Below are 72089 nucleotides of genomic sequence, written 5' to 3'. Positions count from 1 at the left end.
AAATCGTGCAAAAATCTAAGAAACGTTGAAAATAAAATCTTGACCTATTTCTACAGGTGCTGTTAAAATCTAAGTTTATTTGAACAAGATTTGGCAAAGTTATTTGATTGCAAAATTATATAATTTTTTTCTGAAGGTAATGTATAGGTGGGGGAATGTGGAGTAAATTAACCTTAGATTTATACACAACAATATTAACGATGCATTTATGATTATCATATTTCTCAGGAGAATAAAATAATTTGGTGCTAGGTTAGGAGCCTACGCCAGGAGGCGCTGAGTAGCTGCGACCGAAGCCGTCACCTTTGCTCTTGGACTCTTGTGGGAGGTAACAGTCACTGCTGGGATTCGGAGAAGAGTGCGGGATTCGAGCCCACAACAAAGCGAATGCTAAATCCGCACGCTTCCGACTACGCCACCAACGCTTAGCTAAAAGGAGATTATCCAAAGAAACCTTTTGGTTATCAGATAAATCCTATGCCATGATGGCCCAGACAACGCCCAGCCGTAATCTTCATTGAGTGGCCTAGGCATGACAACATCCTATTTCTAGTGTCAGTGTGTATATTGATTTGTCTATATCACTATGTAATTATGTATTAACTGAAAATGTAGTATACAAAAGATCTTACAGGTTTTTTTTTTATTACTTCGCCACTTGGGGATGTATATAGAGATGACGATAGGCAGAATATAAGGAGAAGTACCTCCAAGATAAGGAAATAGGTTTGAGATAAGCTGGAACTTCTTTGATGTCAAAGAGATTATCGTGGGAATAAGCTAGCCTGACAGCAGCCAGAGAATAAGGAAAAGTGACTCCCATTACGAAATGGACGAGATCATCTGGTGGTAACCAATATAAAAAGAAAAAATGAAAAGGGTCAAAGATTATGGGACATAATCGTTTCGCTAACTCGCGATACCGCGAAGAAAAAGGAAGAAAAACAAGACAGCCATAATGAAAGAAAAGGTGTTTGCAAATGACATACGTCAACACATATGGCAGAGGAAATATCATTTGAGAATGTCACCTTTATTTCAGTAATTCAGTTTCCCTCGTTCTTGAATATACGTAGACTCTTTGGGAAGGTTCTGATGCGGGAAGAATTGGACTATGAATGAGATATCTTCGTCTTCCTATTGTTCTTTCTTGACTATAGAATAAAAAATAAATAAAAAAAAAATCTCTTAGCATTTTAACACCAATAATTATTCAGCCCTTCTGTCCTTGGGGACTATATTACATTGAATAAATAGTCACAAAGGCAAACAATATGAAAATAATCCATAAAATTTACAAAATAAGTGTTTGTCAAATGTTTACTTAGATTCTCTGTTGAATTGACGGTTATTCTCTTATATCTTAAAGTACTTAGAGGATTACAAGTTATTATTAGAGCACATGCAGTACAATAAGTTATAGTAATTTTGTATATACACTAACAAGCAGAGAAAACATGGTGTAAATAATATTGCAGATGGAAATATTCTAGTTCCAAATACAGTACTTTCTTCGTTAATACGGACAATGTATATAGAATGTATATATATATATATATATATATATATATATATATATATATATATATATACATATATATGTATATACATGTATATATATATATATAAATATATATACTGTATATATATGTATATACATATGTTTATATATATATATATATATATGTATATATATATATATATACGTATATATATATATATATATATATGTGCTAGTATATATATAAATGTATATATATATATATATATATATATATATATATATATAGATATATATATATAACAACTAACACCACAGTCGGACGAAAGAAAGAGTTGGGTAAGCGAAACTATATATTTCGATTGCTGTGTATATGTGTGTGAAAGTGTGTGTGTACAACCCTCTTCAGTAGTACAAAGTGGAAGGAGGATCCTATCTTAAATAGCAACCTCGTACATTGACATTAGAGTTTGGTACTGTGATATATCTGGTTTCATTATTACATTTATCATTCTTATTTTTATTTCTATCTTTATTTATGTTATTTTTTTAGACACAATTATCCATAGAATAGATAAAAATGTGAAATTTTCAGTATACCGGAAACCCACCAATAAAGAAGACTATATACACTTCTACTCAGGACATAATGACAGAACTAAAACAGGTATTATAATAGGTTTCTTCCTCAGAGCATTTCGTATATGCAGTAAACAATTTCTAGATCTTGAATTACAACATATTACTGAGACTTTCATCAAACTCATATATCCAAAAGGTCTCTTATGTAGGTTGAAAAAGAAAGCCAAAGAAATAATTAACAAAAGTAAATATAAAAATAAAAATAAGAATGATAATAAATGTAATAATGAAACCAGATATATCACAGTACCAAACTCTAATGTCAATTCATACCTAGACACTTTTCTCCTAAAAGTGGGCATCAAAATAGCTAGGACGTTAGGTAACAAAGTAGGACATTTGGTAATACGTAGCTACAATAATCCCACTAACGAAAACAGCGTTGTTTATAAAATCCCGTGTAAAAATTGTCCCTCTTCATATTTTGGTGAATCTGGTCTTGGACTTAATAAAAGGATAAATGAACATAAAAATGACGTAAAAGCCCAAAGGACATTTAACTCCATAGTAATGCATGTGGATAAACATGGTCACCTTCCAGACTGGAACAACACAACCGTATTAAATAAAGGATCATCCAAGAAAATAAGGAAGACAATTGAGGCAGCATATATCAACACTAATAACAACATTAACCATAGAGAAGGCTTTATATGTTTAGCAAAAGCCACAAGCTTATTAATAATAAAAGAATACGCAAATAAAATAACAAGCTCTCCGAAGCGTCCCATGAGATGACCCGTCCGTGTATAAAATATCCTGTTACGTTTGAGTTGTTAGCTTTGTGATCAAGACCCTGCGGGTCGAAACGTTAAAGCGTGAAATTCTCCCATTACTCCTCGTCTACTTCTTTCACCTTCAGTCTTATATATATATATATATATATATATATATATATATATATTTATATATATACATATATATACATACATATATACATATATATATATTCAACTATATATATATATATATATATATACATATTGTACATATACGTACATATACATATATATATACAGTATATATAGATATATGTATATATATATATACATATATATATGTATATATATATATATATATATATATATATACACGGGAACACACACACACACATACACACACACATACACACACACACACACACACACACATATATATATATATATATATATATATATATATATACTTATATATATATATACATGCATATATATGTATGTATATATATGTGTATATATATCTATATATATATATATATATATATATATATAGATATACATACATACATATACCAAGGCTTTTTCCCCCTTTCAATGGAGGTAGCCAAAAAGGGAAAGGCATAAAAACACTCCCACCCATTTCATCCCTAAATACACTCCACACCCCTCCCACCCTCCCTCTCATCTGAGCACCTCCTGGATATATTGTATCACCTTGCTGTACTACTTTCTCGATCTTTATCTTTTCTCTATTTTTATGTAGTCGAATTATAGCGGTACCTTTCGCATAAATCTTTTCTAAATCTCTTACGATCTGTTCGTTTGTAACCTGCTTGCGTAGCGAGTTAAGTATTGCTATTTGTTCTACCAAGTCAAAGGCCTTCTCACCCAAACTATTTACAGCTTACTTGGAAGATATTTTCAGAAGATTGAGTTGAGAAAAGAAAGGTTTAAATATTAATGGCGAATATTTGAACCACCTAAGATTTGCGGATGACATTATTCTTATTTCAGAAAGAGCAGAAGACTTGCTGAATGATCTAAACAAAGGAAGTCTCTAAGTGGGTTTGAAAACGAATAAGAGTAAAACGAAAGTAATGTTCAACACGAAAGTTCAGAGTAAAGAGATTATAATTGATGGTGAGAATCTTCAAGAAGTTGACGAGTATAATTATTTAGGGCAGATGGTGAAAGCTACGAAAGATCATGATAATGAAATAAAAAGACGCATTACAATTGGTTAGAAAGTGTTTGGTAAGTATGATATAATTCTGAGAGGCCCTCTATCTTTGTGTTTGAAACGTAAAGTTTACAATCAATGCATTCTGCCATCAATAATCTACGGGTGTGAGACTTGGAAACTGACGAAGGAGATGAAAACGAAATTAAAGACTGCACAGATGAGAATGGAGAGATCAATGATGGGAATAACACTGAGAGACCGAAAAAGAGCAATTTGGTTGAGAGAGCAGACTAGAGTGAAAGATATTGTGGAGGCAGTGAAAGAAAGGAAATGGAATTGGGCAGGTAAGTTAATGCGAACGACTGTTGAGCGATGAAGCAAGTGTGTTACTGAGTGGATGCCGGGAGAGATGAAGTGTAGAAGAGGGAGACCAGACAGAAGGTGGACAGACGAGAACGAGAACTTTGCAGGAGTGACGTGGCAGAGGATGGCGCGGTCGTGTGAATCATGGAATGCTATGAAGGAGGCCTTTGTCCAGCAGTGGACTCAGGATCGCTGATTTGATTATATATATATATATATATATATATATATATATATATACATATATATACATATACTGTACATGTATATATACATATATATATATATGTATATATATATATGTATATATATATATATACTGTATATATACATGTATATATATACATATATATATACATATAAATATATATATATATATATATATACATATATATACATATGTGTATATATATATATATATATATATATATATATATATATATATATATATATATATATGTGTGTGTACAACACTGAATAGATCCCAGTGGTTAGAGATACATTTTAACAACCACAATGCACTTTAATTCCAAGCCATCAACACCGGGAGACCGATTGGAGGCCGACATGCAGAAATTGAAATGCGATACTGCCGAGGACTCGAACTCAGCAATCACATGACATATACTGTATATATATATATATATATATATATATATATAATATATATATACATGTATGTATATACATATATATATATTATATATATACATATATACATATATATATGTACATATATATACATTCTGTATATATGTATACATATATAATATATATATATATATACAGTATATACATATATATATATATATATATATATATATGCATATATATATATATTATATATTATATATACATATATGATATATATATAATATATATGTATATATATATATACATATATATAAATATATATATACATATCAAGGACTACTATTACACAGGACGTGCGCACCCAGATCCCTGCGTCCGCTAGCGGAAGCCATTGCTTTCTTTGTAACCTAACATTTTATATTGGACAAATATATCAAAACTAGAAACCTAATATTGTATATAGGACAAATATATCCACTATTGACTTATTTAATGCAGTATAAGTTAATATAAACTTTTATAGTGAAATAAGAAACTATTTTCAAGGCACTGTTATGCTCTGAAATGCCAATTTTAGCCGGACTTAACAGGTATTATTGTACGAGGTTAGTGGACACCAAGGTTGGCGATTTTTTTTTTTTTTTTTTTTATATATTTAAAAATATATATAAAAAATCTATTTTTTTTAATCAGATTTATTTAATTTAAATAGATTGTTTTATGGATTTTAAATATTATGGGATTGCTATGTGATATGCGATCTGATTGCTAAAGGAATTTTTTAGCATATCAATATAATGAGCAGTGTTATATAAACTTGCCACAAGTATACAAGGAACGGTATAAGCCTACATGTAATACATATATCACTGTGCAGCCCACAACAGGTTTCAACAAGATTTTTGTTGAAACTTGTTCTAGGTAAGCAGCTTCTTACTGAGTCAGTTGCTGCTTTGGAATCAACCAGGAAGGATGTCTTTTGAACCTGACAGGCAGAAAAAATTATCCTATCTAGAATTATTTTGAAAAACTACCAACAACTTCTGGCAAATGGTACCGAGCTAAATGCAAAGACTGCAGCCAGGAACTACAGGGCATTGTGTCAAGATTAAGATCTCACAGAGATAAATGCCATGGTCAGCCACAGCAATCAGAAGAAATTGATGACCCAGGTAAATAATTGTACTTATACTGTGTGCATTTCTCCCTTTTCATACGCAACTATATAAATTTGGTGAACAATGGAGAACATGTGCAATAAAAATGTGAAGGCCTAAAGAGATGATACTTCAACTTCATTACTTCTAAATTTGGGTAATAACTATATCACTATAATATACAGTATCCACTCAATTTTGGGGCCTAGATGATTGTTATTAATTTAATTCAACATTGTGTAATATATTTCATAGGTTCCATTGGAATTCAGCCCACATGGGATTCAGCCCAAAGGGATTTAGCCTAACCTAACCCAACTAACCCATTATTTTTAGTGAATTTAAAAGTGGACTGAATCCTGTGTGGGCTGAATTCCAAGCCCACCTATTTCATATCCTGTTAATTATTTCCAAATAATTTAGTGGTTTGTGTGAATATGATCATTATCTAAAAAAATAACTACTGTACTCAAAAGTAACCTAAATCACACTGTATTCATTCATTTATTTATTCATTTATAAATTATGCAATATGCTAAAATTTTCTGTTTCTATTTCAGGATCTGTATCAACAGCTTCAATCCCTTCATCATCGGCTCCACTTGAATTATCTGCAAACCTGACTCCACCATTAAAAAGGTCACTATCAGACTCCTCCACAGGCGCCACTTCTGCTAAATCATTTTCATCTAAAAGAAAGTCATCAACATCTCTGGACAGATTTATCATAAAAACTTCAGCCTCTCAAAAGGAAAATCTCGACAAAGAAGTTGCAAGAATTATATTTGCTACAAATTCACCATTTCGTCTTGTTCAGCATCCTCAGTTTCTCAAGATGGTTCAGAACCTGAGGCCAGGTTATATTCCTCCATCCAGAAAAGATATTGCTGATAAGTACTTGGATCTTGTGTATGAAAAGGAATATAAAAAGTGTGCAGATGACCTGAATAATGAAACTGTATGCCTTTCAATTGATGGGTGGCCTAACAATAACATCCATAATGAGCCCATAATATGTGTCACTCTAACAACATCCACTGGTCAGATTTATTTAGTTGACACAATAGACACATCAGGGAAACCTCACACTGCTGAATATCTTCTACAACTTGTACAAAATTCGATCAAGAAGGCTGAACAAGATTTTGGTCGTCACATTGGAAGTGTTGTGACAGACAATGCAGCAAATGTCACTAAGATGAGAAAACTCTTGGAGGAATCGAGTGAACCTGAGCATACCGTCCTCACATACGGCTTATACCGTTCCTTGTATACTTGTGGCAAGTCTATATAACACTGCTCCTTATATTGATATGCTAAAAATGTCCTTTAGCAATCAGATCGCATATCAGATAGCAATCCCACAATATTCAAAATCTATAAAAATATATATATATATATATATTTAAATCAAATAAATCTGATTTAAATAAAAAAAACAATCGATTTTCTATATTTTTAAAAAGAAAAAAAAATCACCAACCCTGGTGTCCACTAACCTCATACAATAATACCTGTTAAGTCCGGCTAAAATTGGCATTTCAGAGCATAACAGTGCCTTGAAAATAGTTTCTTATTTCACTATAAAAGTTTATATTAACTTATACTGCATTGAATAAGTCAATAGTTGATATATTTGTCCTATATACAATGTTAGGTTTCTAGTTTTGATATATTTGTCCAATATAAAATGTTAGGTTACAAAGAAAGCAATGGCTTCCGCTAGCGGACCCAGGGATCTGGGTGCGCACGTCCTGTGTAATAGTAGTCCTTGATGTGTATATATATATATATATATATATATATATATATATATATATATATGTATATATTTATAAATATATATATACAATATATGTATATATATATGTATATACATATACATATGTATATATATATATATACATATAATATATATATATATATATATACAGTATACACACACACACACACACACACACTTAGACACACACATATATATAATATATATATATATATACATATAATATATATATATACAGTATACACACACACACACACACACTTCAACACACACACACACACACACACACACACACACACACACACACACACACACACACACACACACACACACACACACACACACACACACTTCAACGAACGGACGGCTTAGAAGACGTTCTGAAGAAAAAGTGAAATTTCGTGGATCCCAAAGCAAAGGAAGTACCTATTGTATTTGCAGGGTGGGGGGGAAATTGCTCGTGGTGTAGGGAAAGTAAGGAAAAAGGAGAAGGGGAGGGAAATGGAAGGAAATGAGGAAGGTGAGGACTTGGCCCAGGCAGGCAGACGAAATCTAAACAAACGAGGGCCGGACCAATTTAGCGATGATGAAATGTCTAACAAAAATGTAAAGATTAGAAGTATAGATAAGAGCAATACAGTAGAAGATGATGAGAATATTTTCCAGGGATTTAAAGAGGGTGGGGGGGACACAACCCCCACCCCACCCCCCCGATTAACAAGACTAAAAGAGAAACTCGATAAGATGATCGAGCACTGGGAATTTAGGTTCGGTCACGTTAACAACATTGTGCAGAGGGTTGAAAAATTGGAAGAACTAGAGAAGGCAAACAAAATCTTAACTAAGGAAATTGAAGAATTAAAAAAACAGTTAAAAGAAGTAAAAGAAGAGAATAAAGTCTTAAAGGAGAATAATAAGGAGAACAAGGAGGGTTGGAAAAAATCCAAGAAAATAGCAAAGTTGCATTCACTGACATAATCAAACAGCAAATGAATGAACAAACTAAAGACTCAATTATTAAAGTGATGAGACTTAGCAGATAGAAAGAAATGTATAATTATATTAGGAATGGAAGAGAAACATAACCCAGATAGAACCACAGGAATCAAAGAGGAAAATGAAAAAGTAAGAAATTTACTAGAATTAGTTCAGGAAGATGAACCAGAAATAATGAAACAAGTCGAAGAGAAATTCAGGCTCGAGAAATATAGTACAGACAAGACCAGACCAATTAAGATTAAATTCAGGTCACAAACTACGGCTGAGAATATCGGGTTTGGTACGATTGGTCTAACGACGATTGGTCTAATACCGATTGGTCCAAAGCCAATTGGTCTAATAGACCAATTCGTCTAAAACCGATTCGTCTAAAACCGATTCGTCCAATATACTATTTGGTCTAATGACGATTAGTCTAAAATTGATGTAAAGACAATGATAGAAATACAAGAATTTAAATCAGAGACTTTTATTTAAGACACACATAAAATATACTTTAAAGACAATGATAGAGACTTTTATTTAGGACACACATAAAAATATACTTTAAAAATACAAAAAGGTTTCTTTACCACTTGTCTTTTGAACTCTTTTTGAGCGCAATGTAAACAGATAACCATCTGCAGCAAGCTTTTCCTTTCCTCTTTCGGATAGCACAATTTCACATACAGGAAACTCCATGCGGCTTAGGAGAATACTCCAAAATGCAAATACTCTAAAACAAAGTAAGAAAGAACTTCGACACAAACTATCTCTTAGTTAAATCGGTAGTTAGAATAAAGAAATTTTGCACAAAGTATCCTTTAGGTGAAGCGGTAGTTAGCTATGGTAATTAGAAGAATCGTATATTTGGTTTTAGACCAATTCGCTTTGGACCAATCTTAGTTAAATCGGTAGTTAGAATAAAGAAATTTTGCACAAACTATCCTTTAGGTGAAGCGGTAGGCTTTAGACCAATCGTGTTGTTGGACCAATCGTACTATTGGACGAGATGGTTTTAGACCAATTCGCTTTGGACCAATTGGAATTAGACCAATCGTCGTTAGACCAATCGTCCGGGACCGAGAATATCTTATCCAAAACAGGGAAACTAGCAACAAGTGAACAATATAAAAAGGTATGGATAAAAAGGGAAATGAATAAAGAGGAAAGAGAGGAGGAAATAAGGAAAAGACATGAAGCTAAGAAAAAAAAACGAGACCAGAACAGAGACAGAAAAACAAGAATTCTACTGGAGAGTAGTGAATATGAAATTGAAGAAATGGAACATAACAGAGAGAAACACAAAAGAAACAGAGAATACAATGGAAATAACAGAAAGTTAAGAGTATCCTACACAAATATAGATGGATTAATAACAGGACTGAATGAACTGAACAAATATCTGAAAGAAAAAGATCCGGACATAATGGGAATTGTTGAAACAAAATTAAAAGGTCCACTACCACCCAACAGCATAGGACACAATACATATAATTATTGGATTAGAAACAGAGAGAAAAAACAAGGGGGTGGAGTTATGTTCCTGACTAAGAAGGATATAAGCGTGAAGAATGTCACATATGGGAACAATACAGTAGAGATGATTATGATAGAAGTAGAAGATAGAGATAAGAAGAGCAGAAAATTTGTAATAAACTACGTGCCCCCAAAAACAGCCTCGTGGGAAGAGAATGAACATAAAAGCATGTTAGAAGACACAAGAATAACATTAAACAAGATAATGGAAGATGGAGGAAGAATAGTTATGATGGGCGACTATAATTGCAAAGAAATATGCTGGGAAGAGATGACCGTAAAGGGTGGAGAAGACTCATGGGGTAGTGTTCTACTTGAGATGATTACTGACCACACAATGACACAATGGATCCAAGAGAACACCAGGTATAGAAATGAAGAAGAACCATCGAGACTAGACCTAATATTCACATCAGAACCTGAAATAGTGGAAAAGATAGAATACCAGGCACCAATAAGCAAAAGTGACCACATATTGATAGAACTAGAACTAAATGAGAAAAAATGCATGAAAAGAAATGAACAATATAGAAAAGGAAGATTGATGTATGAAAAAGCAAATTTTGATAAAATAAGAGAATTCTTCCAAAATGAAAACTGGGAAAGAATACACAAAGAAGATACAACAGTAGAAGAGAAATGGAATATTTTGACAAAAATCTATAAAAAGGGAGTAGAAAAGTATATCCCAAGACAAAAACAGGAAAAAGAATATGTAAAGTGCTGGTACAATAAAAGTTGTAGGGAGATAAAAGACAAGAGAGACAAAGCTTGGGCCAAATTAAAGAAAAACAAAAGACCAGAAAAATGAAAAATATATACTTGTTATAGAAATGAATATGTACAAGCGTGCAGAGAGGAAAAGAGAAAATATGAAAAAGATGTCATAGAAAAGTGTAAAGATCAACCAAAACTATTCTACAGATTTGTAAACAACAAACTGAAAAACAAACAAGATTTGGAGAAATTAAGACAAGGAGGAGTTGAATACACAGAGGAAATTGAAATGGCGGAAATTATGAACAAACATTTTAAATCGGTGTTTACAAGGGAGAACATACAACCTGAAGAGATTGAATGGAAAGAGAAAGTCCCCCCTATGAAAGGAATAGAAGTAACAAAAAATGAAATATTGAAACACTTGAGTAATCTTGATGTCAGAAAATCGCATGGACCAGATGAAATGGCAAACTGGATTTTGAAAGAATGCAGGAATGAACTGGCAGATATAATACATAGCATAATAATCAGTTCATTGAAAGAAGGTAAAGTTCCAGAAGATTGGAAAAAAGCAAATATAGTACCTATATATAAAGGGGGAAATAAAGAAGACCCTAACAACTATAAGCCAGTCTCTCTAACAAGTACAATAGCAAAATCATGCGTCACAAATTTAATATGTTTCTATTCAAGGCTAATAGATATAATACAAGAAAGAGATGGATGGGCTGATTGCGCATTTCTAGACCTAAAAAAAGCTATTGACAAAGTACCACATAAAAAGTTGCTTAAGAAATTAGAAACTGAAGGAGGAATACAGGGCAAACTACTAAATTGGATGGAAGACTTTTTGCAAGAAAGAAAAATGAGAGTAGTAATAAGAGACCAACACTCAAAATGGGATGAATAAGCGGTGTTCCACAAGGAACGGTTCTGGCCCCAATAATGTTTGCTATATATATTAATGATATGGAGGAAGGAATTGAAAGCTATATGAGCTTCTTTGCAGATGATGCAAAACTATTGAAAAAAGTGAACACGGAAGAAGATTGTGAATCACTACAGAGAGATCTAAACAAAGTACAGGAATGGAGTAGAAAGTGGGAAATGGAGTTCAATACAAAAAAGTGTAGTATAATGGAATTTGGAAAAAGTAAAAACAGAATAACAGGATCATATAAATTGGGAGAAGAAAGAATAAAAAAAAGTAGAAAATGAAAAGGACCTGGGAGTCATTGTTATGAATAATATGTCACCTGAGAAACATATAAATAAGATTTTTGGAGAAACCTATAATTTAATAAGAACAATCAAAGTTGCATTTACATATCTGGATGAAGAAATGGTGAAGAAAATTCTAATCACCCTGATAAGACCAAGATTGGAATATGCGGCAACGATATGGTCACCAAGTACAAAAAAAATGTATAAAAAAACATGAAAGAATACAAAGAGCAATTACAAAATTGGCACCTAATGACTATGAAAGTTATGTATCAATACAGAGAGATTTAAAAAAGACAATAAGAAAAAGAAAACGACAATACGAAATGAACATCGCTGAGAAATCCAAAGAGAATCCCAAAGAATTCTATAGTTACATTAGAGATAAAAAGGTTGTTAGGAATCACATTGGTCCACTATTATCTGCTGACGGTCAACTTGAATATTCAAATGAAGGAATGTGTAATCTCTTAAACAATTATTTTAGCTCGGTATTCGTAAACGAAACACCTCAAAGTGAATTCCAAACTGAAACCTGTGAAAAGTCTGGGGTAAACTTACTCACTACGGTAAATATAACAAAAGAAAAAATTCAAAGGTGTATAGACAAACTCAAAGTTAACAAAACACCAGGGCCTGACGGTTGGCATCCAAGAATCTTAAAGGAAATGAAAAATGAGATTGTTGTTCCATTAGAAATTATTTTCAAGAAATCCATCATATCCGGAGATGTCCCAAGAGAATGGAAGCTAGCTAACGTTACTCCCATATTCAAAAAAGGTGACAAAAAGAAACCAAATAACTATAGGCCTATAAGTTTGACTTCGATCGTAGGAAAAATAATGGAAACTATCATCAGAGATGATATCGAATATCATTTAGAAAGTAACCGTTTGATAAATGATAGCCAGCATGGTTTCAGACGGAAACGTTCTTGCGTGACTAACTTACTCGAATTCTACAACACAGTTATCTCGAATTATGACAAAAGAAACAATATAGATTTAATATATCTAGACTTTGCAAAAGCTTTTGATACCGTCCCACACGAAAGGCTACTTACTAAATTAGCTTTGCATGGAATAAGTGGTAGCCTATTAGGTTGGACTAGTAATTGGTTGAAAGGTCGAAAACAGAGAGTTGTTTTAAATGGAAAAACTTCTGGATGGAAAAATGTTGCAAGTGGAGTTCCTCAGGGTTCCGTTCTTGGGCCACTTCTATTCATAGTATATATAAATGATATAGACAATGGACTAAAATCTACTGTTTCCAAATTTGCTGATGATACAAAACTGTGCGGAGTGGCAAATGATCACTCAAACCAATTAGATATTCAAGAAGATTTAGATAAATTACAGCAATGGTCTGAAAAGTGGCTAATGAAATTTAACACAAGTAAATGCAAGGTAATGCACATAGGTAAAAATAACAGTAAGTACGATTACAAGTTATTTGGAAATTCGTTAACAAAAGTGGATAGTGAAAAAGATCTCGGCGTAATTATCAGTAACGACCTCAAATCATCCAAGCAGTGTATTTCAGCCTCTGAGAAAGCAAATAAGATTCTGGGATTGATTGCGCGATCTTTTGATTTCAAAAGTCCATCACTCATTAACAAGCTATATAAATCGTTAGTTCGTCCACATTTGGAATATGCTGTTTCCGTATGGTCACCGAATCTCATTAAAGACATTGACAGACTGGAAAAGGTACAACGGCGAGCCACAAAACTGATTCCAAATATCAAAAATAAATCATACGAAAATCGACTTAAGCACATGAATCTGTTTTCCCTAAAAAAGCGTAGACTCAGAGGTGACTTGATACAGGTCTTTAAAATTCTAAAGGGAATTGACAACATCAAAAGTGACAAAATTTTCACATTGAATGAGAATCAGACAAGAAACAATGGTCTCAAACTGTCCGGAAATAGATTCAATTTGGAAGTAGGTAGAAACAACTTTGCCAACCGTGTAGTTAATGAATGGAATAAACTTCCTGCACAGGTAGTGCAATGTAGTTCAGTTCGAAGCTTTAAGAATCATTTAGATAAATACCTAAGTAAGATGCTGTAATTATTATAATTTATGTTATATTATTTGTTTTTGTTTTGTTATAATTTGTCTGTCTGATTTTCATTTATTATTAGTTATATGTCAATTTATTATCATTTACTATTTACCTGTTTGTTTGTTATTCAACTATACCAATGCATTTATTTATGTATTTTAATTGTTATTTACATTGTTATAGTTTTAATTTATTATTAATATGATTTTTTTTTTTTTTTTTTTTTTTTTTTTTTTTTTTTTTTTTTTTTTTTTTTTTTTTTTTTTTTTTTTTTTTTTTTTTTTTTTTGCATCCGACCTAGATATGGATCAAAAGGTCTCCTGTCGGCATGCTTTGCCTTTGTAATCCTTTGTAATCCTACACTCGCAAAACTATCATATGAAGAGAGACTAGCAAAACTTGAACTACAGACACTAGAGCAAAGAAGAGAGAGAGGAGATTTGATAACTATTTACAGAATCATGAAAGGCATAGAAATTACTGATAGAGAGAATCTGATAAAATGGGATGACAGAAATACAAGAGGACATGGAAAGAAAATAAAAAAGGATAGCTATAGAAGAGACCTGAAAAAGAACAGCTTTCCTCACAGAGTAATAGACAGTTGGAACAAGTTAGATGAGAAAGTGGTGTGTGCAAAAACAATACATGAATTTAAAAATAGTTTAGATAAAATGAGATATGAAAACGGGACCCCACGAGCATAGCTCCCCTTCCCGTAAAATACAACTAGGTAAATACAACTAGGTAAATACACACACACACACACACACACACACACACACACATATATATATATATATATATATATATATATATATATATATATATATATACACATTACATATACATATATATATTTTATATATATATATGTATATATATGTATATATACAGTATATATATATATATGTATGTATCTATGTATGTATGTATATATATACATTATATTTACATATGTATATATATATATATATGTGTGTGTGTGTATATACATATACATATGTATATATATATATATAAATATATATATATGTATATATATATATATATATATATATACATATATATACAACCTGTCAGAATGTCTCAACATACATATATATATCCGTTTATTCACATGAAGAGATCGAACGCTATCAACTGCTTCCTTCCTTTTCCTCCTCTTCCTCTCCCTCCTGTTAAACGGTGACGTAATAAAGACACTCACACTAATACAAGACAGACATCAGTCCAAAGTTTCTTCCCAAAGAAATCTATGGGAGATTTTCAGGACCGTTACCGAATACTATAGAGCTGCGTGTTTCCATTTAATGAAATCTGAAGTAACAAATAATGTTGTTATTATGATGAAGTTTAGACAGAAAGAACAAACCTTTACAGCTGCACGGCTCACGGTGTAAGCTCCTTCAGCCGATGAGCTAAGATGACTTCATATGATAGAGTTATCATCATCATAATCAATTAGGAGCTTAGGTCAAAGAGTGCTTCGCTTCACTCACACTCCGACGCCAGTCCTCACGGTCTCTCCGAGCTCCCATGCAGCCAATCCAAATAACTCAACAGGTTCGAGCAGTCCCGTCTCTCCAAGGAATGCTACAGCCGAAACTGGGTTTTCCCACAAATCCTTTATAGAGTGTATGTTGTGTTGTTTGCGTGACTGCTCGGACAGACAGTCTAGGGAACGACAACAACAACAACTCAACAGGTTCGATCAATTTACCGTAGCCATGAATTCTGTGCGCGTCTCGTCTCTTCCATCGAGGATTGTCTCTTACGAAGACAACTTTGTAAGTAGCATCAACGTCAGGGAAAGATGCCACTTGCCCATATAGCCAGAGCTGACGTTCACGAATTACGCTGGAAACTGACCTAGTTGAAAAAGCAAACATAAAACATAAGAATGAAATAGACTGCAAGAGACCATAAGGCCTACACTAGGAAGTTCCATGTCCATTACCACCTACTATCCCCATCCATAAAGTTATCTAACCTTTTCTTACAACAACTAATAGTCTATTTCCTTCATTAACCATTCTACTGGTAAACCAGTTCTTGTGTATTTCCTTCCTAAATCTAAATTTGCCCAATTTAAATCCATCACAACGAGTCCTGCTCTGCTCATACGATTAGATGGCTTCAGTTGGTGTGAATTCTCAACACTACCGTGAAGTTCCTCTGAGATGAATGAATTTGTCTGGCCAAAACAAAAAGCTAAACACACTCAGGACGTGTCATTCCCCTCAGCTGAATAAAATCATCTGGGGTTTAGACAGAATATTTTTTTTTATTCGAGCTCAGTCTTATCCGAGAGTTTCCGACCCGCTTAGGAAGATGAATGAAATCTTCTTCCGCTAGCCAGGATAAAATCCAAGACCCTGTTCATACTAGTGGTTTGAACCGCGCGGAAACTGCGGTGATACCCGCATAGTCAAGGAAAAACTGCGCGGTTGTGTGTGAACACCCCTATTCACTTATATTGTAATTGAACCACCGCGGTTGAAACCGCTAGTGTGAACGGGGCTTAAATGTCCGTTTGGACTCGACGGGTTGAAGAAATTTAGTTGGTTTAGTCGAGACAAATCAATCGATAAGGGAGTTATAGTAAGCTGAATGGAATTGTTTGGAGATAGCCTGGACTACATCCTTAAAAAGGGGAAATGTGTTAGGTAACGTGCTCTTAAATTATGCCTCTATATCAGTAGTTCTCAACCTGGGGGCAATGACCCTCAAAGAAGCCATGACAAGAATTTAGGGATCCCACGGCCTGCAGTTACAAATTACACAGGGGAACACTTTTTCAGTAACTTTGAGTTGCATTGGATATTTTAACGGATTTTGAAAGAGTTTTAGGCGCTGATTTCAAATCTGAAATTAGTTTTTCTCTACAAGCTCTAGTTTGTATGCAATTTGAGGTTAATGAAATTGTACATATGTGAACTTGCGTAAACCATGTATAAGCATTTTAACGTCCATATATATATAGATAGCTTCTAATATTTTGATCATTCTTCTTTTGTTTCAGTTCAAACATGGCTTCCAGAATGAGACATCATTGCAGAAACAAGCCTGATGCCTTCTGCTACATATGTGGATGCTACACACTCAATCGTCAGAGACGTAACATATCCTCGTTCGTCAAGCGTGCCTACAAGGCATATTTTGAAGTTCATCTTGGTGATCAAGACAAGCAATGGGCTCCTCATGTTGTGTGCCACAATTGTGAGGAAATGCTTCGAGACTGGACCAAAGGAAAACGCAAAGGTCTGCCTTTTGGAGTTCCAATGATTTGGCGCGAACCCACCAACCATGTAACTGACTGTTATTTCTGCATGGTAAACACAACGGGTGTTGGGAAGAAAAACCGACATAAGATTACGTATCCGAACATTCCCTCAGCTATTCGGCCTGTTCCGCACTCTGAAGAAGTACCTGTTCCAGTTTTCAAAGGCTTGCCTTCATTGGACAATAAAGACATTGGACATGATACAAGCCAGCAAGACAGTTGTGACAGTGAATTGTCAGAAAAGTGTTCACAATCGGAGGACTGTTCTTCAGACACTGAACCTTTCCCCGTCCCTAAGCCTCTTCCCCAGGCTGAACTGAATGATTTAGTGCGGGATTTAGGTCTTTCAAAGAAAGCAGCAGAGCTTTTGGCATCAAGATTACAAGGCAGAAATCTTGTTGATCACTCTGTTAAAGTATCATATTTCAGAAAGCGTGACCAGCTTTTTGTGACCTTCTTTTCAAAAGACAGACAGTTTGTTTACTGCCATGACATCCCAGGGCTTCTCAAAGAACTGGGTGTACCTTACTATAGTCCTGCTGAATGGAGACTCTTTTTAGACAGTTCAAAACGCAGTCTAAAGTGTGTTCTTTTACATAATGGCAATGTTTATGGAGCAGTACCTGTCGGTCACTCAGTGCATTTGCGGGAAGACTATGATGATATGAGAATGGTCATGGACTTATTAAAGTATCATGAGCACAATTGGATAATTTGTGTAGACTTAAAGATGGTCAACTTTCTTCTTGGACAACAGAAAGGCTTCACCAAGTTTCCATGTTTCCTCTGTATGTGGGACAGCCGAGCACGAGACAGACATTGGGTCCAGAAGGACTGGCCTATTCGTGACACCCTTGAAGCAGGCATGCCAAATATCATACAAGACCCAATTGTAAACAGAGATAAGATCATCTTTCCTCCTCTTCACATCAAATTAGGTTTGATGAAACAATTTGTCAAGGCACTGGAAACCGAAGGTGAATGTTTCCAACACATCATCACAGCTTTACCAGGGTTATCATTTGAGAAGATCAAAGCAGGCGTGTTTGATGGCCCACAGATTCGAACCCTAATTCGTGATGATCAGTTTGTTGCTAAGATGACCGCTTTAGAAAGGGCAGCATGGTTATCCTTTGTGGCAGTCGTTCAGAACTTCCTTGGAAACAATAAGGCGGAGAACTACAGTGAACTTGTGAACAGAATGCTCCTCGCTTTTCGTGATCTCGGGTGCAACATGAGCATCAAGCTTCATTTTTTGAACAGCCACCTTGATCAGTTCCCTGACAACCTGGGGGCTGTGAGTGACGAACAAGGAGAACGATTCCACCAAGACCTAAAGATCATGGAAGAACGCTACCAAGGGCGCTGGGACAAAAGTATGATGGCTGACTACTGCTGGAGCATTAAACGAAATTGCCCAGATGAAATGTACAAACGCCTGAAAAAAATACACAAAGAAATTGATAAGCTTCCATCAGCTGTGGTGATGTTCTGAAGGATGCTAATCTAACTTTGGGATAGATGTTCTGTTAATGTTCTGTTTCTTTTGCCTTAATAAATGTACAGAAATGGCTTTCATACTGTTTTAAGATTCAAGTGAACAAAAGAATTGTGGCTGATATTGCAATTTCCTATAATAACGAAAATTTACAAAATAAATAAAAATGTCAAATTGCATAAAATCTGTAGCTTGCAGACAAAACCCGACTTCAGATTTGAAATCAGCACACTCAAGTTGACTATAGAAAAGTCTTTTTTTAAATGCAACAAAATGAGTGTTCCCCAGTGTTATACATTTCTGCTGGTACATTGTGACAAGTTGATGAAGGTGGAAAAAGAAGTCACGGGTCTAGTTCCGAGTTCCTGAGTTTATTCCTGACCGGTTTCGCTCTATGCTTTTTCAGAGGAAGAAACATAGAGCGAAACCGGTCAGGAATAAACTCAGGAACTCGGAACTAGACCCGTGACTTCTTTTTCCACCTTTATACATTTCTATATAATGTAAGGAATCCGAAAAAAAATTCCATCATTCTGTTCTAGCAGAAGATAATTATGATTGTCAATTTTGTAATAAAGCAAAATGTTTCTCTTGATCAGCATTTATTTTATATCATCAGGGAGGCATCAAAATTAATTTTTTGGGGTGTTGGTCAGAAAGGTATCCGAAAGAAGACAATGACGGTCACATGTTATCACGATGCAAACAGAAAACGTAAGAAATAATCTGATAAAAAGAAAACGCAAGAAAGATTCTAATAACTTGGTTTGCAAAAGTTATTTTGTTGAAAACAAAAGTAAAAATATAAATAGAATTTCGCTGTTTTTCTCTTGTCTTTCCACTGGAATTTTTTAAAGATATAAAGATGTTCTCTTTTTCTAATTTCACTGAAATTTGGAAATGAAAGAGGATAAATCAGGGAGTATCATGTCCATTTGGATGTAGATTTTGAAATATTTATGAAAAAAAAAATAAGAACCACTGTTTGCAATGTTAAAACGCACGCGCGCACGTATACACACACGTATATGCACAACGTCACCACCACCCCACATGTAATAGTGAGATATACACATACGCGCGCACACACGCATGCGTGGAAAGCGAGATAATGAGATAGGTACATACTTATATGTATACACATACACACACACACACACACTTCAACGAATGGACGGCTTAGAAGACGTTCTGAAGAAAAGTGAAGTCTGTGGATCCCAACGCAAAGAGAAGTGCCTAGTGTTTTTGCAGGGTGGGGGGGAAATTGCTCGTGGAGTAGTGGGAACGTAGGGAAAGAGGAAAAGGGGAGGGATTACTGAGGGAAATGGAAGGAAATGAGGAGGGAGTAGACTTTGCCCAGCCAGACAAGCGGAAGGTAAACAAAAGACTTAGCGAGGATCAAATGTCTAATAAAAATGTAAAGATTAGAAGTATAGAGAGGAGCAATACAGAAGAAAGTGACGAGAATATGTTCCAGGGATTTAAAGAGGGTGGGGGGGACACAACCCCCCCCCCCCCCGACTGATAAGACTAGAGGAGAGAGTTGATAAAGTGATCGAGGACTTGGAGCGTAAGTTAGGTAACGTAGACTCCATTTTCCAAAGAATTGAAAGGTTGGAACAACTAGAGAAGGCTAACAGAAACTTAACTGAAGAAATAGAGGACCTAAAAAGACAGTTAGGAAATGTAAAGGAGGAGAATGAGAAATTGAAGAAGAATAGTAATGAAAACAGAGAGAAAATAGCTACAGAAGCTAAAAATTGGAGAATAACTCAAGAAGGGAATAAGGTTTCATTCACTGACATAGTCAAACAGCAATTGAAAGAACATAATGAAGACTCAGTTATTAAAGTGATGAGACAGAAGGAGAATATAGTAAGAGAATTAGCTGACAAAAAGAAATGTATAATTATATTAGGAATGGAAGAGAAACATAACCCAGATAGAACCGCAAGAATCAAGGAGGAAAATGAAAGAGTAAGCAGTTTATTAAAATTAGTCCAGGAAGATGAACCAGAAATTATAAAGGAAATTGAGGAAAAATTCAGACTCGGAAAATATAGTACAGATAAGACCAGACCAATTAAGATTAAATTCAAGTCACAAACAACAGCAGAGAAAATTCTATCCAAGACAGGGAAACTAGCAACAAATGATCAATATAAAAAGGTATGGATAAAAAGAGAAATGAATAAGGAGGAAAGAGAGGCAGAAAAGCAGAAAAGAATTGAAGCTAAGGCAAAAAACGAGGAAAGAACGGAGTCAGAGAAAGAGAGATTCTATTGGAGAGTAGTGAACATGAAAATAAAGCAGTTCGACATACTAAAGAAAAACATAAGGGAAACAGAGAATACAATGGAAGTGGCAGAAAACTAAGAGTGTCTTACACAAATATAGATGGATTGATAACAGGATTGAATGAACTGAATGATTATTTGAAAGAAAAAGAACCGGACATAATGGGAATTGTAGAAACAAAATTAAAAGGCCCACTACCACCCAACAGTGTAGGACATGATACATACAATTATTGGATTAGAAACAGAGAGAAAAAACAAGGGGGTGGAGTTATGTTCCTGACTAAGAAGGATATAAACGTGAAAGGTGTCATATATGGAAAGAATACAGTAGAGATGATTATGATAGAAGTGGAAGACCGAGATAAGAAGAGCAGAAAATTTGTGATCAATTATGTGCCTCCGAAAACAGCCTCATGGGAGGAGAGTGAACATAAAAGTATGTTAGAGGACACAAAGATAGCATTAACTAAAATAATGGAAGACGGAGGAAGAATAGTTATGATGGGCGACTTTAATTGCAAAGAAATCTGCTGGGAAGAAATGACAGTAAAGAGTGGTGATGACTCATGGGGAAATGCTCTACTTGAGATGATTACTGACCATTCAATGACACAATGGATACAAGAGAACACTAGGTATAGAAATGAAGAAGAACCATCGAGGCTAGACTTAATAATTACATCTGAACCTAGAATAGTGGACAAGATTGAATATAAAACACCAATAGGTAAAAGTGACCACATATTGATTGAACTGGAACTTAATGAAGAAAAATATATGAAAAGAAATTAACAATATAGAAAAGGAAGAATGATGTATGAAAAAACAAACTTTGATAAAATAAGAGAATTCTTCCAACAAGAAAACTGGGAAGAAATATACAAAGAAGAAACAACAGTGGAAGAGAAATGGAATATTTTGACAAAAATTTACAAAAAAGGAGTGGAAAAGTATGTCCCAAGACAAAAACAAGAAAAAGAATATGTAAAATGCTGGTACAACAAAAGTTGTAGGGAGTTAAAGGACAAAAGTGACAAAGCCTGGAACAGATGGAAAAAAGACAGAAGACCTGAAAAATGGAAAATATATACTGGTTATAGAAATGAATATGTACAAAAGTGCAGAGAGGAAAAAAGAAAATATGAAAAAGATGTTATAGAAAAGTGTAAAGATCAACCAAAACTATTCTACAGATTTGTAAACAATAAACTGAAAAACAAACAAGACTTAGAGAAATTAAGACAAGGAGGAGTTGAATACACTGAGGAAATGGAAATGGCAGAAATTATGAACAAACATTTTAAATCAGTGTTTACAAGGGAAAATATACAACCTGAAGAGATTGAGTGGAAGGAAAAAGTCCCCCCTATGGAAGAAATAGAAGTAACAAAGAATGAAATATTGACACACTTGGGTAATTTTGATGTCAGAAAATCGCATGGGCCAGATGAAATAGCAAACTGGATTCTGAAAGAATGCAGGAATGAACTGGCAGACAAAATACATAGCATAATAAGCAGTTCCTTAAAAGAAGGAAAAGTTCCAGAAGATTGGAAAAAAGCAAATATAGTACCTATATATAAAGGAGGAAATAAAGAAGAACCTACCAACTATAGACCAGTCTCTCTAACAAGTACAATAGCAAAAATATGTGAAAGAATTATCAAAAGTAGATGGGTAAAATACTTGGAAAAAAACAACGTACTAAATCCAAGGCAATTTGGATTCAGACAAGGACGATCATGCGTCACCAATTTAATATGTTTCTATTCAAGGCTAATAGATATAATACAAGAAAGAGATGGATGGGCTGATTGTGCATTTCTAGACCTAAAAAAAGCTTTTGACAAAGTACCACATAAGAAGTTGCTTAAGAAATTAGAATATGAAGGAGGAATACAAGGTAAATTGCTAAATTGGATGGAAGACTTTTTGCAAGAAAGAAAAATGAGAGTAGTGATAAGAGATCAGCACTCAAAATGGAATGAAGTAATAAGCGGTGTCCCGCAGGGAACAGTTCTGGCCCCAATAATGTTTGCTATATATATTAATGATATGGATGAAGGAATTGAAAGCTATATGAGCTTCTTTGCAGATGATGCAAAATTACTGAAAAGAGTGAAAACTGAAGAAGATTGTGAATCACTACAGAGAGATCTAAATAAAGTACAAGAATGGAGTAGGAAGTGGGAAATGGAGTTCAATACAAAAAAGTGTAGTATAATGGAATTTGGAAAAAGCAAAAACAGAATAACAGGATCATATAATTTGGGAGAAGAAGGAATAAAAAAAGTAGAAAATGAGAAAGACCTGGGAGTCATTGTTATGAATAATATGTCACCTGAGAAACATATAAATAAGATTTTTGGAGAAACTTATAATTTAATAAGAACAATCAAAGTGGCATTTACATACCTGGATGAAGAAATGGTGAGGAAAATCCTAATCACCCTGATAAGACCAAGATTGGAATATGCAGCAACGATATGGTCACCAAGTACAAAAAAATGTATAAAAAAACTTGAAAGAATACAAAGAGCAATTACAAAACTGGCACCAACACTCTCAAAACTATCATATGAAGAGAGACTACAAAAACTTAAACTACAGACACTAGAGCAAAGAAGAGAGAGAGGAGATTTGATAGCTATTTACAGAATCATGAAAGGCATAGAAATTACTGATAGAGAGAATCTGATAAAATGGGATGACAGAAATACAAGAGGACACGGAAAGAAAATAAAAAAAGACAGCTATAGAAGAGATTTTAAAAAGAACAGCTTTCCTCACAGAGCAATAGACAGTTGGAACAAGTTAGATGAGAAAGTGGTGTGTGCAAAAACAATACATGAATTTAAAAATAGTTTAGATAAAATGAGATATGAAGACGGGACCCCACGAGCATAGCTCCCCTTCCCGTAAAATACAACTAGGTAAATACAACTAGGTAAATACATATATATATATATATATATATATATATAATAAAGGAAATTTTCTCCATTTGCCAACTTTCTACCACCATCCTTTTTTCCCTCCCTTATTCCCAGAGCTGGGCGCGTTACCACCAGATAGGTAGTGCGTTACTGAAAAATCTATGTACATGTATATATATATATATACATATGTATATATATACATATATATATACGCATTGTATATGCATATGATACGCATTGACGGATATACACTACATGTCCGGCGGTAACGCGCCCAGCTCTGCTCAATACCTTTAACCCTTTATATTTTCGTCTCTATATCTTGTTGGTTCTTTCACTCATTGTGTCATTATATTATTCATTGCTTTATTCAACAGCATACTGTCCATGATTCATCCCTTCCATCTGCTTCTCGATCCTTCTATTTTACCTTTCCACAGTTAAAGATTCCCACCAGCGTTATCACTATTTTCGATATATTTCTAATCAGTTATTTGGCTGTACCTAATATCAGTTATTTATATTTCACCTTATATCATAGTATTTTATTAGTGAAGTACATCTCACTGCAGTGTCTTTAAATTACTCTTCTTTATGAAAAAACACTCTCAAGAGAAGAACCACACTGGAATAATTGTGTTCAGGATACCATCCAGCATTACATTGTATCAACATAAAATAGGCCTGGTCATAGAATCTAACTGCCCTAGATGCAACCACAGCACAGAAGACACTAAACAAGTTATACAATGCCCCACACTCACAATCCCTAAACAGTAACACAATATCTCTTCTCTGATTGACTTAATAGACCTCCATGGGTCTCTTGCAAGAGACCGGAGATGATGGACTGATTGATTGACGATTTTCGTATTCATCACCTTGACCTTACCTTCTCACATCTCTACTTTATCCACCCTTATGTTTATATTTACACTGTTATCATCATCCCTCCTACTCTCTTTTCTCTTCTGTCCCTTCAACACACGATGCATTTTTCCTTTCCTATTTGAATATGTTTCCATTCGCCTAAGTCTCCACAAAATACATTATGATTTTTTTTTTTGTCATCTATTTCTGGCCTTGCTTAAGTCATCTACATTAGTGGACATCACTTCCTTTTTTTGTGTGTGTATGTTTTCAAGAGTGTTGGCAGATAGGATTGACCAAAGAATACTGGGATGCTTTAAACATATGGAATGAATGATGAAAGACTATGTGGAAAGTAGAAGTGGATGGAGTGAACTTGAGGCGAAGATTTAAAATGGGATGATTAGAGTGCTTTTTGGTATATAGAAAATGTCTGTTGAGCAGGATAGGGAGAGGGCAAAAAATAGCTGGAAGTGGAGAGTGATTGTGAATAGATAAGCTGATGTGACCCAAAAGAATTTCTTCTTGTATGCTCTATAATTTCTTGAGTGGACGAGGGGGAAGGTCGCCATGTAATGAAGCAGTTGGGTTAAATTTGCTTTGGTTGAAGGGACCTGCTGTGGAGGTGCTGTGTCTTGCTGCATTGCCTCTGACCCAAGCAATGGGCTGGGAACAGTAATGATCCTTCTTTCATAAGGAGTCAAGATAGAGGAGACAACTTAGGGATGTTAAGTAAGTGAGGGATGGGTGAAGGGAGGGCATTTACTTTGGCTAAACCAGTCTCTTATATGGAGGAAAGGGCTTTTTGGTATATGAATATGCATTTGCTGGAATTGTGGGTTTAGAATTACTGTGCTTGTTGTAAATGTCACAATATTTTTGATGAGATTTTTCCTTGGTTTGCTTTTACAGCTGCATGGGTGGGGTTAATTTTTTTTTTATAGTTTTCCATATCTAATCATTGTTTTCCTATCTTCTTTATTCTTGTTTGTTTTGTGATGTCTTAAGTTGTGTAAGATTTTTCTCTATTTCTGTGGATTTCATTTTCATTTCTATTTTAGGTTGGCTACCTCTGGTGTATAGATGACATACAATAGTTCTTCCTGTAGCCTCTTAGAACTTGTCCCTTTCTGCCATTTAGACACCTATGTCCCTTACTGGCTTTCCACAGATATATGTTTTCTTATATGTAAGCTTTATTTTTCCTTAATATTCTATGGCGATCTTCATTGGAAAACGATCTAAGGGTAGGTCTTGGATGGTTTCTGATGCTTGTTTGCAAGGAGTGTGAACACATTGTTATATCTGGAAAAGTTACTTAATGGTTGTGCTCAGGATGTTTACTGGAGTTTATGTTTGGATTAGTGAGTAGTTTTAGTGGTTTGTTTCCTCTTTGGTGTATTGTTTGTATTTTAGCTAAATTGTGTGGTGTGCTTTTGTATCACCTGTCAATATGTGGTTTATCAAAGTTGAGATGTTGGATTTGAGGGGCTGATGAAGAAAGTGGTATGTAGATGTTTGTGATGTTTAATTTGTTTTCTTTAACTGCAATTAAAATGTGATTATTTCTGTTATGGAGTCTGTTAGTGATCTTTTCATGTTTCATTGGAGAAATGTATGTTGTTGTGTAATTGTGTTATTCAGCCACCTTTGTGTTGAGTGTTGTCTTCCTTGACTGCAGTGTTCGGTAAATGTGGGTAGTGTAGATATCTGTACAAAACCATACTCTCCTGATGCTGGATTAAATGAAAATCACTTTATTCAGAATAATTTATTGTAAAAATATCCTATTCATATCAGTGTAGGTTCTTCTTCGCACACTAGAACATAGGGGATTGTAACAACGCCTCTGTACTGAATTACCTCACAACAGCCCTAAATATGAAAACCTGAAACTTCATAATTTTTTGTGTTCATAGTTTTGTCCTGTGTAGGGAAATTCACCATTCCAGGACTTCTAAGCCATTTAGACACCTATGTACTAGAACATATTACTTGTACCTTGGCAGTAGCACTCTTTATACCCCTTTCATAGCACATATTACACCACTTATATCACTTTGTCTTTAAGTCCCAGGCCTCTGGAAATCAATATTTGAATATTAAATTGCAGTACATCTGCAACATGCATGTTCAGTTATAAGCAAACTAACTTCATTTAACCACTAATAAAGGGCTTTATATTAACTAAAGGATTTAAAATCAACTGAGGGACTTTATTGTACATAATATTTAAGACACAAATGGTGAAATCTCTAGACTTCATTAGAAAATCAACACATAATAAACACGCGTTAAAAAAAAATCAACAATTCCATGCATTCTCTTTGTGAACAAGCAACAAACACTTGTTCATACATGTATCCATGTATTAAGATATAAATAATTTTACCCAGGTTAAAAGTTTCAGTCATAATTGTGCATCGTAAATGGGCGTAGACAAAACATGTGATGTGTAGTCAAATAAGGTAATCAGTGGAGTTGATATGGGGAAACATGTTGCATAGTGAAGTGCACTTAAAAATGATATATAGAATGGAATGGTGCTTCTTGGCTGGTAGCATCAACACAAGCAGCAGTTTGTGGCTTGGTACGCATGCACATGTTCCCCTCAACTGCACCACTTGACAAATGATCAAGGAGGATGGGGAGACAAGAACTACTCCGATTGTATAATGCTACGATAAGCTGGTGCTGGAGAGGAGCCTGATGCTGTCAGAAGTACCCTGGTGTGTTGGTTAAAGTGGGTATGTGACAATTTTCTTAGGTGCTGTGCTAAGATTAGACAAGTTACAGGTTTCAGATTTTACAATGAAGGCAATCAAAAAAATATTTTTTGCATTGCATAAAAGAATGTGGTTCCAATTCTGGTTGGAGTAGTATGCAAGTGCCAGTGTAATAGTACAAAATATAATTGCTGTGGTTATACAAGAAATGTAAGAGGATACACTCTAAGGAGAGAGAGAGAGAAAAAGAAAAGAAAAGGATACTGATACTAAGTTTGTGTTCAATAAATGGTTTTGTATTGTGGTTATGGTGATTGTGGGAAGTACCATACACTTGTACTCATGAGGTCAATGATAAAAGGCTCAGCATTAATCACTGCTGATAAAGCTACTTGCAGAGGTGGTAAGGCCTGCTTGTGTCCATGCACGTGCTGTCCGTGTGTCTGACACCTGACTCAGTACCTGTGAGGTGGTAGGACGTATCTCTTCCCGATCAGTTAAAGCTTTCCTCAGAGTACTAGCACTACTTCCACTACTTGACCCTCCATTACTGACCCCTGCAGTTTCATATTGCACATTGCGTCCACTTACAAGAACTGTAGTCTGTCCCTGTGTTCCTGATGGTATTGTAATTTCCCTGCTAGTGATTGTTCCAACAGTAGTCTGTGTCACACCCACTTGTGACAATTCTCTTGAGGTTGCAGGGTTGGCAGCTTGAAGTGTTATTTCACGTCCTCCAGGCTCTAGTTGGATTGCAAAAGGCCGCAAGTCTCCAGCTACTGTAACTTGTTGAATATTACTCCCAGGTGTCTGAGCACTTACAACCTGGGATACCTGTGCTACTTGATCGGAGGTCAGTTCTGTGTAGCGGTCAATCTCATCTGCACGGACCTCAACAACCTGGCCTTGAAGTGAAGCTAGAATGTGTCCAACTCCCCCTTCACTTCGATCCCCAGTGCCTGTATGAATAATGTAACGATGAAGATCATCTGCTTCTATTATATGTACAGGGCGGGTTACAACTTGTACAGTTTCTTCATCTCCCCTAACCCCACTTCTAACCAATTGTACAGGACTATCCAAAGTTTGCTCTAGAGTTGCATGGTCCTCATCGAGTTTGACAGATCTTACTGTGGCAGCCACAGGACTTGGTGTATTCTCGACCACATTATCATTGGGAATGACACTTGGTGGGTTAACTTTAGTGTATTGTTCTAGGTTTTCAGTATGTCCATGCTGTTGCAGGTGAGAAGCGAGCATTGGCTTGCGCATAAATCCGGCTCCACAAAGAGTGCATTCATATGGTTTCTTGTCAGAATGGATGAATTTGTGCGCATTGCGGTTGTCTCTGGAGTTGAAGGCTTTGCCACAAATCTCGCATGTGTATGGCTTCTCGCCTGTGTGTATGCGTAAATGCTTCTTAAAGTGTTCCGGATACACAAATCCCGCACTGCAGTACTGGCACTTCCATGGTCGTTCTCCTGTGTGCACACTCATCATATGGTAGTCCAGCAGCCTTCGTCGTTTGAATGCCTTATTGCAAAGGCTACATGGGTAGCGTTTATCTTCGTAATGGGTGGATCGCTTGTGAGTCTGCAAATTGCTACGTTGTGTGAACGTTGCTCCGCATATTTCACATTGGAAAGGTTTCTCTCCTGTGTGAATCCTTTCATGATCTTCCACTTCCCCCTTTCTTGCAAACTGCTTATTACAAATACTACAAGCAAAGTTCTTGATCCCAGTGTGGGATACTACATGGAGATCTAAACTCCTCTGAGTGGCAAAGGCTTTCCCACAAGTCTCGCAAATGAAGTTTTTCTTGCCTTGATGCACTTGCATATGTTCAGTTAGGTGATGAGTAGATAGGAAACTCTTGCCACATAACTTACACTTATGTGGCCGTTGCCTGACACCATGAGTTTTTAAGTGAGTCTTCAATGTATACTTCGAGGTAAAGCTCTTGTCACATTGATCACATCGGTAGGGGCGGTGACCAGTGTGGGTATTGTAGTGTTCCTGTTCACATAAAGTAAATAAGTATTAGGAATGACAGATGAGGTAATAAATAATGTGGTCTATACACATGTCCAACATATACAAAACCTAACTTCTCCAGATACTGAAAATTCTACTTCCTCAAACCTCTCACCCTTTACACTTACATTTAACCTGTAATCATCATTACTTGTACATCTCATCACTTTGTTTTACCAATATTCACTCATAACTTTCTTCTCTCATATACTCTTCCAAATATGCAGAGTCCACTAGGAAGAGGTAAAACACACGGAGTCCAAGCACTTTCGTGATATATTCACATTAATGTGAATATATCACAAAAGCCCTCAGTCTCCATGTGTTTTTCCTCTTCCTAGTGGACTCTGCATATTTGTGATTCTCATGTGTCTTGTGAAATTTGTGCATATTCTTCCAAACTTAGTCACCAATTACTTCAGTCTCTCCTTGGAATCAGCCACAAACCCAGTGTTATCAGCATATAATAACTAATTCATCTTAGATTCTATTTTGTTTTTACCTGCCTATCCCAAATCTGTCTAGCACTTGCATTTCCTTCCCTTGCCACCCTAAGAATACCTCATACTACACTGCCCAACTCTCACACCTTAGAGTTAGCACCACAAAATCTCTTACTGAGTGACATATGGATTGAACTAATGGCTGTGATCAGCTTCCTGGTGGCTACAGGCCTCCTGCAAGAAAGATGTAGGGCAATACATACCAACTGATTGATAACTGATCATACCATCTATACATAGGCCTACACACACACACACAACCCTGATGCAGTCCTACATTCACCTCAAACCATCCACTTTCTCTATTCCTGACACTCACACATGCCCTACTACTCATGTTTTTTTTCTTTCTGCCTTCAACAGACTTCTATTAATTCCATACCTTTGTACAATGCTCAGAGAAAATAAAGGCACCCCTATCATATGCCTTTTCCAAGTTCACGAAAACACAAAAAGCATCCTTAGCTTTTGCTGAATACTTCTCATATACTTGTCTTGCTATATAAACTTGATTTACATACCCTCTTCCTCTCCTAAACCCATACGCCTCCTCCCCAATCAATCTCTCTGTTCAACTCTTCACATTATTTTTACTTCCTTCCAAAATGTCTTTATATTCCTTAAAGAGATCTATGGGAGATTCCAAGGACTATTGCCAACCACTGTGGAAGCTGCAGGTTTCCATACATACATATACCAAAGGCTTTTTTTTCCCCTTACATAGGGGGTAAACCTGCAGCAGGAAGCTGCAGGTTTCCAATTGATGAAATCCAAGACAGGGATGACCCTTCATCCATGAGGAACTAAGATAAGAGAGAAGCAAGGGTGGTGGATGGGAATGGAATGGGTTGGGGTGGGTGCACACCTTTGACCTGGCTACCTCCCTTATAAGGGTGAAGAAGACCTTGGTGTATATAGAAACCTAAGGCAACAATAATCATTGTTCTTTGAAAAAAACTGCATTTAGGCACACCTCTTTCCCCACCCACCACTTCATTCTACTATCAGAAAGGTATCCCCTTCTTTCAGTTCCAGCCTGTTCTCATTTCACATGACATTTTTGTACACTAATACATTCTCATTAAAACATACACTCTTTTTCACCACATACCTCAGTTTTCTATCTACAACTATACCAAGGGCCTCTCCCCCTTATAAGGGAGGTAGCCAGCCAAGGCACACAACCACTCCCACTCATTCCATTCCTATCTGCCACTCATTTCCTTTTCATCTTAACTCCTAATGGATGAAGGGTCAGTCTGGTCTCCCATCCCACTGCCCAGATCAGAAACAATACAGCAAGACACAGTACATCCACAGCATGACCACTTCACTTAATCAACGACCTCCACTCTCTGTCCCCTCATCTGTCTCCTTATTCTTCTAAGTATGGTATTCACTATTATCTGTTCTCTTTCAATACACATCTCAAACATGTTCTACTTTCATCTCTTTCTAATGCACCATATTTTCCTACTACTTACCTGCAATGCATTATCAGACCTGTAGCGCTTTGGACACTGAGTGCAAGCGAAAGATTTGTTCATGTGATGTCTAATGTGCTCTTTCAGTTGTCTGGGGAGTGCATATTTGCGGTGGCAGAAGTCGCAACCGAAGGGTTTCTCTCCGGACTCAATGTGTTGACGAAGATGGGCCATGAGAGCTTCTTTGGTGCTGTGGCGCTCAGTGCAAACCTCACACTCATATCCACGCTCTGCATGAACCTGAAGTATTAATAAGAATTAATACAGGATGATAATCCTTTAAAAGAGACTGGAAATGTTTTAGATCTCTTACTTTTTTTCTTCAGACTTTAGAATGATTGTATATGTGTATTGCTTCTGACCCAAGGCAATGGGCAAAATGCAGGGATGACCAGTCATCCACGAGGAGCCAAGAAAAGAGGAAAGGAGGGAGGGGTGGTGAATGGGAGTGGAGTGGGTGGAATGAAATGGGTGTGAGTGGAATTATGCCTTTTGACTTTGGCTACCTCTCTTGTAAGGGGGGAAAAAGCCCTTGGTATATATAAAATGAGACAGTTTCATATATTTACTCTAACACTGATGAATCCACACCATTAACAGGTGAAATTGTAAAATTTTGCTCTATACTCTTGCTCTTTAGAATGATGAAGACATCCAAAACCTTGATATATTAACAGTGCTTGGTGTATATAAAACATTTCATAATTATGGAGCACAATATAAAAGAAAAATTAATAAGGAGCTGCAATAGGGGTATATGATGTCACCATGGGTGTTCAACATGTACAAGGGTGGGGTGGTAAATTAGGTAAATGCAAGAGTACTAGGTAGACACTTGGAATTGGTGGGTGATAATGGACTGACATGGGAAATTAATCAGTCACCAGGGCTGGTCCTAAGCATATTTGACTGATATGATCAAACTGGGCATAAACTGGGTCTCAAGGGGGTTAGTGCAGAATTGTTTAAGCCCAGGTCTTGGGCAGACAACATTGTGATGGACTTTGTTTAAACTGGTAAGAAAATAATAATACTGTAGACCTTATAAATTGAGGAATCTGTTTGTGAACTCTTGACAGGTACAAAGAAAAGAGAAGAGAAGTAAAGCATAAGATAAAGGAGGCTAAAAGGAGAGCAGATGTGAAATGGGGTAAAAGTATGACAGAAAATACTGAAAGTAATAAAAAGATGTTTTGGAAGGAAATTAAGAGAGGAAGAGGAGGTGAATCAAGTAGAGAAGAAAAGGTAAAAGGTGCAGATAGAGAGATGATGATGGAAGAGACAACAGTAAGAGGAAGATGGGAAGAGTACTTCATGGAGTGGTTAAATGTGAATGAGGACAGGGGGAAAGGTAGTTGCAGTGGGAAGCACTAAGAAAATGACAGTGATGAATGACGAAAATAAGAAATGATGACGTCAAAACAGTTACCAAAATGATGAGAGCAGGTAAGGCACCTGGGTTAGAAGGGTGCCATGAAGAGTGTCTAAAAAAGGAAAGTACAGTGATGGTGGACTGGCTGGTGAGGTTGTTTACTGTTTGTCTAATAGAGGGTAGAGTGCTGGAGGACTGGAGGAGTGCACGTATAGTTCTGCTTTATAAGGGAAAAGGGGAAAGTGTGATTGTAGTAGTGTCAGAGGGATCTGTTTGTTAAGTGTAGATGGGAAGGCTTATGGGAAGGTTTTGATTGAGAGGATTAACAGAGGAACAGAGGGAGTAATTGGTGAGGAACAGTGTGGGTTTAGAAAAGGTAGGAGTCACATGGATCAGACTTTTGTGGTAAGGCAGGTATGTGAGAAAGCTTTTGGGAAAGGTAAGGATGTTTTTTGGGCCTTTATGAATTTGGAAAAGGCTTATGACAGGGTAGACAGCAAGACAGTGGGAGGTATTACAGATATACAAGGTAGGAGGAAAGCTGTTAAGGGCAGTCAAGAGTTTTTATTAGAGTGGTAGAGCCCGTGTTAGAATTGGAAATGGAGTGAGCGAGTGATTTGAGGTAAAGGTGGGACTTCATCAGGGATGTGTCATGTCACCATGGCTGTTCAATTAATACATGGATGGGGTGGTGCAAGAGGTAAATGCAAGAGTAATGGGCTGGGGATTGGAGATGGTTCAAGTAAATGGAGAAAAATGGAAAATGGGAGATAAGCCAGTTATTGTTTGCTAATGACACTGCGCTTATAGCAGGATCAGAGGTGGAATTAAGAAAGTTAGTAACAGAGTATGGTAAGGTATGTGAAAGAAGGAAGTTGAAGATAAATGTGGGTAAAAGTAAAGTGATGAGATGTACAAGGAGAGAGGATGGCTGCAAATTGGAAGTGAGTATTAAGGGAGAAAGATTGAAGAAAGTGGATAGCTTTAAATACTTGGGGGCAAATGCGGCATGAAAGGGAAGGGTGGAGGTAGAATGTAGATTAAGAGAAGCAAGTAAACGTCTTACATACATATACCAAGGCTTTTTCCCCCTTACTAGGGAGGTAGCCAAAAAGGAAAAGGCATAAAATCATTCCCACCCATTCCATCCCTGAAAACACTCCACACCCCTCCACCCTCCCTCCCATCTTAGCACCTCCTAGATGACGGGTCATCCCTGCACCCTGTCCACTGCCCTGGGTCAGAAGCAGTGTCACAAGACGCAGCACATCCACAGCAAGGCCGCTTCATTAAATCGGCGACCCCCCCTTTCCATCCCCCCATATAAAGGAGAGGACGGGGAGAAATCCCTTCGGGCTGCATCAAAATTTTGCTCACACACTACTACCTCACCCCCCATCCCCCCGTCCATTCCATCTCATGCATCACAACATCTTCCATATAAAACCATTCTCCATTCACCCCTGTCTTCTGTCCTCTCCCATCCTTCCTCAACAGACATTCCCCTCTTCCCCAAAGCCCCCTTCACCCCATCCATCCATCTCATCCTAGGACGTCCCCTCATGTTCACTCCCTCCACATCTGCCTTCCATACCTCCTTTACTAGTCTTTCTTCACTCATTCTTTCCATGTGTCCAAACCATCCTAATACTCTTTCATCAACCCTATCTCCCAACTCCCTTTCCACCCCTGTTCTCCTCCTCACCTCCTCATTTCTCACTCTATCTAGCCTAGTAACCCCCATCATACTTCTCAGACACTTCATCTCAAACACATTCAAGCTCCTTCTCTCTTCCTCTCTTATGTTCCATGTTTCTGCTCCATACAGTGCTGTTGGCACAATTACTCCTTCATACAATCTCCTCTTAGCATCCATTCCCAAATTTCTATTCCCCATTACACTTTTTAATCCACCAAGGCATTTACTCACTTCTCTCAATTTCTTTAACCATCTCCATTTTCTTCTTAAGGGGGTACGCGACACCTGGAGGTAATTTTCTAAACTATTTAGAGTAAAGAGCTGAAACTTCTCAGGTAAATAGGTATCCATGTTGCCTACATTTTAGGTGAAACAGAATGATGTATGTACACATGTACGTATACCAGTAGCAACATTTAAAAGTGCACAGCACCATAATACGTGGACCAATTTGTTTTATATTTTGGCTATGATTAGTCAGTAGGCACACCTAGGGCTGGTCATTGAGTAATTGAACAATTTCCTTTATACTTTTGCATACAGGCATTTCAATTTTAATGTCCAGCAAAAATCGTGTATTTTTTTTTTTTTTGGTCTTGTTTCCATTATTACTCCGAACTCTTTCATCCTATTCAAAATATTCGAACAATCGGCCCTAGCAGTTACTAAAAGTAATATTCCCTGTAAGTTTCACCTAAATCTGATGTATTTTAGATTTTTTATGATTTAAAAAAAAAGTAAAAAATATCGAATGGAGCTATGGCAACTTGAAATATAAATATATCTGTACCTTGCTTATAGTTTCACCAATTTGACTGATTTTTTCATGGCTTAATTCTTATTATATAATGAGTAAGTACAGTAAAAATCATCAACATATTTTAATTATAAGTACTTTAAATACTGAAAAACTAAAGTATAAGTATATCACAGTAGTGACGACGCACAGACGACACCATCATATAATTTGCTTTTTTGCACCTTTGGCAGTTTCTTCATATGAAACCTCACTGCTGGGGGTCTTCAGGGTATCTAAATCATTGGAAAGAGGTTTATTTTCCAGCAGTGGGCGCCTTCTCTTTCCTCATCAGATTCCCCTCACCAATCTATGTTGGTAGGGCACCCCCTCTAGCATCATATGATGTCCCTTCTTCTCTCTTCTTTCTCTCTTCTTCCTGTATAGCCTTGATCTTTTTCCTCTTGCTTTCTTCTTTGGATTTAATCTTCCTCTTTGAATTGTTTAGTCTAATGTTGTCCTTTACCTCTGTCACTGTAACAGAGGTGCAGGTGAGGGCGGTGGTGGAGTGAGAGGTGGTGAGGTCTTGGCTAGTCGTCTTTGACTGCTTGCCATCTTTAACTGCTGTTTTTTGTCATTGCAGATGTTCTTTTGTTCTTTTTGCTACCCATGATGACTGTACTCAAGAGTAATATGTACTAGCTAAAGTAATAGATTGCAATGAGAGCTCATGAGACATACGCAATTTTCCTTTCAGAGCTAGCCGGTAACTGACGCTTAGCTTCGCTCAAAGTTGGCAAAACTTCTCCCTCCACCTTCCTCCCTTCCCCTCCACCATCGTACTGGCCATTGAAGCACTGGGCGAGTGTAAATTCAATCAAATTTCAACGTTATTCGATGCGCCTGAAGGTCCTAAATGGCACGCCTCTCTCTAGTGTGGGTTGCGCCTTTAACTCTGTCCCTTTAAACCTCACCCAAGACCTTTAAATTGCGCGCGGCTGGAAAATTATTTGTCGGGATTTATTTCTAAATGGTATACGAACATTTTGAACACAGTTTTGAAAAATGCCATATCTTGACCAAATTCACCACCCCAGGTGTCGCGTACCCCCTTAAGTAAACGTCTTGGGGGATTAAAAAGTTTAATGAGAAATAGATTTCCTCCAGTCTATCTCCCTTAGTACTCACTTCTCATTTGCTGCCATCTTCTCTCCTTGTACATCTCATCGCCTTATTTTACCCACATTTTATCTTCAACTTCTTTTTTTGGCACACTTTCCCAAACTTTGTCACTAACTTCCTTAATCCCTCCTCTGGTCCTGCTACAAGTGCAGTGTTGTCAGCAGACAACAACTGGCTTATTTCCCATTTCCCATTTTTCTCAATTTTCTTTAACTACATCCAATTTCTGGCCCATTAACCTTATATTCACTTTTTGCACCACCACACCCATGTATAAATTGAACAGTCATGGTGACATGACACATCCCTGGTGAAGTCCCACCATTACCTCAAACCACTTGCTCTCTCTATTTCTGATTCTAACACAAGCTCTACTACTCTCATAAAAACTCTTGACTGCTCTTAACAGCTTTCTTTTTATCCCACATATCTGCAATACCTTCTGTCTACCCTGTCATAAGCCTTTTCCAAATCCATAAAGGCCCAAAAAACATCCTTACTTTTCCCTAGACCTTTCTCACATATCTGTCTTACCACAAAAACATGATTCATGCAACCCCTACCTTTCCGAAGCCCACACTGTTCCTCACCAATTACTCCTTCTGTTCCTCTCTTAATCCTCTCAATCAAAACCCTCCCATAAGCCTTCCCAAATACACTCAACAAACAGATCTCTCTGAAACTACTACATTCACACTTGTCCCCTTTCCCCTTGTAAAGCAGAACTATACAGGCAACCCTCCAGTCCTCTGGCACTCTACCCTCTTTTAGGCAACCAATACTGATGATGATCTAGTTTAATGTTACAAACTCCCCCCTTATCAATAAAAAATATGAAGCCTATAACAATGAACTTCATTACTATGCTATTCCAAACATCTTCTTTTAATACCTTTATTTCCATTATCTTTACATTCTTTCCCGTTTTCTTTCTCTTACCTGTGTCTCTTCCTCATCCACTCCTAAATCAAGGTTATCTACCTCCATGACATCTTCTACTGTGCCTTGTAGACTCCCATCATCAATAATGCCCTCCTGGACAATGATTTCACTCTGGTGATCCAACACTTCATCATGTTCACTAGTGGTCAACATCTGAAACAATGTAGTAAATGTAGTAGTAGTAGTAGTAAATGTAGTAATAGTAGTAAATGTAGTAATAGTAGTAAATATAGTAATAGTAGTAAATGTACATACATACATACATATACCAAGGCTTTTTCCCCCTTCCAAGGGAGGTAGCCAATGTAGTAAATATAGTAATAGTAATAGTAATAGTAGTAGTGGTAGTAGTAGTAGTAGTGTTAGATGATAGAAGATAGTAATAATAATAATTCTTGTATTGAGGTACTGATGCTGGCAACAGACCTAGACTGAGTCTCTAGTTTGATATATAATCATTCTAATGATAGCCCATGATTCTTAAAAGCCACATAGTGCCAAAGATTTTGAGATGACTATTCAAGTCAGCATTCAATGGCTATGCATTCCAGCCATACAGAAGACAGGGGTACAAGAGACTTAAATATTTGGATCTTAGTCCTGCATAAAAATTGACAATGCCATATACTTTGGCTAAGATAATCCATAACACCATATATAATGCTAATCCTCTGAAGGCCTTCCTGGTGTGACCCATTACTGTTATATACTACATTACTATGGTATATGAAGCTTTCCAATACAAGAAAAAGAAAGAAAAAAGAGAGGGGGAAATCAGAACACAAAAAAAAGTACCAGTGTAACAATATACAGATATAATCACCTGATGTCCAAGTGTGTGTTCTTCTGTTTGATGCACAGGTTCAGGAGAATGTACTGCTTCCAAACCAGCAATGATCTCATCATGGCTTGAACCAGCCAAGACATCATGTTCTGTCTTGACCTCTGTCTTGATGATTGGTGGACGACCTCTACCTCTGCCCCGACGACTTCGCTGGTGACCTGAATGTGGAAAATATATATAATTTTAGTGGCAACTAGTTAGTACTTTGTGAATCAATCAATCTATTGCCCCAGTCACTTTTGCAGGAGACTTATGGCTTCCATGTAATTTGAAACTGCTAGCAGACAGACTAGAAAGAAAGAAATCTTGCAGTGTTGTCTGGGTACGGTCTGGATGGGGCAGTAAAAGATGAGGTGTTCAATGTTTTCTGTGTGATGGTTGCATCTGGGGCAGTTTGTTTCTGTGGCTAGGTCTATTCTGTGTTGGTAGTGCTTTGCTGTACAGTGACCTGAACATAAACATGCAAACTTGATTCTTGCTTCTTTTGTGATTTTTCTGTGGGGCTAATATCTTGATGGGTTTGATAGAGTGAGATATTTGGTGATTGTACTTGAAGTGCTTATCTTGTGACCAAGTGTGAATATATTTTTGTATGAATGTGTTGTATGGTGCAGGAGGTATGCTGTTGTGTACTGCTATTATGAGTCCATCTTTGAGCTAAGTGTTGCCTTCCCTAGCTGTTGTGTATTCATTGAATGTAGGTACTGTGGATTATGTCTATTTTCCTGTATTAGTGCTATGTGTGTGTTGTGTTTATGCAGGAATTGAAATAGTTCTGTGTCCTTGTTATACTGTTGGTGTTTATTTGTATCATGTTTAGTGTGCTCTATTGTTGGAGTGTTTTTGCATGTATGTGCTGTGTGGTCACTGCAGCTTCAACTTTTTATGAATTTGTTTGTCTAGGCTTTGTGTTTTTGAGGAGGGATTAAGGAAGTTAGTGATGGAGTTTGGGAAGGTGTGCTAGAGGAAAAACTTGAAGGTAAATGTGGGTCAAAGTAAGGTAATGAGATGTTCAAGGGGAAAGGATGGCAGCAATTAGGAAATGAGTATTAAAGGAGAGAGGCTGGATGAAATGGATAGCTTTAGATACTTGGGGTTGCATGTGCCAGGAAAGGGAGAAGTGGAGGTGGAGGTTGGTTGTAGATTGAGAGAAGCAAGTAAATGCCTTGGTGGATTAAAAAGTGTAATGAGAAATAGACATTTGGGAATGGATGATAAGAGGAGACTGTATGAAAGGGTGATTGTGCCGACAGCACTATATAGGGCAGAATCATGGAACATAAGAGTTTAAATGTGTTTGAGATGAAATGTCTACGAAATATGGGTAGGGGTTACAAGGTTGGATAGAATGAGAAATGAGGAGGTGAGGAGGAGAATGGGGTTGGAAAAGGAGTTGGAAAATAAGGTTGATGAAAGAATATTGGGATGGTTTGGACACATGGAAAGAATGAGTGATGAAAGATTAGTAAAAGAAGAGTGGAAGGCAGAGGTGGATGGAGTGAACAGGAGGGGGAGACCAAAGATGAAATGGTTGGATGGGATAAAGGGATCTTGAGAAAAGGGGGATGTCTGTTGAGGAAGGAAGGGAGAAGACAGAAGTTATGGGTGAGTGGAGAATGGTTGTGTATGGATGTTGCTGTGATGAATGGAAGGGAGTGGATGGGGGATGGGGGGGTTTTGGGAGTGGTTATGTGTGATGATATGCTGATGCAGCCTGAAGAGATTTCTACCAGTCTTCAATGTGTTTGCATGAGGGGACAGAGAGAGAGGGTTGCCGATTAAATGAAGCGGCCTTGCTATGGATGTGCTGTGTCTTGCTGCATTGCTTCTGACATGGGGCAATGGGCAAGATGCAGGGATGACCCATCACCCAGGAGGAGCCAAGAAAAGAGGAAATGAGGGAGGAGGGGTGGTGAATGGGAGTGGAGGGGGTGGAGGATGAAATGGGTAGGAGTAGAATTATGCCATTTGACTCTGGCCACCTCCCTTGTAAATGGGAAAAAGCCCTTGGTATATGTATGTATGTATGTTTGTTTTGGCAAGTGCAATGCATGTGAGGTGAATATATATGTAGCATGTGTTCCATTTGATGTGTGTTGAAATCAAAATGTTTCATGCATGTAGGACATGTGTATGAGCTCTCAGATGGGGCACTGCTACCAAGACGCAAATGGTCCACACTAAATAGAGCAAGATCCAGAGTCGCCAGAACTGGAGACAATCTGGTTAAATGGGGCCTCAAAACCAACCCATCCTGCGAGTGCGGAGAAACTGAACAGAACATTGACCATGTCCTAAGCTCGTGCCCGCTTTCAACCAATTTAGACAACATTGACCTGGTCAAAATTAACCAAAGAACACTTGAATGGCTGTCTGTCTGGCGTGATAAGCTATGATGATGTGTATGAAGCTGGGTTTGTTTTTATGTCTATAACTAGGTGCAGGAGGGAAGGCACTGAGGGGGGGGACAGACATTAGTACAGCTCACTGAATGTAATGAAAAAATAACCACAGCAACATACTACCCAAACATCTACAATAATCTATCCTTAGAACCCCATAACACATACATACACAGCTGGATTATAGAACAACCACTCCAAGATAGCCTTTCAACTTCATATCTCACCATACTCCTCCAGACATCAACCCAACTGAGAAACCACCCACAAGAGGAGTAAAACCCACACTGGCATGACTACTTTCAGGCCTGCCTACAGACTAATTATATATTGGGATGGTTTGGACACATGGAAAGAATGAGTGAAGAAAGATTAGTAAAAGAAGTGTGGAAGGCAGAGGTGGAAGGAGTGAATACAAGTGGGCGTCCTAGGATGAGATGGATGGATGGGGTGAAAGGGGCATTACAAAAGAGAGAAATGTCTGTGGAGGAAGGACGGGAGAGGACAGAAGATAGGGTTGAATGGAGAGGGGTTGTGTATAGATGATGCGGTGATGCATGAGGGGGCGTGGGTGGGGGATGGGGGGTGAGGAAGTATGTATGAGAAAAAAATTTGACGCAGCCCAAAGGGATTTCTCCCTGTCTTCTTTTTTGCATGGGGGGGTCACCGAATTTATGAAGCAGCCTTGCTGTGGATGTGCTGTGTCTTGCGTCACTGCTTCTGACCCAGGGCAGTGCACAGGATGCAGGGATGACCTGTCATCTTGGAGGTGCCAAGATTAGAGGGAGGGAGGGGGGTGGAGGGGAGTGGAATATATAGGAAATGGAATGGGTGGGAGTGGTTTCTATGCCTTTTTCTTTTTGGCTACCCGCCATGTAGGGGGAAAAAGCCTTTGGTATATGTATGCATGTACAGACTCCATATGCCCCATATACAACTAAGCATTTACACTGTATACTGTAATAAGAAAATATTTCTACAGTATACAAACAATACATACATTCAGTGATGAATTATGCGAGTCCCACATGGGCCCTTAATCTCACTAAAACACCACAACACCTTACAAACCATACAAAACAAAGCCCTAATGACAATCACAGGATGCACAAATACAACACCTACATACCATTTACACCAAGAAATGAAAGTCCTCAAAGTCAAGGATCACTCTGACATGAGAGGCACACAACACTTGCTACAGCCTCCACAAACACAGCAAACCCACTACACTACATAGCAAAACACCCATACCAAGAAACATCAAAACAACACCAAAATACCTATATAACACACAAATACTCTATTCTCTTCCTCCACAACCACCAGACAGCTCCATATGCATATTCATAACCATATCACTCACTGCTCCATCAACAAACTGAGAGACAATACATTGCTGTATGCCAGACCCTATAATATCCATCCCTCTTAACTCTCTCTCCCCTGAAAGGACAGAGTTCACCTGGCCAGACTACAGTATGGCCACCATCCAGCACTTCTAAGCTACTGTCCAGGATACAGAACTTTACCCCATACTATACAACATGTTATGGAAGACTGCACTGTAGACAATCACGCAGGGCAACAACACATTATACACTACAAAGGATTTGTGGGAAAATCCCACTCCAACTGTAATGTTCCTCAGGGAGACTGGACTGCTAGGCCAGACAGTCTAGGGAACAACAACAACAACAACAATAACAAAGAAGGCACTAACCACCTGATTCTACACTGTACTTCTCTCATCCTATCTAGACAACAATAAAAATCTCCTCACTGATTGGTTTGGAGGCCAAACTGGTGGCCATAGCCAGTTACCTGGAGGCCAAAGGTCTTCTGCAAGAGAGACCTGAGGTGATGTACTGATTGAGAGATCAATTAGTTCTTGAGACTAATTAGAAAGAAAGAAAGAAAGAAAGAAAGAAAGAAAGAAAAGAAAAGAAAAGAAGAAGAGAGAAAAAAAAAAAAGACACTAGCCTTCTAACTTTTACATTATAATGACTCACTCCAAAGATTTTATTTGGTCAAATGTCAGATACTTTCTTCAAATTCAGGAATGTTACAAAAGTAGAGGTAAAAATACAGAATAAAGTGAATGATTATTAAGCAACTCACCTGAATTCATGTACACTTTAAATTCTTTGTCTCCTTTGGTTAATGAAGTTGCTTCTAAATTGAGTGCATCTTCCTCCAAGGAAGTACCATCATGGCTTGTGATTTCTAGGTTACCAGTATCTTTAACAATTGCAAGTGTTCGCATATACTTATTGGTGAGTTCCTGCAAATGTAATATTCTGGAGTTAAAATTGGGCACAGGAGAGGAAAAAATCCCATCCCCTTCAATTCTAGCTTGTGTCCCTCTCACTCCTTCCTGATCAATCTATGCAAAGATTGCACCTCATCACCTCATTTTGGTTTATCCATTCTATATAAACTTTAACCTGAACATGGATTATACAATTTATCAACCACTCCATATATATATATATATATATTTGACTTGAAGTTGCACTATAATCTTGAACTACTTCATATCTCAATGTGCAATAATATCAGAACAACTCACCTGTTTCATGCACACCAACTGCCCCTCTAAACTGTCTATATCATCAAGAAGCCGGAAGCATTTTTTGCAAAGGATGCCAGAATGCACTGCATCTGAGGACAGGTCCTGATTAAGGAGGTTGCCAAGGACAGAATGAACATGCATCTGCCTATGAGTGGTTTTCACCTGCAATAAACATGACAACATTTTCATAATATATGTAAACTATCAGTTTTAATGATAATAATTGCTGCTTTGAGTTTCATTAAGTGGAGCCCAGCAAAGAATGGTAATGGTGCTTGGGCCATCTGATATATCTTGCTGAGAAGAAACTTTGGACAGTTGTTTGAGTTGTATTTTGTGGGACTGTTTTTTGGTCATTGGGTGAAAGTAGTAGAAGGGAATAGTTGCTGGTTGTCAACTCTCCGTGTATGAAAAGGATATACGGTTGAAGTTGAGAGACAGAGAGATCTCTGGCCCAGTCTGGAGACTGAGCCTCAACAAGTCTTAGGGCTGCACCTTTTGATGAAAATGAGAAGGTTGACAAACATACATATACCAAAGGCTTTTCCCCCATACAAGGGAGGTAGCCAAAAAAAACAAAGGCATAAAATCCACTCCCACCCATTCCATCTCCAACATTCTCCACTCCCATCTACCCCTTTCCCTCCCTCTTATCTTGGCTCCTCCTGGATGATGGGTCATCCCTGCATCTCACCCACTGCCCTGGGTCAGAAGCAGTGTTGCAAGACACAGCATATCCATGGTAAGGCTGTTTCATTAAATTGGCAACCCCCCTCTCCATCCCCTCATGCAGAAATGAAGGAGACAAGGAGAAATCCCTTAGGGCTGTGTCAATTTATTTTTCACACATACTCCCTCACCCCTCCATCCCCCACCCACTCCCTTTCATGCATCACAGCATCATCCATACACAACCATTCTCCATTCACCCCTATCTTCTGTCTTCTCCCATCCTTCCTCAACAGACATTTCCCTCTTTCCCAATGCCCCTTTTACCCCATCCATCCATCTCATCCTTGGTTGCCCCCTCATGTTCACCCCTTCTACCTCTGCCTTCCATGCCTCTTTTATTAATCTTTCTTCACTCATTCTTTCCATGTGTCCAAACCATCCCAGTGCTCTTTCATCAACCCTATCTCCCAACTCCCTTTCCACCCCTGTTCTCCTCTTCATCTCCTCATTTCTCACTCTATCCAGCCTAGTAACCCCTATCATATTTCTCAGGCACCTCATCTCAAACACATTCAAACTCCTTCTCTCTTCCTCTCTTATGTTCCATGTTTCTGCCCTGTACAGTGCTGTCAGCACAATCATTCCTTCATACAATCTCCTCTTACGATCCATTCCCAAATGTCTATTTCTCATTACACTTTTTAATTCCCCAAGGCATTTAATAGCTCCTCTCAATCTATATTCTACCTCCACCTCCAGTCCTCCCTTTCCTGCCACATTCGCACCCAAGTATCTAAAACTATCCACTTCCTCCAGTCTCTCTCCCTTAATACTCACTTCCAGTCTGCTGCCACTTTCTCCCCTTGTACATCTCATCACCTTATTTTTACCCACATTTATCTTCAACTTCCTTCTTTTGCACACCTTCCCAAACTCTGTCACTAACTTCCTCAGTCCCTCCTCTGATCCTGCCATAAGTGTAGTGTCGTCAACAAACAACAACTAGCTTATCTCCCACTTTTCTCAATTTTCTTTATGTCAGCAAACAACAACTGGCTATCTCCCACTTTTCTCCATTTTCTTTAACTATCTCCAATCCCCAACCCATTACCCTTGTATTTACTTCCTGCACCACCCCATGCATGTATAAATTGAACAGCCAAGGCGACATACCACATCCCTGGTGGAGTCCCACCTTTACCTGAAACCACTCACTCTCTCCATTTCTGATTCTAACACAAGCTCTATTACTCTTACAAAAACTCCTGACTGCTCTTAAAAGCAGATGGACACCTTTGCTGTCCATCTTATAGGATCACAACATGCAGTTATCCATCATTGATCTTTACAAATTTTAATAATGAATATATGCATTCTGAAAGGCCTTTTTCCCTTTTCATGAGAGAGAGAGAGAGAGAGAGAGAGAGAGAGAGAGAGAGAGAGAGAGAGAGAGAGAGAGAGAGAGAGAGAGAGAGAGAGAGAGAGAGAGAGAGAGAGAGAGAGAGAGAGAGAGAGAGAGAGAGAGAGAGAGAGAGAGAGAGAGAGAGAGAGAGAGAGAGAGAGAGAGAGAGAGAGAGAGAGAGAGAGAGAGAGAGAGAGAGAGAGAGAGAGAGAGAGAGGGGGGGATAATACAGGGAGAGAAAGAATAAGTGAGAGAATTTGAGAGATCTCTTTGCTCTCAAACATGTTCATGACTTATCATGCCACTTTGTTCATTACCTTATCTGAGAAGATGTCAATAGCTCCTCTGGCAGACACTCCCAGCTTAGCATTGCAAACCAGACAGTGCGGTGCCGAAAATTTAGCTGTGAAGATATGCTCTTGCTCTTGTGAACGTTGTTGCTGATCAGTGTCATTTGGATGGGGTATGGACAATTGTCCACCTGTGTCTTGCAACTGTGATGAAAATAATCTAATTAATAAAAGTAGGAACATGTTCAAGTTATTACATGGGGAAGATTAAAATAATGAAGGGGCTAAAACTAAAGACTGAAAGTATATTGCTAAAATCTGCAAACTATTTCCATGTTACCACCTTGTAGGATGAGGAACAAAGGAACAGTCACCAGTTTTTAGCTCTCCTTATGTGAAAAGGTAGGGAGAAAAATATATGAAGTTGATAAAGATCTTGAGTCAAAGTACCAGCCCCTTAGGACTGCACCTCCAGATGGCAGCGAGGATACTGATAGGTTCTGAAGATTTTTTTGTGGGGAGAAGGTTCTTTTGATGTCTATTTTATTAAACCACCACCAGCAGGTGGCTCATGTTGATTCAGATGGGTTCTATACTCCAGGGATGTGTGGTCTGACATGTTAATAGACATCTAGAAATAACGAGTAGACAAAACAAGAAAAAAGTGTAAAGGAATGTACTTAATGGTATCAAGTATAAAATAAATTAAATGAGGGAGAATGGTAGCACCATTCATGTGAGCAGGAGGTAGAAAGAAAGATAGGAGTTACCTAAATGTATATACATATGTGTAATGATTAACATATATTTTTTTTTTACTATTTCAATGGTCTTTGATAAATGTAGTTATTGAATATAAAGATCAAGATAAAAAAAAATAACCACAGTTCTGTATCAGACTAAAACAGTACAACTTTATAGATTTTTTTTACCTGGTTATGACTGGACAATTTTGTTAAACTGTGAAATTTTATTTCCATAAAGGATTAAAATAACATGAAATAAAAAAGCTTCACAAATGAACAACAAACCTGATGAGCTTGGAGAACTAAGGCCTGTGCTGCATTTTGAAGGCTGTGAGCATCTACCATGGTAATCATTTGTCCCTCGGCACCGTCCATGTCCTCGGCACTATACTCCAGCGTCAAGTCCTCCATGTTGCTGATGTGTTCAGTAAATCATATAAATTTGCTTGTGGTTACAATAAATCACATATATTGATAAAATCAATAAATCAATCTGTTACCTCAGGTCTCTCTAGCAGGAGGCTCATGATTCCAAAGTAATCAACAACAACCACTACACTGGACCATAAGTCACCCATGGATATATTATTGTGTTGTTCTCTGAGTATGGTTCAGGTAAGGCAATGTAAGATGAGGTGTTCAGCGTTCCCTGTATAATGATTACATCTGGGGCAGTTTCTTTTTATAGCTAGGCTAATTATGTGTTGGTGCTTAGTGCTGGATGGTGACCTGAATACAAGTATGCTAATATGGTTCTTGCTTCTCTTAGGAGTTTCTTATTTTCCTGTCGGGATGATGTCTGGGGAGTTTGAGTCTTTTGATGAGCTTGTTTTGTAATCTGAGTGTGAATGTGTTTTGCATGGATACAATCATCCAATTTATGTTATCCCATTCTTGAATCTATATTGTGATAAAAAATGCATACATTCAGATACCAAATGGTCTCTTCCTCCTTATATATAGGGAGACGGCCAGCAAAGTAATACACCCACCCTTCCCCCATTCCACATTCCATTTATTTTCCTTTTTATCTTGGCCCCAATAGCTGAGTCAGAAGCAATGCAACAAAATGCACCTCCACAGCAAAGCCCAACTATTGCTAGTTACTGTGAGGGTGTGGGTTTCCTGTCAGTCCAACTTAAAGCATGTTAGTATCATCATTACCAAGAGATACTTATATTCTGTTTTATGCAACTGATCTTGGTTGTGTAGTACTTTTTTGTGGCAAGATGCTTAATCTAATCTAACACTCCATGAAGAAGGTAATTCATACTAGCAATAACTATTTCAGAGGACTTCAATAGTCATCCCACTCTCAAGAAAATGGTGGTTATAAAAATAGATAAGCACAACCAACAAATCAGGGAGCATGATGCTTCACTCAAATTAGAATATGCAGTATCAATGTGGGCACCTAGCACAAAAAAGAACATAAGAAAATTAGAAAGAATCCAAAGAGCAGTGACAAAAATGGCACCCACACTGTCAAATCTGACATATGAACAAAGATTGGAGAAATTATAGTTGCCAACACTAGAACAGAGAAGGGAAAGAGGCGATTTGTTGACCATTTTCAGAATTATGAAAGGGATGGAAGTTTTCGATAGAGACGACCTATTAAAGTGGGACAGAAGAGAAACAAGAGGACATGAAAAGAAACTAGAGAAAGAGAGTTACAGAAGAGACCTGGAGGAGAAAGAAAGAAAGAAAGAAAGAAGAGAAAAAAAGAAAAAAAAGAAAAAAAAAGCTTCCCACATAGAGTGATCGATGTCTGGAACAAACTGAACACAGAAACGGTGAATGCCAGAATTATACATGATTTTAAGAACAAACTGGATGTGGAGAGATACGAAAACAGGTCACTACAAGCATAGCTCTCGTCCCGTAAAATACAACTAGGTAAATACAGGCTGGCAACAGTCCCCACAGTCTCTCCAACTAACCTCCCATGCAGCCACTCTTCCTTCCTACTCCAAACAACTCTTGATAGGTTCAATCAACTTGCCCTAGCCATGAATTCTGTGGGTATCCCCTTCGTCTATGAGGGTTGTCTCTAGTGGAGACAACCTTGTGAGTAGGATCAACATCAGGGAAACATGACACATGCTCATATAGCTAAAGCTGACATTCACAAATTATGTTGGTAACTGGCCTAGACTGAGTCTCACAGTATGGTCTCTGGTTTGATATCAAGTCATTCCAGTAATGCCCCATGATTCTCCAAAGGCATTTAGTGCCAAAGACATTGAAACATCTCTTGAAGTCAGCATTCAATGTCCATGTCTCACAGCTATACAGCAAGACAGGGAGCACAAGTGACTGATTTGAAATTTGGTCCTCCTATATATATAACAACAATGCCATATACTCTGGCTGAGTGAGTCCATAACATCATGGATGCTAATCCTTCAAAGTACTTCCTGACATGACCCACCACTGTTAACCTCTTCAATAGAATTGTGGTACTTGCCCCATATCATCCATTATATTGAGGGTTTACTGTAATTTCTAATCCTGCTAATTTCTAATACTGGACAAACTTCGGGATATAACAGATCTGTCTGGTATTTCCATTGAATATAATGGATCCTCATATATAACGACAGACCCCTGCCCCCATATTGTCTGTTATATCGAGGGTTTACTGTATACCCACATCAGACACCTCAGAAATAGAAATCTCTTCCTACGCAGACGACATAACAATTACATGCACACAATGTAACACAGACAAAGCTGCAGAAATAATACAGCCATACCTTGACACACTCAACACATGGTTTATTACAAACAGACTCAAAATGGCCCCAGTCAAATCTACAGCAACACTTCTCATCAACTAGATAAAAGAACACAAATACATACCTCATCTATATATCAACAAGACTAATACCACACACACACACCGAAAATTCTTGGTGTAACATACGATACATCCATGTCATTCAAACAACACATCATAAACATAAAAAGTAAATGCACACCTAGACTTAACACACTTAAATCAATCACTGGAACAACATTTAGACAAAACAAAGAAACTACTACTACAATATACAAACAATACATACGCTCAGCCTTTACTCAGAATGAGGAGAGGAACGTCTGTGGAGGAGGGATGGGAGAGGACAGAAGATAGGGGTGAATGGAGAGGGATTGTGTATAGATAATGCTGTGATGCATGAGGGGGAGTGGGTGGGGGGGGATGGGGGGTGAGGAAGTATGTACGAGGGAAAAAAAAAAAAAAATTACGCAGCCCGGAGGGATTTCTCCGTCTTCCCCTTTTCTGCATGGGAGAACAGAGAGGGGGGTCGCCGAATTTATGAAGCGGCCTTACTGTGGATGTGCTGTGTCTTGCATCACTGCTTCTGACCTAGGGCAGTGGACAGGGTGCAGGGATGACCTGTCATCCAGGAGGTGCCAAGATAAGAGGGAGGGAGGAGGGTGGAGGGGAGTGGAATATATGGGAAATAGAATGGGTGGGAGTGGTTTCTATGCCTTTTTCTTTTTGGCTACCCCCCCTGTGTAGGGGGAAAAAGCCTTTGGTATATGTATGTATGTACATACGCTCAGTGATGAATCATGTGAGTCCTGCACTGGCACCTAATCTCAGTAAGACACACCTCAACACCCTTCAGACCATACAAAACAAAGCCCTAAAGACAATTACAGGTTGCACAAACACAACATCTACAGACCATTCACACCATGAAATGAAAGTCCTCAGTCAAGGATCGCCTTGACATGAGAGCCACACAAACAATTGCTGCAGCCTCCACAAACACAGTACACCCACTACACTACATAGCAGAACACCCACACACACCAAGAAACATAAAAAAAAAAAAACACCCAAATACCTATATCACACAAATACTCTCTTCTCTTCCTCCACAACCACTAAATACCAGCCTCTTGAAACACATTCATAATCATATCACTCACTGCTTCATTAACCACTTCCATACGGTGACGCCTACGTAGGCGTCATGAGGAGCAAGTGGGTACGTGATGATACCGACGTCGGCGTCTTGATTATATTTATTGTAGTCATACCTGTGTGACCCTCATTCTCTCTAAACTGGCTTCATCATATTTTCTATGGTTATCAAAATTCACGGGTGAAAGAAAACGAGCGATTGAGCAGTGACTTTATTTTCTATAATGCAATTATTATGACGCAACATCGCACTTCGGGCAGCTAATGCTGCCAGACGTGCGATGTGCCCTCAGAATCCTCTCTCCCCTGAAAGGATAGAGTCCACCTGGCCAGATGGAGGTGCAGCCACCACCCAGCCCTCCTAAGCTACCAGAGGAGGCTGGATGACTGCATTGTGGACAACTGCCCAGGATGTAACACTTCACCCCATACTATTCAACACATAATGGAAGACTGCATTATACACAATCACACATGCAAACAACACAACATACACTCTATAAAGGATTTGTGGGAAAACCCCATTCCGGCCATGGCATTCCTTGGGGAGACGGGACTGCTTGGACAGTCTAGGGAACGACAACAACAACAACCTCTTCAATACGATGATGCCTCTATAGGTATCATGAGGCGGAGCGGGTATACAAGGATGCCGACATAAGCATCTTGATTATATTTATTTTGTAGTTGTAGTTGTTGTTGTTGTCGTTCCCTAGACTGTCTGTCCGAGCAGTCCCGTCTCCCCAAGGAAGGCCACAGCTGAAACTGGGTTTTCCCACAAATCCTTTATAGAGTGTATGTTGTGTTGTTTATTTTGTAGTTGTAGTTGCATGAGTGTCCCCCAAATTCTGTGAACTGGTTTGATCATGTTTTCTGTGCTTATTAGTACTGAGAGAGAAAGGAAATGAGTAATACAGCAGTGACTTCATATTTTATAATGTGAGAAGTATGATGCATCGTACATTAGGTATCCGATGCTGCACGCAAGAATTTGACTTGTAAGCAGAGCTATCAAGTTAAGGGTTCCCATGTCCATGAAACTGTTTTTATGGCGCACATGACCAACAATTGGAACAACCTTAGTCAAGAAGTAGTTAACACAATCACACACTTGAGCTTTGGGTTTTTAGTAGGATTTGCCAGATAGCATGAACCCATTTCCAAAGGCAGGAGACAGGGGTGAATTGAGAATGGTTGGGTATGGATGATATTTTGATGTAGCCTGTAGGGATTTCTCCTCATCTTCTCTAATTTCCGTATGAGGGGTTACGGAGGGTGGGGTCACTGTGCTTGTGAAGTGGCCCTGCTGTGGATGTGCTGTGTCTTGCTGAATTGCTTCTGACCTAGACAGTAGGTCAGGGCTAAGATGAGAGGGAAATGGAAGGGGAATGGGTAGGAGTGAGTGTGTTCTTTTGACTTGGCTACCTCCCATATAAGGGGGAAAAATTCTTGGTATGTAGTTTGTCATTCAGTGTCACCAATGTGCTTAACTCAAGGCTAAACTAATGGAATGGAGCAACCACTCAGAAGTTCACCCCCTCTGAAATCGCTACCACTTTCAGACTTTGGAACGATTGTGATCCAACTGGGTAAATAATCATACTAAATGTAAATAATGTTATATGCAGTAATATTCAGCCAGTAATTTTAGGCGAAAAATGGAATGCAGAATATTCTGAGGTAGTTTAAATTGTAATTACATTATTGATAGTAAACGAGTCAGGCTGCTGGATCATGGTGTCAACGACATACTCAGGATACTGTGTAGTGTATTTAGTTCGTCCTCATACGGTAGCAAGAGAAATCATATCAGCAGTCAAGTCTGTCACGTATTCCAAGCCTAGTAGCCTTCTGTAGGTGTGGCATAACCGCCTTATAGACAAAAGTTAACCATACGATATAATTTCACAATATCACATGCGTACAGCATTAAGCCAGCATAGTGATGGTATCAACGTTGTTCATGTGCATTGCCATTAATTACTTAAGGTAGCCCTGCACTACAATTTATCGGTGCAGTTGCCAGCAGCCCTTCTTAAACAGGAATACCAACTGAAGCCCGTTAAACAAGGTTTCATCCTTAGATTTGCTGTACTTCATATATAGCCACAAAGTTATTTCTTTGAGATAAATAGCTTTCTGATACATGAAAATACAAAATGAAACATGCTTTTACCTTACTTATCTTCTAGTCGCCCATAACAATGAAAATATGTTGATTGAAATATCTTTGCTTCGATAGGCAAAGATGGCGATTCAGTGGCGGGCTTGATGATGTAGTTGTACGATATTGCCACATATCATGAAGAAAAATGTGTATTTTATATGACAATTTATCTAATATTTGTTTTATTATTTGCATGTAGTAATATTAATTAGATATTTCTGTGAAATTTTAAGGATATTGACTCATTCTACAAACAGAATTTAAATAATTCCAAGAAGAATGGGGATGATTTGGCACATATGGGATTGTTATTATCACAAGTAAGACAAAAGACGATCGTGAGTATAATGATATAATTATATAATGTTGTGTACTAAATCATAACGCATAGATGTGTAATATTTAACTATCTCTGCTTCCTAAAATTATTTTCATATTCTACTCCATTTTATTGAAACCAAGATATACAATCAAAATGATTGTGCCATTTATTCCTAGTGACGATGACAGCATGCAAAGAGTGGTCTCAATTACTGGGCAAAATTTTATGTTTTCTATAAATTCTACTCTTGTGTGTCTATTGCCTATGATATAGAACAAAGTCTTGTAGTGTTTGATTGTATGATCGTGCCAGGGAGGGAAAAATGAGAAAATATACAGTGGGTGTTGCTATGTTTGGAGTGTTAAACTATTATGGTATTTAGCGTACTTATGATGTGACATTGAATTGTCAAGATTAACTTTGAGATATCGCTGGACAGTAATGGGTAATAATTATTACGAAAACTGTTGGGAATGGATAATTATTGTGATACGTCGGTAACAAGTTTTCAGAAGTAGCAATAACATTCTCTCCAACAGAGTAAACTAAGAATTAAAAATAATATAAGTAAACAAAACCCTAACCTCCGTTTGGTCACATTTGTTTCGGAACAGTGGGTGTTAGTCTACATGGGGAGAAAGATCAGAAAAAATGAAATGGGTGGAGTGCAGATAGAAGTGGTAACGGAGACAAGAAAATGCGCTGAAGTAGTAAAATGTAGATATTGCGAAAAGTCATTTCAACAAGATGCAATACGTTGTGATTTTTTGTAATAAATAGAACCACTGAAAAGACGAGTGCTCAAGAATACTAGATATACATAATGACATGCTAAACAGTGGTAACATAGTATATAGATACAATTAAAGTCTCAAAGAGGCATTAGTATTTGTAACTGGTAGCTCAGTGGATGCCGGGCGGAAGAAGACCACGAGGAAGACCGAAAAAGAGATGGAAAGAAAATGTTGAAGAAGCCCTCAAAAGACATGACTTGCCCAACATCGAAACTCCGAGGGAGGAAGAGTCCTTCCATGATAGAGCCAGATAGAGGAACTTGCTGGGACCACTGACAGGCGTAACGCCTACTACTGGGAGCTAAGAAGTAAGCTCAGTGGATATCGTATCGAATTCATGAACAGAGGGTTGCGAGTTCGATTGCCGGGGTTCACGGTGGTCTGTCGCGTTGGTTCCCGACAACCCTGACCAGGCGGGGAGACGACCTAACATCGGCCTTGGAAAAAAAAAAAGCGTTTTGCCGCAAGTGGCAGGGTTTTGTTCTAAATGGAGTTTCTCACTTCCCACCACGTAAGAGTGGGTGGTTGGTGAGATGTGGGAGAGGAAGGCTGCAGAACATGCAATACAAAGCGTAGAAGAATAAATGGAACCTAATTTTCAATGACCAATAAATGAATGATAAAAAGTTCTAAATTATAACTTAGATCTAATATTGTAATCCTTGAACAGATGATACACAATAAACCATGTGGAGAGACAGAGACATGGAAATCAACGAAACAATTGACTTGTATGCGGACAAGCCGAAAGTAACATTTAATAGCGGGTTCGAGTCTCGCACTTCTCGAAGCGCAATCCATGCGCATAGGACAAAGATGAGTACGGCTGCAGCTACGTGGCTCCTGGCGTGTGCTCCTCACCTTCTTCGACTTTGATGGTAATTGATTATCCGTTCAACGAAGATTCGCCAAAACATCGGTTCCTCAGAAGCCACTTTTATCTGCAGCTGAATAATGAAGAGAAGATAAGGCACTTGTGGCTAGTATATATTACAAGTTGACAATTTTTTTTTTTTTTTTTTTTTTTGCCTTTGCCATAAACTATTCGGTGTTGGTAAATTCCCATAACGTTCAGATGCAAATAAATGGATCTGATTGTCAAAAACTTTATGGAGGTAGGAGGCAGGTAAAACACATCAAGACTGGATGCTGAAAGTCCAAAGAATGAAAATTCCAGAGTTGATTAATAAGCAAATATACATGTTGAGACACTGTGACAAGTTGAAGAAGGTGGAAAAAAAGAAGACACGGATCTATTTCCGACTTTATTCTTAACCAATTTCTCTCTAAGCTTCTTCGGAGGAATGTAAAAAGGCTTAGAGCGAAACCGATCAGGAATAAACTCGGAACTAGACCTGTATTTTCTTCTTTTCCTACCTTCTTCAGGTATACATGTATATACTAAAGGGGTCACTTCTCCCTTATAAAGGGGAGTGTTTGTCAAAGCATGCACTCTCCCCATACTCATCCAGTGCCCAGTTACCGCCTATGTCTCATCTTACCAAGTCGTGGATGAAGGGTCATCCCTAGATCCCGGCACAAAGCTCATTTCCATGGTAGTGAAGCGAGTCATAACAGAGTTCAATAGCCTAAGGTGATTTACCACCACAGATTTATTATATTACGACCGCCCCCTCCCCCCCCACACACACATACATCGTCATCAATTGGGGGGCATACGCCAGGAGGCGCGTTGCTTCACTCACACGCCGGGGCCAGTCCCTCACGGTCTCTCCGAGCAAGCTTCCATGCAGTCACCCTTCCTTCCCGCTCCAAACAACTCTCGAAAGGTTTGATAAACTTAACACAGCCATGAATTCTGTGGGCGTCCCTTCGTCTCCTCCATCCAGGGTTGTCTCTACACTCAAATACAAACAAACAAGAACATCCAGTGCCATTTCTCCATCCACTTACAACTTGTCTGTAAACAAACTGCCTTTCAGAGGAAGTGATGAAATTACTACGAAGGAAGAGCATGCCGACAGGAGAACTTTTGGTCCATAACTAGGTCGGATGCGAAAAAATAAAGTGAAAAACAAATAAACAAATACACGAATAAACAAATAAATCAATAAGGAAATAAAATATATATAATGATAAATAGTAAACCAACAGATGAATAATGATAATTTGTAGAAAACAGACAAGTAATAATGAATTAATAATAATGATAAATGAATAAATATAATAGAACATAATAAATACTATGATAAATGGCAGGCATTACGACATATTGCTTAGGTGTTTATCGAAATGAATAACTAAACTTCGAATTGTACTATATTGCACTGCCTCTGCAGGATGTTTATTCCATTCATTTACTACACGGTTGGCAAAGTTGATGAAGTAATGAACGGCTAGGTGCTCACAGCATTGGCTTATTCTTGAATTTGAGCTAATGTCAAAATGCAACTTAGTGTGCACGAAGTACTCAAAAGATCTGAGAAGGACATCAATCAATATCTAATTCTAAAAATTCAGAATGAACTGATAAAGTTGATTGCAGTTGACACTGTTTCCAAAAATAGCGAATAGGGTAAATATTAGTTAATAAGAAACACCATGTGAGGATATTTTCAGATATATGTACCACGACAATGTACATAATCAAGCTGTAACAAGTCAAAGGTCGCACTGATAAAGGCTCTGTCCTTGTCGGCAAATGTCATTTACATACACATGTAAGTAAAGATTGGCAAATATGGAGGTGAGGTGGCAAAATGAAAAGTTAAGGCTAGAGTAGTGAGTTTATTCAGAACCAGACGTTTCGACCTCTAGGGTCTTCCTCAGCGGACTGAATAAACTCACTACTCTAGCTTTAACTTTTCATTTTGCCACCTCACCTTACATACACATGTACCATTTAGTAGTTTGGGATTGCACAGCAGACAGTTCACGAGTCCAGCACGTGATCCAAAGACTAAGTGAACACATAGAGAATGGATGAAAGTTATCCTGCACTTCGTGGAAGGCTTGGGGGAAAAGCGTACATATACAGGATACTTTTCTGCGCTTCAACTTGTCAATTATAACAAAATAGAAAGTTAAACGAAGTTGTTGATTGAGAAACTGAACATTTGGGTTCTAGATGTATCTGATATTTGTATGAAAACATACGATAATGGATCAAACATGAAATATAAGAACAAATGAACGTAAGAATGAAGGAGACTCCAAGAGATCATAAGGCCTACACTAGGCAGCTCCATGTCCCGTACCACCTGTCATCCCTATCCATAAAGTTATCTAATCTTTTCTTAAAACAATTAATATTTTCAGTGCTCGTTAACCACTCTGTTGGTAAACCAGTTCTTACATATTTCCTTCTTAAACTTCAGAAAAGAAACACGTTCAACAAATCAGCAGTCTTCGACAGAGGTTTCGATTTTTATTTGTTTGTTTATTTATTTATTTATATATTTATATGTTTATTTATTTATTTATTTATTTATTTATTTATTTATTTATTTATCTATTTGTTTATATATTTATTTATTTATTCATTTATTTATTTATTTATTTATTTATTTATTTATCTATTTATTTATTTATTTATTTATTCATTCATTTATTTATTTATTTATTTATTTATCTAATAATTTACCTATTTATCTATTTATCTATTTATTTGTTTATTTATTTATTTATTTATTTATTTATCTATCTATCTATTTATTTATTCATTCTCCTACCGACTGGGTCATCCTAAGCTCAAATGTCAAACTGTTGTCCGAGAGAAGCAACGAAGCAAAGACCAACGCAGTAAAGCCACTGCGTTATCGTCTGCATGAAGCTTGTGATACATTGGATGTCTTGATCGAGCGTGTGATGGAGAGGAACGGTTCATCGGCCGTCGAGATATCTCGAAAGCCATCGATTACACTGCGTGAATGACAATTCATCGTTTGAATTGATGTCTGGTTCGATTTGTTTCAGAAAATAAATTTGATTAAGAAATGGGCGCAATCGATTATAACGGCCATCGACGCTTTGCACGGTGAATTCGATTAGGCAGCTGAATTTATCGCGAGAACAAGTTCACAAAATACTTGATTGTCGTACACATAAGAACATAAGAGTGAAGGAGACTGCAAGAGACCATAAGGCCTACACTAGGCAGTTCCATGTCCATTACCACCTATCATCCTCTTTCATAAATTTATCTAACCCTCTCTTAAAGCAACCAATAGTTTGACGGAGTCAGCCGATCAACCTGCTGCATCAGCGAAGACCGTTTTCTTCTAACAAAATTCTTCTGCAATTTTATCGACGTCGATAAATAAGTGATTCGGACAATGTCTCATATATTCAGAATATTTGTGTTTCTCTGCAACACCCAGACCAAGAATAATATCGCTCAGAAAGGAGAATTAAGTAGATTTTGTCCTCCAAGATCAACGACATGGAGCTGGGACAGAAATCATGCAAATCATCAACGTTTGAAGCACATATGAGCCATTGGCTGCTGCAAGTGCAAAGGACATAAGAATGGAGGAGATTGCAAGAGGCCATAAGGCCTACACTAGGCAGTTGCCGTTACATGTCCATTACCACCTATCATCACCATCCATAAAGTTATCTTTTCTTAAAACAGATAATATTTTTATCAAAATTCCTGCATTGTCCAGTGGATCCTGTTGATAGTCCCAAGATCAGTTACTGACGCAGAACGTAGCTCAGTAGATTCATGATCATCAAGAACAACGAATATTTTTGTTCATGTCCGACAAACTCATGCTCTCTTTTTAGTCGAATTTGCTACAATCGCAATCACGCTATGGAGACTTGAGAGTTTTACTGTGTCGACGTAGGCAGTCCCGTGCGTCCTTGGAGGCCAACAACGACAGTCGCGGGGGCTGGGTAGTATGGACGCCGTCGCCGTCCAGTTAGCACCTGACGGCGACTTGATGGGGTCAAATGGTGACCTAGCATTACAACACTAATGGTCCCCGCCGCATGCCGTCATGCATCGCAACACGTCAGCCGGACGGCGCCACATATGGGATGGGGGCCATCGATGGACACAATACCGGCGGCGTATGACAACGACTCCGTCATGCAGGTCCCCGACGCAGTCATAAAGGGCCACCAGGTGCATATAAAAAGGTGTTGTACCCATGCCCTCACCACACATTTCCTTTAGCTACCGACGCGTCATTATACACAATGTACATACTGCAAACCCTACAACTACTGAGATTATCGTTAATAATCAACAAAGACATCCTGGACACTGACATCAACATCTGCAAGGTACTGAAGGAACACAGAAGGAGGCAGACGAAGGAACCTAAACTGTGGGTACGACCGTGGCTTCTCCCTAAGTTGAATTATGGACTTCACGAGAACCTATTGCAGGAACTTGCCTTTTAGGATGCCCCAGCATACAAGAACTACATGAGGATTGATGTGACGCTGTCCAAAAAGATACTGGGTCCTGTGGTACGATCGACACCATATTATGTTCCTCGGTCTCCGGATGACGCCGACCTAATTTAGAGCGCTTTTCTGACGTCAACCGGTCGGGGACGGCGCCACGTCCGGAGTATAATGGTTGCCGCATGACGGCGAAGGCGTCCCGTAATTGTCCCGTCTAAATTTTTGAGTTTCGTGCATGCCCAAAATATCCTGAAACACGCCATGACCTGCTCCGACCTTCCCTCTGCCCTCCCGTTCAGCGGCTACCTCTCCCGAAGCACGACAACTTGGGCAAAGACCTCGCTACGACCTCTAAATCCGGGTCCACACTTGTTGCATTTCCACGTATCGTATCATCTTTGCGTACCACCTAGTGATACAATACGGTGCAACAGGGTATTGTATCCACTTGTTGCGTATCCGCCTGCTGTATACGGATATGCAACAAGTGGGTACAATACCCTGTTGCACCGTATTGTATCACTAGGTGGTACGCAAAGATAATACGATACGTGGAAATGCAACAAGTGTGGACGGCTTTAGTCTGCGCGGGACAGGGCTTAAATCTTCATAGTGTGAGTGCTTCTTTAAGAAAATAATTTATTTTCGTTAGAATCTGGTTTACCAACAATGGTCAACGATTGGAATGGACTTAATAACCATGTGGTGAGCCCTGAAACTATTGGTTGTTTTAAGAGAGGATTAGATAACTTTATGGGTAGGAATGACAGGTCGTAATAGCCATGGAAGTATCTAGTGTAGACCTTATGGTCTCTTGCAGTCTCCTTCATCTTACGTTCTTACGCAGATGATGACTAGACAACTTATGGTATATCAGATGTGATTGCACATGACTGTAGCTTAAAGTTATGACTTGCTGACTTGACTGGTCACATTGCCAGGATTATATGCAGAAGAACATTATTCATTAATGTTATATATTATCACCGCTTTTTATGTTATACATATGTTGAGCGTAAGTATATCTTATTCCTGGAAAGGGAACATAAACCATACATTTTTTATTTGGAAAGCTGTAGTAACCTCAATTGTTCTCGCACGTTGAGAGTACTTGGAAACAACCACACAACCTATCTGCGTTACTCCCCATTGTGCACATATCTTTATCTTATCGATCAGAATTTCTTTGGGAATAAGTAGTTGTTCGGAAATATTGTAAATAGTTTCCTTCTTCCTTTAGATTCATAAAATAATTGCACTTGATCAAGTTGGAGAGTTATTTGAATTTTATACGTTTTTTTCGTAATGGAAATATTCTTGATGGATGTAGATGTTATATTTTTCACTCAATAGAATTACAAAACACTCAATGAAATCTAGATAGGCTGATAGGGCTCCGAAGGCAGGGAGGAGAAAGGTCGTCGGTTGTCAAATTCTTCTTGTGTGAAAAAGTGAAGGAAATAAAGTTGAAGTTGTTGAAGGCAGATCTTGATTCTGGTTTGATGACCAAATGTTGGTCCCAGGGTGTTGCGCCTGGAAATAATGAATCTATACTGGACGAAAATAGATTTAATAAAGAGATAGGCAAAAATTGATTTACCATTAGATTGGTTAACGAATAGAATAGATTTAGTAACCCTGTAGTGAGCGCTGGCTAGAGATATTGGTTGTTCTAAAAGAAAGTTAGACAACTTTATGGATGGAAATGATGGGAAGTAATGGACATGAAAAGGCCTAGTGTAGGCCCTATAGTCTCCTAGAGCCTCCTCTATTCTTAAATCAGTTCTTACCGGACAGTTGAAATTGATGACAGTAGTAAATGAATGTGCTTTAGTTATACTGCCCTGTGGACGTGTTGGACTACTGTACTGGTCTGTGACCATAAACACAAAGAGAAAAAGAAACAGGATCAGTCACAAACTTAGATACGTATGAAATACAACCTTGTAAAAGATGTCAGTTGCAACCAGAGGTTGCATAGAAGTTTCCGAAAGAAAGAGGAATCAGGTCGAGAACGATATGCAAGGCTGATATGTTTGTATAAAATTAATGTAAGCCCATCCTTCCATAACACTACATTACACGATAGACGCTACCATGAAAATAAAGATGAAAATGTGTGGAAGGAGAAATCAGTGTTTTATTACATATATTATTCTTTCTTAGCAAGTCATACGCCAAGATTCCATATTAGTATCAGGAGTTTTCTTGATAATTTCTTATTCATTGTATGACCCTCTCTACTTCAGAATATTTTTGAAGTATATAAGGTTACAGGAATAAAATAATCTCTATAAAGGTAAAAGTTTTAATGGGAGTTTTCTCTCACACAAGTGTTCAAGAACAAACTTTGCTGATCTTCACACGCACTTGAAGATGATTTCTGCGTGCTCACCTGCTCAAGAACATAGATTGTCAGGTCTTCCATGCACATGTTCACATCTTATCTATTTGTTTATTTTTGTTTTGGGAAGGATTTATATGTTAAATGTACAGAGGATTTGTTTGTTGGCGTTCAGCTGCGCACGGGCAATATGGCGGTGTGATGGATTTTGGCGAAGTGCTGTTGCGACATGACGTCATATCGTTAGTTTTTTCCCTCCGAAGCTAACTGACACAAGGATTTTCAATGCAAAGCTAGACAAAATCATGATTGGATTAAAGCTTATATATATTTGTAATATGGTGGACATTTGTTCTCTAACTGCACTTTTCTTACCGGGTTTATGGTATTCCTAGACAGAGCAAGATATTCTATGTTATTTGAAGATTAGTCGCTTTATGACATCGCACGGATTACAGTCAACAAACGCATTTTTCCGCTCCAACATACAGGGACTACCAAAGGGACACCACAGAGATGGTTGAAATAGCCTGGCGGCAACCAAAATAGAAATGCTACCCGGGAGAGAAGGGACTCATCGATATAATCTGAAACCCCTTCATTATCCAGGGAGCACCAAAGGGATTGAATAAAATAAGTGGAGTGTTAAAGTTCCACCAGGAGCTGGTATCTACTTTTGGGTCATATAGACATATATATAGCGATCACGGCGATCTCTCTCGTCCTCCTCGCTACTGCTGTCGGAGCTGTTGTCCTTGTCTTCGTCCTCTGGATGGACGCCTATGGGTCTCCAGGGCCTTCTGCTCGTCGTAGGAGGGAAGGGAGTGGTCGGGGGTGGGGACCACGAAGGGAAGACGATTGCGGAGGGTTGGGTTGGGATAGGTGGAGGAGGTGGACGGGGTGGTGGTGGCAGTGGGGGTGAGGGTGGGAAAGGAGGTAATGGGGCTATAGGGTATGGATGTACTGGTAACGGGGGTGGTCTTGGAATCGGGTGGACTTGAGGTCGCGAAGGGAAGGGAGGTTCTGGAGGAAGGTGTCCGCCCGAAGATCCGACTGTAGATGATGACCCTGATGAGGCAGATGACCCTGCTGAAGAAGATGACCCTGATGAGGCAGATGACCCCGCTGTAGATGATGACCCTGATGAGGCAGATGATCCTGCTGAAGAAGATGACCCTGATGAGGCAGATGACCCCGCTGAAGCTGATGACCCTGCCGAGGCAGATGACCCTGCCGAGGCAGATGACCCCGCTGAGGCAGATGAGCCTGCTGAAGCAGATGACCCTGCTGAGGCTGCTGACCCGGCCGAGGCAGATGATCCTGCTGAGGAAGATGACCCAGCTGAGGCAGATGACCCTGCTGAGGAAGATGACCCGGCTGAGGCAGATGACCCTGCTGAGGAAGATGACCCGGCTGAGGCAGCTGACCCTGTTGAGGCAGATGACCCGGCCGAGGCAGATGACCCGGCCGAGGCAGATGACCCCGATGAGGCAGATGACCCCGATGAGGCAGATGACCCCGCTGAGGCAGATGACCCGGCCGAGGCAGATGATCCCGCTGAGGCGGATGACCCGGCCGAGGCAGATGACCCAGCCGAACTGTGACCTCCAGTAGGGTAAATAGAGGGATCCAGAATGCCCGGCTCCACGCAAGGAGCTATTGCCGACCCAGATGACGAACCTCCTTGGGACGATGAACTCTGGTCTCCTCCAGTCCCAGAAGGAATGTGGACTGCAGATGCATCTGAGAAAGATCAATGATAATGACAATAACAATGATAATAGTAACAGCAATAACATTGAAAATGATAGTAATGATAATGATGATACCGGTAATAACAATAGTAATGATAATGATGATAGTAATAATGATAATAATAATAATAATGATAATAATAACAATGATAACAATGATAATAATAATAATAGTTAATAATAATAATGTAGGTATCAAGCTTATCTACAGAGAACATTGACTCGCAAACCACTGTAACCAGGGTGACCAGATTTCTAAAGTGGGAATATAATAGATTGACAAAAAACAATGTTAAATCTTTTTTCCTTTTGATACGTCTGGTCTCTGTTATATTATTCTATCAATGTAGCACAGTTTCATGGGAAAGTATGTTAAACTTAACATAACTATGCTAAATCTGGTCACCCTAATTGTGACTTGTACAACGCGCAAGCACGTATGTCCCACTTACAGCAGACGACTCGCTCAGGCCAGTCGCAGATCTGGAGCCTGTTGTCGTAGAGAGTCCCCTTAGGACACCGCTTGAGGTGGGGCGACCCGAAGACGCAGTGGTAGAAGCTGGAACAGTCCTCCAGGTTAGGGAAGTTCCCAAAGGGCTTCTCGCACTTGTATTGCGAAGTTGCCTGTTGAGAAGAGGAGGAAGTGGTTATGTACAAAAGCCTGCATTCTTTAGTAACGATATCCAAAGTTGGTACGGTGATAAAAGATGTATATCCCACGAAAACTGGATATGGAGACAACCAAATATAGCAGTGGCGGCCATTTTTCAAAATGGCCGCCAGTAAAGGCATATCCCATAATAAATCAGGGAGTTATTGCAAACATACAATTTGTGACTATATCCATATCTAATGGATAATAATTCCGATGGAGACAAAGTCACCCACGTATAACGTCTGTGAAATGACCAATTTTAGAATAGCTGCTATATCTACCCTGATGATTATTTTCAGTGTCTTCAAATCCAAAACTGATTGCATATGCATGTTCTAATTCTGTTCGAAGTATGGTTGTTATTACTAAAAACAAAATGCAGGGTTTGGTATGTATTGTGCATATACCCGCTGGATTAGAAAGGGAGGAAGGGAATGTATGTATTAGACTCGTTTCAAACTATCGACTTTTTGCCGTGCGCCGTCCACGACACGACGTCGTACTCTCAAATAACCATGGGTGTCAATGGACGCGTTCACACGTCAAGACCACGGCCGTATGTGAAAGCGTCCATAGACACATATGGTTATTTGAGAGCACGACGTCGTGTCGTGGACGGCATTCGGCGAAAAGTCGATACGTGTGAGGAGTCTAATATACCTTTGTATCACCCTTCTATAATAAAAGTAAAAGTGCCATTTGTTAAACCTTTTATGACATAAACTACATAATTCAGTTTAGATATCTTCGGGTGAGGGAAAATATCCAGCTTTTGCAATTATATAATCATAATAAACCCTTTATTCGGGTTTATCTACAGAATCTGTACAGTTGCCAACAATTCCACGTGGCCCAACTGTTCGTACAATATGGTTGACACAGCAGAAGTGCATGTGTAAGTTCTCGTGTTCATGTGAAATGAACATATTGTATTGTTCATTTCCAGCAACCTTTGCATATGATCTCTGAGCCTTGAATCTTAACTTATACTCTCTGGAAAGACGCAGAGTGCGATGTGATCCAATGAAGGTATTCAAATGGGTCAAGGACCTAAACAAGGGTGATGCAGACAAGGTCATCATATTAAGACAGCAGGGCAAGACTCGCAGTAATGTTTTGTGATTGGACAAGTTTAGATTTAAGAAGGAGATAAGCAAGAACTGGTTTACTAATGGAGTGGTTTACGAATGGAATCGACTTAGTAACCATGTAGTGAGCGCTGAAACTGTTCGTTGTTTTAAGAGAAGGTTGGATAACTTTATGGATGAGGATGATAGATGGTAATGGACATTTAACTGCCTAGTGTAGGCCTTATGATCTCTTGCAGTCTCCTTCATTCTTATGTTCTTAAGTTAACCCAGACACTATTGGCTACATCCTCATCTTATCACGCTGTGTTATCTTTAAGTAATTAGCATCATCTGTTCTCATTTTCAAAACCCTATGCTGCTTTTACACACTCATACTGTACTATACTAAGCATCGTTACACACTCTTTTCTATTGAACATACAATATGACCCTTATATCGATAACAAATAAACGAAAATAGATACTCATCCTTACCCTTACGGTGAGCTGCTTGGCCGGTATTGGTCTCAGGGCCGGAGCTGAAAAGAAGAAGAAACTGAGTTCGAGTTCTGGAAATAAGTGACACAAGTGACCATAGGGTACTTTTCTATAACTATAAACTCTTAACTATTATGTCGTAGCCAGTGCTATAACCTGTGGCAAAACAAGCCACGCCCTATTCACTTCTTGGCCAATCACAGTCTCCTTGCAACTGGCGTAGATCATCGTCATCCAATAACGTGGCATTCAAAAGCGATCGTGATTGGCCAGGGGAGATAAGGGGTTGGGGCTTGTTTCGTCTAAGGTCATTGCATGTGTATGTGCGTGTGTGTGTGTACGTGTCTCTCTCTCTCTCTCTCTCTCTCTCTCTCTCTCTCTCTCTCTCTCTCTCTCTCTCTCTCTCTCTCTCTCTCTCTCTCTCTCTCTCTCTCTCTCTCTCTCTCTCTCTCTCTCTCTCTATCTCTCTCTCTCTCTCTCTCTCTCTCTCTCTCTCTCTCTCTCTCTCTCTCTCTCTCTCTCTCTCTCTCTCTCTGTCTCTCTCTCTCTCTCTCTCTCTCTCTCTCTCTCTCTCTCTCTCTCTCTCTCTCTCTCTCTCTCTCTCTCTCTCTCTCTCTCTCTCTCTCTCTCTCTCTCTCTCTCTCTCTCTCTCTCTCTCTCTCTCTCTCTCTCTCTGTGTGTGTGTGTGTGTGTGTGTGTGTGTGTGTGTGTGTGTGTGTGTGTGTGTGTGTGTGTGTGTGTGTGTGTGTGTGTGTGTGTGTGTCCGTATGTTTGCGTAGTGTATATCTGAACACACGTGTTTTACATGTAAACTTTATAATTAGGTCCTCTTGTTTACTCACCTGTATTTACAAAGACAAGGAGGTGGAGGAAGAGGAGGAGACGGGTTACGTGCCGAGTTGCCATCCTGAAGCCGAACTGTGGGAAATAAAGAAAAAAATAATTTAGGTTTATTAAGGAAATAGGCAAGACCTGGTTTACCAACAGAGTGATTAACGAATGGAATAGGCCTACTAACCATGCAGTTAGCGATGAAATAATTGGTTGTTTTAAGAGAAGGTGAGATCAACTTTATGGATGGGGATGATAGGTGGTAATTGACATGGAACTGTCTAGTTTAGGCCTCATGGTCTCTTACAGACTCCTTCATTTTTATGTTCTCATGTATTGGAGAAGTGGCGACCTTGAATTTTGAGAAGCAAAGAAGGTTCACGAATAAACTCCTTTCCGGGAATTCCTCCAAGGAGTTATGGTTCCAGTGACAAAAAAATAGAGAAAGAGAAAGAGAGAGAGAGAGAGAGAGAGAGAGAGAGAGAGAGAGAGAGAGAGAGAGAGAGAGAGAGAGAGAGAGAGAGAGAGAGAGAGAGAGACTGGCACGGTAGGGCTGGAAAATCGTCATTCACGTGAATAAAAAACCCTGGCTTTAGATAGGAAATATATATATATTTGTCTGCCGTCAATTTATCTTAGTCAGTTGAGGTACCCCATTAGTTTATAGATTGAAAAACTCATCTCAGTTAGTCCATAGCTGGTGGTGATCATCTTAATTTTTTATGGCTGTGAACAGGTAATTCTATTCAGGTAGTGGGTATCTTTTCTCTGTCTTTGAAGACGTGAGGATGCCGTCGTACTGAAAGGATGACTAATATAATTCTTATGTATCTGAATGTATAATAATTTACTTCTCTCTCTCTCTCTCTCTCTCTCTCTCTATCTCTCTCTCTCAGTAAGCAAATGAATGAGTTCGTTGCCTTGGTTTGGCCAGAGCAACCCTTTCTTCCTAAAGAAATATATATATATATATATATATATATATATATATATATATATATATATATATATATATATATATATAAATTAATAAATAGATAAATTAATAAATGAATGAATAAAAAAAATAGAATGAAAATCATATGAACAAATTAATCAATTAATGAATAAACAAATGAATTAGAACAAATTAAGATTAAATGAGATAAAATCAAATTACATAAAACAGAAAAAAAATAAAACAAAGATAAAATAGAATAACATGGAATGAAACAAAATAAAGTAACACAAAAATTAAATAGCAAAATGAAATAAAACATAAAAAATTAATAAAAACAAAAACTCAGATCCTTATAAGGCCAAATGAGGAATTGCCAAGAACCTCAAGCCAAGGCCAGTAGCCGAGGGCACCTGTCGTGAAGGTGATTAAGGCAGGTGTGTGAGCACGGCAAGCACCTTGTTTGGAGGAGCACCTCAGGAGGTTGTACATCCCAAACCTCATGCATAACAAGTGGAAGCTGCTCCTTCAACTTCGACTGGCTCGTTCATTCTTCGTCTTGTCTTTCACACAAGCGACATGACGTCACTCTTCAGCGTCGCTGTGAGAGTCGACGCTATTGGCGGAGAGCTTCTGTTAATTTTTTTTCCCTTAACGGATGTCACTTTTCTCTTTATTTTGGACGTCGTCAGATTATTCTATTTAGCTCCATGTCTTCCCTATGTATCAAAGAGGTTATAGTGTGTTTTCAATATATTTTTTCTTTTTATTCTGGCTTCCGGCAATCTGTTTCATACATTTGTTTAACAAATCTTGTTATCGAAGAGAATAAATTGATCCAAACTGACACACGAACGAAATTATCGCCATTTTGATGAGCTACTTGCCAGTGGGGAAGAGCGAAATTTATGGTCCAAACAAATTCTGCAGTAAATGAGCCTGTCTTGGTGTTGTTTGAATATTTTTGCGCTTTTACATCAATTAGGACCGACATTAACACTTGTTTCCAGTACATGGGCAACTTGGGTTATTTTAATTTTGTTTTATTTTATACGTGAGCAACTCCCTCTCTAGTCAAATCGGCCAAAAGAGAGTAAAACAAGCTCCACTACATGTAGAGGCAGATGTACAAAAACGATTACTGCGGAGAACAGATGCTTGGTTGATTTCGCGCGCGCGCACGCGCGTGTGTGTGAGTGCATGTTTGTTTATGCATGTGTGTGTGTGCACGAATATGTACACACACACACACACACACACACACACACACACACACACACACACACACACACACACACACACACACACACACACACACACACACACACACACACACACTGTGATTGCATGTTTATTTATGCATGTGTATGTGTGCACGAATATGTACACACACACACACACACACACACACACACACACACACACACACACACACACACACACACACACACACACACACACACTTTCAACGAACGGACGGCTTGACGAACGCTCTGAAGAAAAGTGCAGATTGTGGATACCAACGCAAAGAGAAGTGCCTTTTTGTATTTGCAGGGGGGGGGGAAATTGCTCGTGAGGTAGTGGGAAAGTAAGGAAAGAGGAGAGGGGGAGGGATTGCTGGGGAAATGGAAGGAAATGAGGATGTGGAGGACTTGGCCCAGGCAGACGGGCGTAAGGTCAACATGAAACGACCACCGGACCAGCTCAGTGATGACGAAATGGCAAATAAAAATGTAAAGATTAGAAGTATAGAGAGGAGCAATACAGAAGAAAGTGACGAGAATATGTTCCAGGGATTTAAAGAGGGTGGGGGGGACACAACCCCCCCCCCCCCCGACTGATAAGACTAGAGGAGAGAGTTGATAAGGTGATCGAGGACTTGGAGCGTAAGTTAGGTAACGTAGACTCCATTTTTCAAAGAATTGAAAGGTTGGAACAACTAGAGAAGGCTAACAGAAACTTAACTGAAGAAATAGAGGACCTAAAAAGACAGTTAGGAAATGTAAAGGAGGAGAATGAGAAATTGAAGAAGAATAGTAATGAAAACAGAGAGAAACTAGCTACAGAAGCTAAAAATTGGAGAATAACTCAAGAAGGGAATAAGGTTTCATTCACTGACATAGTCAAACAGCAATTGAAAGAACATAATGAAGACTCAGTTATTAAAGTGATGAGACAGAAGGAGAATATAGTAAGAGAATTAGCTGACAAAAAGAAATGTATAATTATATTAGGAATGGAAGAGAAACATAACCCAGATAGAACTGCAAGAATCAAGGAGGAAAATGAAAGAGTAAGCAGTTTATTAAAATTAGTCCAGGAAGATGAACCAGAAATTATAAAGGAAATTGAGGAAAAATTCAGACTCGGAAAATATAGTACAGATAAGACCAGACCAATTAAGATTAAATTCAGGTCACAAACAACAGCAGAGAAAATTCTATCCAAGACAGGGAAACTAGCAACAAATGATCAATATAAAAAGGTATGGATAAAAAGAGAAATGAATAAGGAGGAAAGAGAGGCAGAAAAGCAGAAAAGAATTGAAGCTAAGGCAAAAAACGAGGAAAGAACGGAGTCAGAGAAAGAGAGATTCTATTGGAGAGTAGTGAACATGAAAATAAAGCAGTTCGACATACTAAAGAAAAACATAAGGGAAACAGAGAATACAATGGAAGTGGCAGAAAACTAAGAGTGTCTTACACAAATATAGATGGATTGATAACAGGATTGAATGAACTGAATGATTATTTGAAAGAAAAAGAACCGGACATAATGGGAATTGTAGAAACAAAATTAAAAGGCCCACTACCACCCAACAGTGTAGGACATGATACATACAATTATTGGATTAGAAACAGAGAGAAAAAACAAGGGGGTGGAGTTATGTTCCTGACTAAGAAGGATATAAACGTGAAAGGTGTCATATATGGAAAGAATACAGTAGAGATGATTATGATAGAAGTGGAAGACCGAGATAAGAAGAGCAGAAAATTTGTGATCAATTATGTGCCTCCGAAAACAGCCTCATGGGAGGAGAGTGAACATAAAAGTATGTTAGAGGACACAAAGATAGCATTAACTAAAATAATGGAAGACGGAGGAAGAATAGTTATGATGGGCGACTTTAATTGCAAAGAAATCTGCTGGGAAGAAATGACAGTAAAGAGTGGTGATGACTCATGGGGAAATGCTCTACTTGAGATGATTACTGACCATTCAATGACACAATGGATACAAGAGAACACTAGGTATAGAAATGAAGAAGAACCATCGAGGCTAGACTTAATAATTACATCTGAACCTAGAATAGTGGACAAGATTGAATATAAAACACCAATAGGTAAAAGTGACCACATATTGATTGAACTGGAACTTAATGAAGAAAAATATATGAAAAGAAATGAACAATATAGAAAAGGAAGAATGATGTATGAAAAAACAAACTTTGATAAAATAAGAGAATTCTTCCAACAAGAAAACTGGGAAGAAATATACAAAGAAGAAACAACAGTGGAAGAGAAATGGAATATTTTGACAAAAATTTACAAAAAAGGAGTGGAAAAGTATGTCCCAAGACAAAAACAAGAAAAAGAATATGTAAAATGCTGGTACAACAAAAGTTGTAGGGAGTTAAAGGACAAAAGAGACAAAGCCTGGAACAGATGGAAAAAAGACAGAAGACCTGAAAAATGGAAAATATATACTGGTTATAGAAATGAATATGTACAAAAGTGCAGAGAGGAAAAAAGAAAATATGAAAAAGATGTTATAGAAAAGTGTAAAGATCAACCAAAACTATTCTACAGATTTGTAAACAATAAACTGAAAAACAAACAAGACTTAGAGAAATTAAGACAAGGAGGAGTTGAATACACTGAGGAAATGGAAATGGCAGAAATTATGAACAAACATTTTAAATCAGTGTTTACAAGGGAAAATATACAACCTGAAGAGATTGAGTGGAAGGAAAAAGTCCCCCCTATGGAAGAAATAGAAGTAACAAAGAATGAAATATTGACACACTTGGGTAATTTTGATGTCAGAAAATCGCATGGGCCAGATGAAATAGCAAACTGGATTCTGAAAGAATGCAGGAATGAACTGGCAGACAAAATACATAGCATAATAAGCAGTTCCTTAAAAGAAGGAAAAGTTCCAGAAGATTGGAAAAAAGCAAATATAGTACCTATATATAAAGGAGGAAATAAAGAAGAACCTACCAACTATAGACCAGTCTCTCTAACAAGTACAATAGCAAAAATATGTGAAAGAATTATCAAAAGTAGATGGGTAAAATACTTGGAAAAAAACAACGTACTAAATCCAAGGCAATTTGGATTCAGACAAGGACGATCATGCGTCACCAATTTAATATGTTTCTATTCAAGGCTAATAGATATAATACAAGAAAGAGATGGAT

The 72089-nt window shown here is 38.2% G+C and overlaps 2 protein-coding genes across 5 annotated transcripts in view; both read right to left on the bottom strand.

Annotated features, from left to right (window-relative positions):
- Window positions 1-27122: 27122 nt before the first annotated feature.
- LOC143039948 (uncharacterized) lies at window positions 27123-53248 on the bottom strand. Of its 4 annotated transcripts, none has more exons than XM_076210418.1 (9): window positions 53092-53248; window positions 47261-47390; window positions 46257-46433; window positions 43863-44027; window positions 43412-43574; window positions 38868-39046; window positions 38042-38197; window positions 32114-32353; window positions 27123-30108 (listed from the first exon to the last, which is right to left on the bottom strand). In XM_076210418.1, the coding sequence occupies exons 2-9, from the start codon at window positions 47384-47386 to the stop codon at window positions 28462-28464; spliced, it is 2853 nt and encodes a 950-aa protein (XP_076066533.1). In that variant the 5' UTR covers window positions 47387-47390; window positions 53092-53248; the 3' UTR covers window positions 27123-28461. The 4 variants fall into 4 exon arrangements, with proteins under 4 accessions (XP_076066533.1, XP_076066534.1, XP_076066536.1 ...); XM_076210419.1 differs by having other exon boundaries at window positions 53097-53194; XM_076210421.1 differs by lacking the exon at window positions 53092-53248 and adding an exon at window positions 52900-52920.
- Window positions 53249-61877: 8629 nt separating this feature from the next.
- The window catches only part of LOC143039947 (uncharacterized), a 59191-nt gene continuing 48979 nt past the window's right edge, over window positions 61878-72089 (bottom strand). The window contains exons 2-5 of the mRNA XM_076210417.1: window positions 66741-66816; window positions 65896-65939; window positions 64128-64299; window positions 61878-63664 (exon numbers count right to left, since the gene is read on the bottom strand). Of these exons, the coding sequence (XP_076066532.1) occupies window positions 62592-63664; window positions 64128-64299; window positions 65896-65939; window positions 66741-66804 (1353 nt within the window). The 5' untranslated portion in view covers window positions 66805-66816 and the 3' untranslated portion in view covers window positions 61878-62591. The remainder of the gene's footprint in view (window positions 63665-64127; window positions 64300-65895; window positions 65940-66740; window positions 66817-72089) is intronic.

The sequence above is a fragment of the Oratosquilla oratoria genome, chromosome 27 (genome assembly GCF_046742065.1).
Source record: "Oratosquilla oratoria isolate Oo_2021 chromosome 27, ASM4674206v1, whole genome shotgun sequence".
Lineage (NCBI taxonomy): Eukaryota > Metazoa > Arthropoda > Malacostraca > Stomatopoda > Squillidae > Oratosquilla > Oratosquilla oratoria.
This window is presented reverse-complemented; position numbering and strand designations above follow the sequence as displayed.

Bases quoted from the DNA above. Each gene is read 5' to 3' on its own strand.
- LOC143039948 (XM_076210418.1), bottom strand. From the start codon at position 47,386: ATGGAGGACTTGACGCTGGAGTATAGTGCCGAGGACATGGACGGTGCC. The intron at 39,047-43,411 runs GTGAGTTGCTTA...TTCCACATTCAG, and splicing joins TAAAGTGTACATGAATTCAG to GTCACCAGCGAAGTCGTCGG. The intron at 32,354-38,041 runs GTAAGAGAAAGA...TTAATACTTCAG, and splicing joins TGGATGAGGAAGAGACACAG to GTTCATGCAGAGCGTGGATA.